Source organism: Aegilops tauschii, chromosome 5, assembly GCF_002575655.3.
Source record: "Aegilops tauschii subsp. strangulata cultivar AL8/78 chromosome 5, Aet v6.0, whole genome shotgun sequence".
NCBI classification, from domain to species: domain Eukaryota; kingdom Viridiplantae; phylum Streptophyta; class Magnoliopsida; order Poales; family Poaceae; genus Aegilops; species Aegilops tauschii.
In genome coordinates, this window is record NC_053039.3 from 546,202,892 (window position 1) to 546,274,980 (window position 72,089).

A 72,089-nucleotide genomic window follows, 5' to 3' on the forward strand; every position below is an offset into this window, starting at 1 on the left:
CGAACTCCCACATATACAGAGTCCAGCGTTGGCAGGGGAGAGTCCGGCGAAAAAGCATCACCTGGATCACGCCGGCAAGACTGGTGTTCTTGTCCATCATACTCTTGACGCGCTTCTGCAGCATCATCACCTCGTCGGATGACGCCCAATCCAGGCCCTTGTTGAGCCATGATGTAAGCCACATTGGTGGCCCGGACTTGAACTCGGGAGGGGCGGCCCATGTGGCGTCACGGGGTTCTGTGATATAGAACCACTCCTGTTGCCATCCCTTCACGGTCTCCATGAAGGTACCCTTGGGCCAGGTGATGTTGGGAAGCTTGCTCACCATGGCGCCGCCGCACTCCGCGTGTTGACCGTCAACCATTTAGGCTTCACATTGAAGACTTTGAGCCATAGGCCGAAGTGGGGGGGATGCGGTGGAATGCCTCACACACGATGATGAACGCCAAAATGTCGAGGAAGGAATTCGGGGCTAGATCATGGAAATCTAGCCCGTAGTAAAACATGAGACCACGGACGAAAGGATGGAGGGGAAACCCTAGTCCACGAAGGAAATGGGGGATAAACACTACCCTCTCATTGGGCTCCGGGGTCGGAATGATCTGCTTTTTGGGAGGAAGCTGGTGGGCTACGTCCGCAGCCAAGTATCCCGCTTCTCGGAGTTCCTTGACGTTCCCCTCTATAACAGAGGAAGCCACCCACTTGCCCTGCGCTCCAGATCCGGACATGGCTGGAGTATCTGTTAGCGAAGGAAAAGGATCAAAACTTGGGCGCTGGAGCTCGGGGACGGAGGGGCAGAGGAGGAAGAAGGCGTGAGGTCAAAAGAGGGGTCCTTATCCTCTTATAAAGGCAGTGAATATCAAACGCCCCCTCACAAGCCTTAAAATTTGCCTATTCCCAAGGGGTCATGCGGATTGTTGGGGAACGTAGTAATTTCAAAAAACTTCTACGCACACGCAAGATCATGGTGATGCATAGCAACGAGAGGGGAGAGTGTTGTCCACGTACCCTCGTAGACCGAAAGCGGAAGCGTTAGCACAACGCGGTTGATGTAGTCGTACGTCTTCACGATCCGACCGATCAAGTACCGAACGCACGGCACCTCCGAGTTCAGCACACGTTCAGCTCGATGATGTCCCTCGAACTCCGATCCGGCCGAGCTTTGAGGGAGAGTTTCGTCAGCACGACGGCGTGGTGACGATGATGATGTTCTACCGACGCAGGGCTTTGCCTAAGCACCGCTACGATATTATCGAGGTGGATTATGGTGGAGGGGGTCACCGCACACGGCTAAGAGATCAAGAGATCAATTGTTGTGTCTTTGGGGTGCCCCCTGCCCCCGTATATAAAGGAGCAAGGGGGAAGGCGGCCGGCCTAGGAGGAGGGCGCGCCAAGGGGGGAGTCCTACTCCCACCGGGAGTAGGACTCCTCCTTTCCTTGTTAGAGTAGGAGAAGGGAAGGGAGAAGGAGAAGGAAGGAAGGGGGCGCCCCCCCTCCCTAGTCCAATTCGGACTAGTCCATGGGGAGGGGTGCGGCCACCCTTTGGGGCCTTTCTCTCCTTTCCCGTATGGCCCATTAAGGCCCAATACTTCTTTCCCGTATTCCCGTAACTCCCCGGTACTCCGAAAAATACCCGAATTACTCGGAACCTTTCCGATGTCCGAATATAGTCGTCCAGTATAACAATCTTTACGTCTCGACCATTTAGAGACTCCTCGTCATGTCCCTGATCTCATCTGGGACTCCGAACTCCTTCGGTACATCAAAACACATAAACTCATAATATAACCGTCATCTAACTTTAAGCGTGCGGACCCTACGGGTTCGAGAACTATGTAGACATGACCGAGACACGTCTCCGGTCAATAACCAATAGCGGAACCTGGATGCTCATATTGGCTCCCACATATTCTACGAAGATCTTTATTGGTCAAACCGCATAACAACATACGTTGTTCCCTTTGTCATCGGTATGTTACTTGCCCGAGATTCGATCGTCGGTATCTCAATACCTAGTTCAATCTCGTTACCGGCAAGTCTCTTTACTCATTGCGTAATACATCATCCCGCAACTAGCTCATTAGTTGCAATGCTTGCAAGGCTTATAGTGATGTGCATTACCGAGTGGGCCCAGAGATACCTCTCCGACAATCGGAGTGACAAATCCTAATCTCGAAATACGCCAACCCAAGAAGTACCTTCGGAGACACCTGTAGAGCACCTTTATAATCACCCAGTTACGTTGTGACGTTTGGTAGCACACAAAGTGTTCCTCCGGTAAACGGGAGTTGCATAATCTCATAGTCATAGGAACATGTATAAGTCATGAAGAAAGCAATAGCAACATACTAAACGATCGAGTGCTAAGCTAACGGAATGGGTCAAGTCAATCACATCATTCTCCTAATGATGTGATCCCGTTAATCAAATGACAACTCTTTGTCTATGGTTAGGAAACACAACCATCTTTGATCAACGAGCTAGTCAAATAGAGGCATACTAGTGACACTCTGTTTGTCTATGTATTCACACATGTATTATGTTTTCGGTTAATACAATTTTAGCATAAATAATAAACATTTATCATGAAATAAGGAAATAAATAATAACTTTATTATTGCCTCTAGGGCATATTTCCTTCAGTCTCCCACTTGCACTAGAGTCAATAATCTAGTTCACATCGCCATGTGATTTAACATCAATAGTTCACATCACCATGTGATTAACACCCATAGTTCACATCGTCATGTGACCAACACCCAAAGGGTTTACTAGTCAATAATCTAGTTCACATCGCTATGTGATTAACACCCAAAGAGTACTAAGGTGTGATCATGTTTTGCTTGTGAGATAATTTTAGTCAACGGGTCTGTCACATTCAGATCCGTAAGTATTTTGCAAATTTCTATGTCTACAATGCTCTGCATGGAGCTACTCTAGCTAATTGCTCCCACTTTCAATATGTATCTAGACCGAGACTTAGAGTCATCTAGATTACTGTCAAAACTTGCATCGACGTAACCCTTTACGACGAACCTTTTGTCACTTCCATAATCGAGAAACATATCTTTATTCCACTAAGGATAATTTTGACCGCTGTCCAGTGATCTACTCCTAGATCACTATTGTACTCCCTTGCCAAAATCAGTGTAGGGTATACAATAGATCTGGTACACAGCATGGCATACTTTGTAGAACCTATGGCCAAGGCATAGGGAATGACTTTCATTCTCTTTCTCTCTTCTGCCGTGGTCGGGCTTTGAGTCTTACTCAATTTCACACCTTGTAATACAGGCAAGAACTCTTTCTTTGACTGTTCCATTTTGAACTACTTCAAAATCTTGTCAAGGTATGTACTCATTGAAACATCTTATCAAGCGTCTTGATCTATCTCTATAGATCTTGATGCTCAATATGTAAGCAGCTTCACCGAGGTCTTTCTTTGAAAAACTCCTTTCAAACACTCCTTTATGCTTTGTAGAATAATTCTACATTATTTCCAATCAACAATATGTCATTCACATATACTTATTAGAAATGTTGTAGTGCTCCCACTCACTTTCTTGTAAATACAGGCTTCACCACAAGTCTGTATAAAACTATATGCTTTGATCAACTTATCAAAGCATATATTCCAACTCCGAGATGCTTGCACCAGTCCATAGATGGATCGCTGGAGCTTGCATATTTTGTTAGCACCTTTAGAATTGACAAAACCTTTTGGTTGCATCATATACAACTCTTCTTTAATAAATCCATTAAGGAATGTAGTTTCGACATCCATTTGCCAGATTTCATAAAATGTGGCAATTTGCTAACAAGATTCGGACAGACTTAAGCATCGCTACGAGTGAGAAAATCTCATCGTAGTCAACACCTTGAACTTTGTCAAAAACATTTTTCCGACAAGTCTAGCTTTGTAGATAGTAACACTACTATCAGCGTCCGTCTTCCTGAAGATCCATTTATTTTCTATGGTTTGCCGATCACCGGGCAAGTCAACCAAAGTCCACACTTTGTTCTCATACATGGATCCCATCTCAGATTTCATGGCCTCAAGCCATTTTGCGGAATCTGGGCTCATCATCGCTTCCTCATAGTTCGTAGGTTCGTCATGGTCAAGTAACATGACCTCCAGAACAGGATTACCGTACCACTCTGGTGTGGATCTCACTTTGGTTTACCTACAAGGTTCAGTAGTAACTTGATCTGAAGTTACATGATCATCATCATTAGCTTCCTCACTAATTGGTGTAGGAGTCACAGGAACAAATTTATGTGATGAACTACTTTCCAATAAAGGAGCAGGTACAGTTACCTCATCAAGTTCTACTTTCCTCCCACTCACTTCTTTCGAGAGAAACTCCTTCTCTAGAAAGGATCCATTCTTAGCAACGAATGTCTTGCCTTCGGATCTGTGATAGAAGGTGTACCCAACAGTCTCCTTTGGGTATCCTATGAAGACATATTTCTCCGATTTGGGTTTGAGCTTATCAGGATGAAACTTTTTCATATAAGCATCACAACCCCAAACTTTAAGAAACGACAACTTTGGTTTCTTGCCAAACCACAGTTCATATTGTGTCGTCTCAACGGACTTAGACGGTGCCCTTTTTAACGTGGATCCAGCTGTCTTTAATGCATAACCCCAAAATGATAGTGGTAAATCGGTAAGAAACATCATAGGTTGCACTATATCCAATAAAGTACGGTTATGACGTTCGGACACACCATTATGTTGTGGTGTTCTAGGTGGCACGAATTTGTGAAACTATTCCACATTGTTTTAATTGAAGACCAAGCTCGTAACTCAAATATTTGTCTCCGTGATCAGATCGTAGAAACCTTATTTTCTTGTCACGATGATTTTCCACTTCACTCTGAAATTCTTTGAACTTTTCAAATGTTTCAGACTTATGTTTCATCAAGTACATATACCCATATCTGCTCAAATCATCTGTGAAGGTCAGAAAATAACGATACCCGCCGCGAGCCTCCACACTCATCGGATCGCATACATCAGTATGTATTATTTCATATAAGTCAGTTGCTCGCTCCATTGTTCCGAAGAACGGAGTCTTAGTCATCTTGCCCATAAGGCATGGTTCGCAAGCATCAAGTGATTCATAATCAAGTGATTCCGAAAGCCCATCGGCATGGAGTTTCTTCATGCGCTTTACACCAATCTGACCTAAACGGCAGTGCCACAAATAAGTTGCACTATCATTATTAACTTTGCATCTTTTGGCTTCAATATTATCAATATGTGTATCACTACGATCGAGATCCAACGAACCATTTTCATTGGGTGTGTAACCATATAAGGTTTTATTCATGTAAACAGAACAACAATTATTCTCTAACTTAAATGAATAACCGTATTGCAATAAACATGATCAAATCATATTCATGCTCAACGCAAACACCAAATAACACTTATTTAGGTTCAATACTAATCCCGAAAGTATAGGGAGTCTGCGATGATGATCATATCAATCTTGGAACCACTTCCAACACACATCGTCGCTTCACCCTTAACTAGTCTCTGTTTATTCTGCAACTCCCGTTTCGAGATACTAATCTTAGCAACTGAACTAGTATCAAATACTGAGGGGTTGCTATAAACACTAGTAAAGTACACATCAATAACATGTATATCAAATATACCTTTGTCCACTTTGCCATCCTTCTTATCCGCCAAATGTAGGGGAACGTAGTAATTTCAAAAAAATCCTACGCACACGCAAGATCATGGTGATGCATAGCAACAAGAGGGGAGAGTGTTGTCCACGTACCGTCGTAGACCGAAAGCGGAAGCGTTAACACAACGCGGTTGATGTAGTCGTACGTCTTCACGATCCGACCGATCAAGTACCGAACGCACGGCACCTCCGAGTTCAGCACACGTTCAGCTCGATGACGTCCCTCGAACTCCGATCCAGCCGAGTGTTGAGGGAGAGTTTCGTCAGCACGACGGTGTGGTGACGATGATGATGTTCTACCGACGCAGGGCTTCGCCTAAGCACCGCTACGATATTATCGAGGTGTAATATGGTGGAGGGCGGCACCGCACACGGCTAAGAGATCAATGATCAATTGTTGTGTCCTTGGGGTGCCCCCCTGCCCCCGTATATAAAGGATCAAAGGGGGGAGGTGCGGCCAGCCTTGGGGCGCGCCAGGAGGAGTCCTACTCCCACCGGGAGTAGGACTCCCCCCTTTCCTAGTTGGATTAGGACTTGGGAGGGGGAAAAGAGGAGAGGGAGAAGAAGGAAGGGGGGCGCCGCCCCCTTCTCCTTGTCCTATTCGGACTAGGGGGGAGGGGCCCGCGGCCCAACCCTAGCCGCCTCTCCTCTCTTCCACCGAGGCCCACTAAGGCCCATTATTTTGCCGGGGGGTTCTGGTAACCTCCCGGTACTACGGAAAAATCCTGATTTCACCCGGAACACTTCCGATATCCAAACATAGGCTTCCAATATATCAATCTTCATGTCTCAACCATTTCGAGACTCCTCGTCATGTCCGTGATCACATCCGAGACTCCGAACAACCTTCGGGACATCAAAACATATATACTTATAATATAACTGTCATCGAAACGTTAAGCGTACGGACCCTACAGGTTCGAGAACTATGTAGACATGACCGAGACACATCTCCGGTCAATAACCAATAGCGGAACATGGATGCTCATATTGGCTCCCACATATTCTACGAAGATCTTTATCGTTCAGACCGCATAACAACATACGTTGTTCCCTTTGTCATCGGTATGTTACTTGCCCGAGATTCGATCGTCGGTATCTCAATACCTAGTTCAATCTCGTTACCGGCATGTCTCTTTACTCGTTCCGTAATACATCATCTCGCAACAAACTCATTAGTTGCAATGCTTGCAAGGCTTAAGTGATGTGCATTACCGAGAGGGCCCAGAGATACCTCTCCGACAATCGGAGTGACAAATTCTAATCTCGAAATACGCCAACCCAAGAAGTCCCTTCGGAGACACTGTAGAGCACCTTTATAATCACCCAGTTACGTTGTGACGTTTGGTCGCACACAAAGCGTTCCTCCGGTAAACGGGAGTTGCATAATCTCATAGTCATAGGAACATGTATAAGTCATGAAGAAAGCAATAGCAACATACTAAACGATCGAGTGCTAAGCTAATGGAATGGGTCAAGTCAATCACATCATTCTCCTAATGATGTGATTCCGTTAATCAAATGACAACTCATGTCAATGGCTAGGAAACATAACCATCTTTGATCAATGAGCTAGTCAAGTAGAGGCATACTAGTGACACTCTGTTTGTCTATGTATTCACACAAGTATTATGTTTCCGGTTAATACAATTCTAGCATGAATAATAAACATTTATCATGATATAAGGAAATAAATAATAACTTTATTATTGCCTCTAGGGCATATTTCCTTTAGTCTCCCACTTGCACTAGAGTCTATAATCTAGATTACACAGTAATGATTCTTACACCCATGGAGCCTTGGTGCTGATCATGTTTTGCTCGTGGAAGAGGCTTAGTCAATGGGTCTGCAACATTCAGATCCGTATGTATCTTGCAAATTTCTATGTCTCCCACCTGGACTAAATCCCGGATGGAATTGAAGCGTCTCTTGATGTGCTTGGTTCTCTTGTGAAATATGGATTCCTTTGCTAAGGCAATTGCACCAGTATTGTCACAAAAGATTTTCATTGGACCCGATGCACTAGGTATGACACCTAGATCGGATATGAACTCCTTCATCCAGACTCCTTCATTTGCTGCTTCCGAAGCAGCTATGTACTCCGCTTCACACGTAGATCCCGCCACGACGCTTTGTTTAGAACTGCACCAACTGACAGCTCCACCATTCAATGTAAACACGTATCCGGTTTGCGATTTAGAATCATCCGGATCAGTGTCAAAGCTTGCATCGACGTAACCATTTACGATGAGCTCTTTGTCACCTCCATAAACGAGAAACATATCCTTAGTCCTTTTCAGGTATTTCAGGATGTTCTTGACCGCTGTCCAGTGATCCACTCCTGGATTACTTTGGTACCTTCCTGCTAGACTTATAGCAAGGCACACATCAGGTCTGGTACATAGCATTGCATACATGATAGAGCCTACGGCTGAAGCATAGGGAACATCTTTCATCTTCTCTCTATCTTCTGCAGTGGTCGGGCATTGAGTCTTACTCAACTTCACACCTTGTAACACAGGCAAGAACCCTTTCTTTGCTTGATCCATTTTGGACTTCTTCACAAATTTGTCAAGGTATGTGCTTTGTGAAAGTCCAATCAAGCGTCTTGACCTATCTCTATAGATCTTGATGCCCAATATATATACGCAGCTTCACCGAGGTCTTTCATTGAAAAACTCTTATTCAAGTATCCCTTTATGCTATCCAGAAATTCTATATCATTTCCAATCAGCAATATGTCATCCACATATAATATCAGAAATGCTACAGAGCTCCCACTCACTTTCTTGTAAATACAGGCTTCTCCAAAAGTCTATACAAAACTAAATGCTTTGATCACACTATCAAAGCATTTATTCCAATTTCGAGAGGCTTGCACCAGTCCATAAATGGATCGCTGGAGCTTGCACACTTTGTTAGCTCCCTTTGGATCGACAAAACCTTCCGGTTGCATCATATACAACTCTTCTTCCAGAAATCCATTCAGGAATGCAGTTTTGACATCCATTTGCCAAATTTCATAATCATAAAATGCGGCAATTGCTAACATGATTTGGACAGACTTAAGCATCGCTACGGGTGAGAAGGTCTCATCGTAGTCAATCCCATGAACTTGTCGAAAACCTTTCGCAACAAGTCGAGCTTTATAGACAGTAACATTACCGTCAGCGTCAGTCTTCTTCTTGAAGATCCATTTATTTTCAATGGCTTGCCGATCATCGGGCAAGTCAACCAAAGTCCATACTTTGTTCTCATACATGGATCCCATCTCGGATTTCATGGCCTCAAGCCATTTTGCGGAATCTGGGCTCACCATCGCTTCTTCATAGTTCGTAGGTTCGTCATGGTCTAGTAACATAACCTCCAGAACAGGATTACCGTACCACTCTGGTGCGGATCTTACTCTGGTTGACCTACGAGGTTCAGTAACAACTTGATCTGAAGTTCCATGATCTTCATCATTAACTTCCTCACTAATTGGTGTAGGCGTCACAGGAACCGATTACTGTGATGAACTATTTTCCAATAAGGGAGCAGGTAAAGTTACCTCATCAAGTTCTACTTTCCTCCCACTCACTTCTTTCAAGAGAAACTCCTTCTCTAGAAAGGATCCATTCTTAGCAATGAATGTCTTGCCTTCGGATCTGTGATAGAAGGTGTACCCAACAGTCTCCTTTGGGTATCCTATGAAGACACATTTCTCCGATTTAGGTTCGAGCTTATCAGTTTGAAGCTTCTTCACATAAGCATCGCAACCCCAAACTTTAAGAAATGACAACTTTGGTTTCTTGCCAAACCATAGTTCATAAGGCGTCGTCTCAACGGATTTCGATGGTGCCCTATTTAACGTGAATGCAGCCGTCTCTAAAGCATAACCCCAAAACGATAGCGGTAAATCAGTAAGAGACATCATAGATCGCACCATATCTAGTAAAGTACGATTATGACGTTTGGACACACCATTATGTTGTGGTGTTCCGGGTGGCGTGAGTTGCGAAACTATTCCGCATTGTTTCAAATGTAGACCAAACTCGTAACTCAAATATTCTCCTCCACGATCTGATCGTAGAAACTTTATTTTCTTGTTACGATGATTTTCAACTTCACTCTGAAATTCTTTGAACGTTTCAAATGTTTCAGACTTATGTTTCATTAAGTAGATATACCCATATCTGCTCAAATCATCTGTGAAGGTGAGAAAATAACGATATCCGCAATGAGCCTCAATATTCATCGGACCACATACATCTGTATGTATGATTTCCAACAAATCTGTTGCTCTCTCCATAGTTCCGGAGAACGGCGTTTTAGTCATCTTGCCCATGAGGCACGGTTCGCAAGTACCAAGTGATTCATAATCAAGTGATTCCAAAAGTCCATCAGTATGGAGTTTCTTCATGCGCTTTACACCGATATGACCTAAACGGCAGTGCCACAAATAAGTTGCACTATCATTATTAACTCTGCATCTTTTGGCTTCGACATTATGAATATGTGTATCACTACTATCGAGATTCATTAAAAATAGACCACTCTTCAAGGGTGCATGACCATAAAAGATATTACTCATATAAATAGAACAACCATTATTCTCTGATTTAAATGAATAACCGTCTTGCATCAAACAAGATCCAGATATAATGTTCATGCTCAACGCTGGCACCAAATAACAATTATTTAGGTCTAATACTAATCCCGAAGGTAGATGTAGAGGTAGCGTGCCGACGGCGATCACATCGACTTTGGAACCGTTTCCCACGCGCATCGTCACCTCGTCCTTGGCCAGTGTTCGCTTAATCCGTAGTCCCTGTTTCGAGTTGCAAATATTAGCAACAGAACCTACCTAGGTGCTACTGCGAGCTCTAGTAAGGTACACATCAATAACATGTATATCACATATACCTTTGTTCACCTTGCCATCCTTCTTATCCGCCAAATACTTGGGGCAGTTCCGCTTCCAGTGACCAGTCTGCTTGCAGTAGAAGCACTCAGTCTCAGGCTTAGGTCCAGACTTGGGTTTCTTCTCCTGAACAGCAACTTGCTTGCTGTTCTTCTTGAAGTTCCCCTTCTTCTTCCCTTTGCCCTTTTTCTTGAAACTAGTGGTCTTATTGACCATCAACACTTGATGCTCCGTTTTGATTTCTACCTCCGCAGCCATTAGCATTGCGAAGAGCTCAGGAATCGTCTTATCCATCCCTTGCATGTTATAGTTCATCACGAAGCTCTTGTAGCTTGGTGGCAGTGATTGAAGAATTCTGTCAATGACGCTATCATCCGGAAGATTAACTCCCAGTTGAATCAAGTGATTGTTATACCCAGGCATTTTGAGTATATGCTCACTGACAGAACTATTCTCTTCCATCTTGCAGCTGTAGAACTTATTGGAGACTTCATATCTCTCAATCCGGGCATTTGCTTGAAATATTAACTTCAACTCCTGGAACATCTCATATGCTCCATGACGTTCAAAACGTCGTTGAAGATCCGGTTCTAAGCCGTAAAGCATGGCACACTAAACTATCGAGTAGTCATCCGCTTTGCTCTGCCAGACGTTCATAACATCTGGTGTTGCTCCTGCAGCAGGCCTGGCACCCAGCGGTGCTTCCAGGACGTAATTCTTCTGTGCAGCAATGAGGATAATCCTCAAGTTACGGACCCAATCCGTGTAATTGCTACCATCATCTTTCAACTTTGCTTTCTCAAGGAACGCATTACAATTCAATGGAACAACAGCACAGGCCATCTATCTACAATCAACATAGGCAATCAAGATACTATCAGGTACTAAGTTCATGATAAATTTAAGTTCAATTAATCATATTACTTAAGAACTCCCACTTAGATAGACATCCCTCTAATCATCTAAGTGATCACGTGATCCAAATCAACTAAACCATAACCGATCATCACGTGAAATGGAGTAGTTTTCAATGGTGAACATCACTATGTTGATCATATCTATTATATGATTCACGCTCGACCTTTCGGTCTCAGTGCTCCGAGGCCATATCTGCATATGCTAGGCTCGTCAAGTTTAACCTGAGTATTCTGCGTGTGCAAAACTGGCTTGCACCCGTTGTAGATGGACGTAGAGCTTATCACACCCGATCATCACGTGGTGTCTGGGCACGACGAACTTTGGCAACGGTGCATACTCAGGAAGAACACTTTTATCTTGAAATTTAGTGAGAGATCATCTTATAATGCTACCGTCAATCAAAGCAAGATAAGATGCATAAAAAATAAACATCACATGATATCAATATAAGTGATATGATATGGCCATCATCATCTTGTGCTTGTGATATCCATCTCCGAAGCACCGTCATGATCCCCATCGTCACCGGCGCGACACCTTGATCTCCATCGTAGCATCGTTGTCGTCTCGCCAACTATTTCTTCTACGACTATCGCTACCGCTTAGTGATAAAGTAAAGCAATTACATGGCGATTGCATTGCATACAATAAAGCGACAACCATATGGCTCCTGCCAGTTGCCGATAACTTGGTTACAAAACATGATCATCTCATGCAATAAAATATAGCATCATGCCTTGACCATATCACATCACAACATGCCCTGCAAAAACAAGTTAGACGTCCTCTACTTTGTTGTTGCAAGTTTTACGTGGCTGCTACGGGCTGAGCAAGAACCGTTCTTACCTACTTATCAAAACCACAACGATAGTTTGTCAAGTTGGTGCTGTTTTAACATTCGCAAGGACCGGGCGTAGCCACACTCGGTTCAACTAAAGTTGGAGAAACTGACACCCGCCAGCCACCTCTGTGCAAAGCACGTCGGAAGAATCAGTCTCGCGTAAGCGTACGCGTAATGTCGGTCCGGGCCGCTTCATCCAACAATACCGCCGAACCAAAGTATGACATGCTGGTAAGCAGTATGACTTATATCGTCCACAACTCACTTGTGTTCTACTCGTGCATATGACATCTACGCATAAAACCAGGCTCGGATGCCACTGTTGGGGAACGTAGTAATTTCAAAAAAAAATCCTACGCACACGCAAGATCATGGTCATGCATAGCAACAAGAGGGGAGAGTGTTGTCCACGTACCCTCGTAGACCGAAAGCGGAAGCGTTAACACAACGCAGTTGATGTAGTCGTACGTCTTCACGATCCGACCGATCAAGTACCGAACGCACGGCACCTCCGAGTTCAGCACACGTTCAGCTCGATGACGTCCCTCGAACTCCGATCCAGCCGAGTGTTGAGGGAGAGTTTCGTTAGCACGACGGCGTGGTGATGATGATGATGTTCTACCGACGCAGGGCTTCGCCTAAGCACTGCTACGATATTATCGAGGTGTAATATGGTGGAGGGGGGCACCGCACACGGCTAAGAGATCAATGATCAATTGTTGTGTCCTTGGGGTGCCCCCCTGCCCCCATATATAAAGGATCAAAGGGGTGAGGTGCGGCCAGCCTTGGGGCGCGCCAGGAGGAGTCCTACTCCCACCGGGAGTAGGACTCCCCCCCTTTCCTAGTTGGATTAGGACTTGGGAGGGGGAAAGAGGAGAGGGAGAAGAAGGAAGGGGGCGCCGCCCCCTTCTCCTTGTCCTATTCGGACTAGGGGGAGGGGCGCACAGCCCAGCCCTAGCCGCCTCTCCTCTCTTCCACCTAGGCCCACTAAGGCCCATTATGTTGCCGGGGGGTTCCGGCAACCTCCCGGTACTCCGGAAAAATCCCGATTTCACCCGGAACACTTCCGATATCCAAAAATAGGCTTCCAATATATCAATCTTCATGTCTCAACCATTTCGAGACTCCTCGTCATGTCCGTGATCACATCCGGGACTCCGAACAACCTTCGGTACATCAAAACATATAAACTCATAACATAACTGTCATCGAAACGTTAAGCGTGCGGACCCTACGGGTTTGAGTACTATGTAGACATGACTGAGACACGTCTCCGGTCAATAACCAATAGCGGAACCTGGATGCTCATATTGGCTCCCACATATTCTACGAAGATCTTTATCGGTCAAACCGCATAACAACATACGTTGTTCCCTTTGTCATCGGTATGTTACTTGCCCGAGATTCGATCGTTGGTATCTCAATACCTAGTTCAATCTCGTTACCGGCAAGTCTCTTTACTCGTTCCATAATACATCATCTCGCAACAAACTCATTAGTTGCAATGCTTGCAAGGCTTAAGTGATGTGCATTACCGAGAGGGCCCAGAGATACCTCTCCGACAATCGGAGTGACAAATTCTAATCTCGAAATACGCCAACCCAAGAAGTACCTTCGGAGACACCTGTAGAGCACCTTTATAATCACCCAGTTACGTTGTGACGTTTGGTCGCACACAAAGCGTTCCTCCGGTAAACGGGAGTTGCATAATCTCATAGTCATAGGAACATGTATAAGTCATGAAGAAAGCAATAGCAACATACTAAACGATCGAGTGCTAAGCTAACGGAATGGGTCAAGTCAATCACATCATTCTCCTAATGATGTGATTCCGTTAATCAAATGACAACTCATGTCAATGGCTAGGAAACATAACCATCTTTGATCAATGAGCTAGTCAAGTAGAGGCATACTAGTGACACTCTGTTTGTCTATGTATTCACACAAGTATTATGTTTCCGGTTAATACAATTCTAGCATGAATAATAAACATTCATCATGATATAAGGAAATAAATAATAACTTTATTATTGCCTCTAGGGCATATTTCCTTCACCAAATACTTGGGGCAGTTCCGCTTCCAGTGACTAGTTCCTTTGCGGTAGAAGCACTCAGTCTCAGGCTTAGGTCCAGACTTGGGCTTCTTCACTTGAGCAGCAACTCGCTTGCCGTTCTTCTTGAAGTTCCCCTTCTTCCCTTTGCCCTTTTCTTGAAACTAGTGGTCTTGTCAACAATCAACACTTGATGTTTTTCTTGATTTCTACCTTCGTCGATTTCAGCATCACGAAGATCTTGGGAATCGTTTCCGTTATCCCTTGCATATTATAGTTAATCACGAAGTTCTAGTAACTTGGTGATAGTGACTAGAGAACTCTGTCAATCACTCTCTTATCTGGAAGATTAACTCCCACTTGATTCAAGCGATTGCAGTACCCAGACAATCTGAGCACATGCTCACTGCTTGAGCTATTCTCCTCCATCTTTTAGCTATAGAACTTGTTGGAGACCTGATATCTCTCAACTCGGGTATTTGCTTGAAATATTAACTTCAACTCCTGGAACATCTCATATGGTCCATGACGTTCAAAACGTCTTTGAAGTCCCGATTCTAAGCCTTTAAGCATGGTGCACTAAACTATCAAGTAGTCATCATATTGAGCTAGCCAAACGTTCATAACGTCTGCATTTGCTCCTGCAATAGGTCTGTCACCTATCGGTGCATCAAGGACATAATTCTTCTGTGCAGCAATGAGGATAATCCCCAGATCACGGATCCAATCCGCATCATTGCTACTAACATCTTTCAACTTAGTTTTCTCTAGGAACATATCAAAATAAACATGGGAGCTAAACGCGAGCTATTGATCTACAACATAGATATGCTAATACTACCAGGACTAAGTTCATGATAAATTAAAGTTCAATTAATCATATTACTTAAGAACTCCCACTTAGATAGACATCCCTCTAATCCTCTAAGTGATCATGTGATCCATATCAACTAAACCATGTCCGATCATCACGTGAGATGGAGTAGTTTCAATGGTGAACATCACTATGTTGATCATATCTACTATATGATTCACGCTCGACCTTTCGGTCTCCGTGTTCCGAGGCCATACCTGTTATATGCTAGGCTCGTCAAGCTTAACCTGAGTATTCCGCATGTGCAACTGTTTTGCACCCGTTGTATTTGAACGTAGAGCCTATCACACCCGATCATCACGTGGTGTCTCAGCACGAAGAACTTTCGCAACGGTGCATACTCAGGGAGAACACTTATACTTTGATAATTTAGTGAGGGATCATCTTATAATGCTACCGTCAATCAAAGCAAGATAAGATGCATAAAAGATAAACATCACATGCAATCAATATAAGTGATATGATATGGCCATCATCATCTTGTGCTTGTGATCTCCATCTCCGAAGCACCGTCATGATCACCATCGTCACCGGCGCGACACCTTGATCTCCATCGTAGCATCGTTGTCGTCTCGCCAATCTTATGCTTCTACGAGTATCGCTACCGCTTAGTGATAAAGTAAAGCATTACAGGGCGATTGCATTGCATACAATAAAACGACAACCATATGGCTCCTGCCAGTTGCCGATAACTCGGTTACAAAACATGATCATCTCATACAATAAATTTAGCATCATGCTTTGACCATATCACATCAGAACATGCCCTGCAAAAACAAGTTAGACGTCCTCTACTTTGTTGTTGCAAGTTTTACGTGGCTGCTACGGGCTTAGCAAGAACCGTTCTTACCTACGCATCAAAACCACAACAATAGTTTGTCAAGTTGGTGCTGTTTGAACCTTCACAAGGACCGGGCGTAGCCACACTCGGTTCAACTAAAGTTGGAGAAACTGACACCCTCCAGCCACCTATGTGCAAAGCACGTCGGTAGAACCAGTCTTGCGTAAGCGTACGCGTAATGTCGGTCCGGGCTGCTTCATCCAACAATACCGCCGAACCAAAGTATGACATGCTGGTAAGCAATATGACTTATATTGCCCACAACTCACTTGTGTTCTACTCGTGCATATGACATCTACACATAAAACCAGGCTCGGATGCCACTGTTGGGGAACGTAGTAATTTCAAAAAAATTCTACGCACACGTAAGATCATGGTGATGCATAGCAACGAGAGGGGAGAGTGTTGTCCACGTACCCTCGTAGATCGAAAGCGGAAGCGTCAGCACAACGCGGTTGATGTAGTCGTACGTCTTCACGATCCGACCGATCAAGTACCGAACGCACGGCACCTCCGAGTTCAGCACACGTTCAGCTCGATGACGTTCCTCGAACTCCGATCCAGCCGAGATTTGAGGGAGAGTTTCGTCAGCACGACGGCGTGGTGACGATGATGATGTTCTACCGACGCAGGGCTTCGCCTAAGCACCGCTACGATATTATCGAGGTGGATTATGGTGGAGGGGGTCACCGCACACGGCTAAGAGATCAAGAGATCAATTGTTGTGTCTTTGGGGTGCCCCCTGCCCCCGTATATAAAGGAGCAAGGGGGAAGGCGGCCGGCCTAGGAGGAGGGCGCGCCAAGGGGGGAGTCCTACTCCCACCGGGAGTAGGACTCCTCCTTTCCTTGTTATAGTAGGAGAAGGGAAGGGAGAAGGAGAAGGAAGGAAGGGGGCGCCCCCCTCCCTAGTCCAATTCGGACTAGTCCATGGGGAGGGGTGCGGCCACCCTTTGGGGCCTTTCTCTCCTTTCCCGTATGGCCCATTAAGGCCCAATACTTCTTTCCCGTATTCCCGTAACTCCCCGGTACTCCGAAAAATACCCGAATTACTCGGAACCTTTCCGATGTCCGAATATAGTCGTCCAGTATAACAATCTTTACGTCTCGACCATTTAGAGACTCCTCGTCATGTCCCTGATCTCATCTGGGACTCCGAACTCCTTCGGTACATCAAAACACATAAACTCATAATATAACCGTCATCTAACTTTAAGCGTGCGGACCCTACGGGTTCGAGAACTATGTAGACATGACCAAGACACGTCTCCGGTCAATAACCAATAGCGGAACCTGGATGCTCATATTGGCTCCCACATATTCTACGAAGATCTTTATTGGTCAAACCGCATAACAACATACGTTGTTCCCTTTGTCATCGGTATGTTACTTGCCCGAGATTCGATCGTTGGTATCTCAATACCTAGTTCAATCTCGTTACCGGCAAGTCTCTTTACTCATTGCGTAATACATCATCCCGCAACTAGCTCATTAGTTGCAATGCTTGCAAGGCTTATAGTGATGTGCATTACCGAGTGGGCCCAGAGATACCTCTCCGACAATCGGAGTGACAAATCCTAATCTCGAAATATGCCAACCCAACAAGTACCTTCGGAGACACCTGTGGAGCACCTTTATAATCACCCAGTTACGTTGTGACGTTTGGTAGCACACAAAGCGTTCCTCCGGTAAACGGGAGTTGCATAATCTCATAGCCATAGGAACATGTATAAGTCATGAAGAAAGCAATAGCAACATACTAAACGATCGAGTGCTAAGCTAACATAATGGGTCAAGTCAATCACATCATTCTCCTAATGATGTGATCCCGTTAATCAAATGACAACTCTTTGTCTATGGTTAGGAAACACAACCATCTTTGATCAACGAGCTAGTCAAGTAGAGGCATACTAGTGACACTTTGTTTGTCTATGTATTCACACATGTATTATGTTTCCGGTTAATACAATTTTAGCATGAATAATAAACATTTATCATGAAATAAGGAAATAAATAATAACTTTATTATTGCATCTAGGGCATATTTCCTTCACGAATCGCACAGTTGGATTACCCAAGCCCTCATTGATGAGAATCCCGCAATAAGGGGACTCGATCTCTGCTTTGACAAGACGTGTCACCGGAGGTTGCATCTCGAAACGCGAAACGAGAGGTCGAAAAAGGGTTTGAAATAATGAAGTGGCCAGACGTAACGTCTCACCAGTAAAACTATGAGTAAAGACATACCATGTTTTTTGATTAAGTATTATGCCCTTGCGGTTGTGGGTTGTAACTGTTAAACAGTGCCGGATACAGTTCTCGTGTTCGGAAGACTACTTTGGAGTATTCGGAGGAGGAACCTGCCTTGCAACGTCGAAGACAATCTGCACGCCGGACACATCATCATTGAAGCCTGGTTCAGGGGCTACTGAGGGAGTCCTGGATCATGGGGTCCTCGGGCGTCCGGGATATGTGGCCTGGGCCGGACTAATGGGCCGTGAAGATACAAGACAGAAGGCCTTCCCCCATGTCCGGATGGGACTTTCCTTTGTGTGGATGACAAGTTAGGCGTTCGGATATGTATTTTCCTTTCTCTGTGCACTGACTCTGTACAACCCTAGGCCCCTCCGGTGTCTATATAAGCCGGAGGGTTTAGTCCGTAGAGGCAATCATAATCATACAGGCTAGGCATCTAGGGTTTAGCCATTACGATCTTGAGGTAGATCAACTCTTGTAACCCCCATACTCATCAAAGTCAATCAAGCAGGAAGTATGGTATTACCTCCATTAAGAGGGCCCGAACCTGGGTAAACATCGTGCCCCCTGCCTCCTGTTACCTTTGATCCTTAGACGCACAGTTCGGGACCCCCTACCCGAGATCTGCCGGGTTTGACACCGACACCCGTTGACTAAGCCTCTTCCACGAGCAAAACATGATTAGCACCAAGACTCCATGGGTGTTAAAATCATTACTATGTAATCTAGATTATTAACTCTAGTGCAAGTGGGAGACTGAAGGAAATTTGCCCTAGAGGCAATAATAAAGTTGTTATTTATATTTCCTTATATCATGATAAATGTTTATTATTCATGCTAGAATTGTATTAACCGGAAACTTAGTACATGTGTGAATACATAGACAAACAGAGTGTCCCTAGTATGCCTCTGCTTGACTAGCTCGTTAATCAAAGATGGTTAAGTTTCCTAACCATAGACATGTGTTGTCATTTGATGAACGAGATCACATCATTAGAGAATGATGTGATGGACAAGACCCATCCGTTAGCTTAGCATTATGATCGTTTAGTTTTATTGCTATTGCTTTCTTCATGACTCATACATATTCATCTGACTATGAGATTATGCAACTCCCGAATACCGGAGGAACACCTTGTGTGCTATCAAACGTCACAACGTAACTGGGTGATTATAAAGATGCTCTACAGGTGTCTCCGATGGTGTTTGTTGAGTTGGCATAGATCGCGATTAGGATTTGTCAATCCATATATCAGAGAGGTATCTCTGGGCCCTCTCTGTAATACACATCACTATAAGCCTTGCAAGCAATGTGACTAATGAGTTAGTTGTGGGATGCTGCATTACGGAACGAGTAAAGAGACTTGCCGGTAACGAGATTGAACTAGGTATGATGATACCGACGATCGAATCTCGGGCAAGTAACATACCGATGACAAAGGGAACAATGTATGTTGTTATGTGGTTTGACCGATAAAGATCTTCGTAGAATATGTAGGAGCCAATATGAGCATCCAAGTTCCGCTATTGGTTATTGAACGGAGATGTGTCTCGGTCATGTATACATAGTTCTCGAACCCGTAGGGTCCGCACGCTTAACGTTCAATGACGATTTGTATTATGAGTTATGTGATTTGATGACCGAAGTTTGTTCGGAGTCCCGGATGAGATCACGGACATGACGAGGAGTCTCAAAATGGCCGAGAAGTAAAGATTGATATATTGGAAGGTGGTTATATACGGACATCAGAATGGTTCGGATAAGGTTCGGGGATTTATCGGAGTACCGGGAGGCTATTGGAACCCCCTGGGAAAGTTATTGGGCCTAATGGGCCATAGTAGAGGAGAGGAGGCAGGACACAGGAGGTGGGGCGCGCCCCCTTGCCCCAATCCGAATTGGACAAGGGGAGGGGCGCGGCCCCCCTCTTTCCTTCTCCCTCTCCCTCCTTTCCCCTTTCCCCCTCTCCGTTGGAAGGAAAGGGGGGCCGAATCCTACTAGGTTTTGAGTCCTAGTAGGACTCCCCCCTTGGCGCGCCCCCCTTGGCCGGCCTCCTCCTCCCCCCTCCTTTATATACATGGGCAGGGGGCACCCCAAAGGATAACAGACAATCTCTTAGCCGTGCGCGGTGCCCCCTCCACAGTTTAACACCTCGGTCATATCGTTGTAGTGCTTAGGCGAAGCCCTGCGCCGGTAACTTCATCATCACCGTCGCCACGCCGTCTGATGTCGCTTGAAGCTACATCGGTATTTTCCCAAAGAGGAAGGGATGATGCAGCACAACGGCGGTAGGTATTTCCCTCAGATATGAAACCAAGGTATCGAACCAGTAGGAGAACCAAGCAACACAACGTAAACAGCCCCTGCACACAAATAACAGCCACTCGCAACCCGACGTGTTAAAGGGGTTGTCAATTCCTTTCGGGTAACGGCGCCAGAAATTGGCAAGGAGACAGGAGAAAATTGTAATAGATTGAAATAATAGATCGCAAATAAAATAAAGTGCAGCAAAGTATTTTTGTATTTTTGGTTTAATAGATCTGAATAAAAAGAGCAAATAAAATAGATCGCAAAGCAAATATATGAGAAAGAAGACCCGGGGCCGTAGATTTCACTAGTGGCTTCTCTCGAGAAAAATAGCAAATGGTGGGTAAACAAATTACTGTTGGGCAATTGATAGAACTTCAAATAATTATGACGATATCCAGGCAATGATCATTACATAGGCATCACGTCCAAGATTAGTAGACCGACTCCTGCCTGCATCTACTACTATTACTCCACACATCGACTGCTATCCAGCATGCATCTAGTGTATTAAGTTCATGGAAAAACGGAGTAATGCAATAAGAACGATGACATGATGTAGACAAGATCCGTTTATCTATTGCGGCAGATATATATCCCATCTTTTTATCCTTAGTAGCAACGATACATACGTGTCGGTTCCCTTTCTATCACTGGGATCAAGCACCGTAAGATCGAACCACTACCGGGCACCTCTTCCCATTGCAAGATAAATAGATAAAGTTGGCCAAGCAAAACCCAAATATCGGAGAAGAAATACGAGGCTATAAGAGATCATGCATATAAGAGATCAAAGAAACTCAAATAACTTTCATGGATATAAAAAGATATAACTGATCATAAACTCCCAACAAACACACCGCAAAAAGAGTTACATCATATGGATCTCCAAGAGACCATTGTATTGAGAATTCAGCGAGAGAGAGGAAGCCATCTAGCTACTAACTACGGACCCGAAGGTCTACAAAGAACTACTCACGCATCATCGGAGAGGCACCAATGGAAGTGGTGAACCCCTCCGTGATGGTGTCTAGATTGGATCTGGTGGTTCTGGACTCTGCGGCGGCTGGATGAATATTTCATCGACTCCCCTAGGGTTTGTGGAATATTTGGGTATTTATAGAACAAAGAGGCGGTCCGGGAGGCACCCGAGGTGGGCACAACCCACCAGGGCGCGCCTGGGCCTCCTGCGCGCCCTGGTGGGTTGTCCCCTCCTCGGGACCCCCCCCAGGTGCAACCAGGGCCCAACATCTTCCTTCTGGTCCATAAAAAATCTCCGCGAAGTTTCGTGGCATTTGGACTCCGTTTGATATTGATTTCCTGCGATGTAAAAAACATGGAAAAATAGCAACTGGCACTTGGCAGTTGGCACTATGTCAATAGGTAAGTACCAAAAAATGATATAAAATGATTATAAAACATCCAAGATTGATAATAAAACAGCAAGGAACAATCAAAAATTATAGATACGTTGGAGACGTATCACCGTCGTGCTGAAGAAACTCTCCCTCGTCCTCAACTGGATCAAGAGCTCGAGGGACGTCATCGTGCTGAACGTGTGCTGAATACGGAGGTGCCGTACGTTCGGTACTTGGATCAGTTGGATCGTGAAGACGTTCGACTACATCAACCGCGTTACTAAACGCTTCCGCTTTCGGTCTACGAGGGTACGTGGACACACTCTCCCCACTCGTTGCTATGCTTCTCCTAGATAGATCTTGCGTGATCGTAGGAATTTTTTTGAATTACTATGTTCCCCAACAGATACTGTAGGGGCCGGTGGTACTGTCAGTGCCACCGCGCCTGGTGGACTGGTATGTAGAGCCGCTGCCGCTCCCGCGGTGGCGAGCCGCGTTTAGCCGCCGGCGGCGGAGGAGGAGGAAGCGCGCAGGAAGAGCTCGCGCCGGCGCTGAACCTCCCCTTCCCCTTCCCGCTGAAGAAGCTCATGCCTCGCTAGGGTTTCGGGCTAGTTGGCTAGGGTTTTTTGGTTGCCGACGAGGGAGTAAAGCATGGCCAGATGTGGACGGGGAGATGGAAGTGGATGAGGCCGGCCCCGCCGCATGCTTCCATTAAAAAGGACGGGCACGCGACCCTTCCACACACTGCCAGGCGGGCCCGAGGTAGGTGGCCGCTATAAATATGACCGCGATCGGTGGTTGGCCGACCGACATGTGGGGCCGCGGCGGACACGGAGCGGATGTGTGACGTGTCCGCGCCGACGCATTCGGGCGTGAAGCAGACACATTTTGGGTTGGGTCGGCGCGTTGGGCCGAGATTTTTATCCGTGGCGTCCAAAACAAACATGGACGGACGAAATTGATGGCCCCGTTGGAGTTGCTCTAATGCTTCACCGTAGAAGAGAATGAAACACCAAAATATGCAAACATTTTTTTCTTCACAAAATGTCGAATGGTAAAATTCAGATTCCGACGATGCTGTTATGACTTAATTAAGTACTCTCTCCTTTTCAAAATATAAGATATCATTAACTTTGTATAGTATTTGATGTACAACTTTGGCCACTAATATATATCAAAGTACATGGATTGAACATGTATAAATGGCATCTTCGTATTTGTCTTGTGAAACAACTTTATTTCATATGTTTGTATATTAATTCTATAGGCATACAATACATGAAAATCAAAGTCTGCAGTGAAGACCAGAAAAATCAACCGATGAATCATATTTTGGGAAAAAAGAAGCATGTTTATAATAACTACATGATGGGAAATCTTGTCTCAACCGTGGCGTGGTTGTTTCCATGAAGAGGCGCAACACACACCCTCTCTCCCTCTCATCTGCGTTTATCGGGGGACATATATAATGTAACTTGACCTCTTTTAGCGAAAAAAATGTAACTTGACCATTAGTACAAGTTACACAAATCCATTTACTGTTTATTGTCTCCCGTTTTACTCAAAACATATATGTACCATGGAAGACACATGTTTTCGCGCAGTACACTACTCGCAGACAAAATGACGCGTTATGATCTTAGGAGCCACTCCCTCAAAAACGTCTTACATTACTGTATAGAGGTAGTAGATGGTTGTATCTCTTCTATGCGTCTCCAAGAGTCAATATAAACTGCACATAAAGGAGCATACTGAAAATGGGACCCGAATATTTGTGTTTTATATAATTAATTTAATAAAAAATACTCCCTCCGTCCCAAAATAAATGACTCAACTTTATACTAACTTTAGTACGTACAAAGTTAGTACAATCTTGAGTCACTTATCTTGGGACGGAGGGAGTACTTGTTATAATAACCCTCTCCCTGACCCCAAATGATAAAACAGTGATCCCATCTAAAAATAAAAGGTTGATGACAACTGTAAACTAATCCTCATCAATAATTAATCAGCAACCATTCGGCCTTGGGCTGGCTGCCCCGCTGTATACCCACCACCGCCCCCACTCCGCCTCTCGTTTCGTTTCCGTTTCTTTCCATCCCCCCCTTCCTTCCTTCCTTCCTCCACCCACCTCCCCCCTCTCCTCTCCGGCGCGCCTCCCCCACCGGCGAATCCGCAACCGAATCGAATCCCAGGTACGCGCGATTCCCTCCGGCGGCGATCCCTCCGCCACCTTTGCCGGATCCCGCGCCTCGGCCGGTCCCTTCCCTTTCTCCCTTTCCTCACCTACCGACTGATCTCCGTCTCGGCTGGATCTCGTCCGCGCGGTTGGTGCAGGATCCGCGTCGGCGGGCGGCGGCGGAGGCACATGGCGCACCGGGTGGACAACGAGTACGACTACCTCTTCAAGATCGTGCTCATCGGCGACTCCGGCGTCGGCAAGTCCAACATCCTCTCCCGCTTCACCCGCAACGAGTTCTGCCTCGAGTCCAAGTCCACCATCGGCGTCGAGTTCGCCACCCGCACCCTCCAGGTCATCTCTCCGCCCCCCTTTAGCGATCACGATCTAGGGATTTTTTTTCCCTCCACGGTTTTAGTGGTCTGGCGATGCATGCGCTCTCGATGTTCCTGTTTTGATCTAGATCGTTCCAAATAAGCTAATCTCTTTGATGATGATGTCTCGTTTGCACGTGTTGCCTGTTGATTAGTCTAGTACCCACGGTTGCTTTTTTGCATCATTGTGTTGTGTGCGCCGTTTGTTTTATCTGTGGTCAGGAGGCCCTTGGAATTGGTTGCAGAAAAATGGGCTAAGTTGAGTCTGCAAGGGCAGTGTCAACTTTAAATCAGATCTGGCTTTTATAGCGTCCATTTTTCCTCAAAAAGAAGAAGGAAACTTGCAATTGTGACTAACACTTGTTTTTGCTAGTTTATAGAAACTATCTACAGTTTGTCGGTTCCATGCTCCTTTCTCAGTAGTTTCAGAGGAACAAATGTTCATAAACTGGCAGAGCAATTTTAGTTATGCAGGACATTTGGTTTTCGCTGGCACTTGAATTTGAATGGCTGACGCAGTTCACAGAGCGTCTGAGCACTGTATTCTCATAATTCATGGATCGGAGCTTTCGATGTTCGTCTCTCGAAGCACGGCCTGTTTATGTAGAAGTGGTTCTTGATCAATCTATTACACCAATGTTCCTAAATATAAGACGTTTTGGATTTGAACTGACAAAACGTCTCATATTTAGGAACAGAGGTAGTACATCTTAAAAGAGTACTTAAACTTTTATGTTTAAGGAGCTGTTTAATTTTATCATGTACTCAGGTTAAAGCTCCAGCATAGTCAGACCTCATAATCTCTTTCCATTGCACGGACTTTTTCTGCGATAATGCATCTACCATATGCTTGTTTGTTTTTTTATTTGCCATGTGCATGTCTCTTGACAAGTTTTGTTTTAGCAAGTGAATTTTCATGTTCCATTTCTTTGAGGTATTGTGTGAATTACCATTTTAGTTCTGTTGGTTTTCTGATTGAGTTTGGAAGTATGATTACAGGTAGAAGGCAAGACAATTAAGGCTCAGATATGGGATACTGCTGGCCAAGAGAGGTACCGTGCAATCACAAGTGCTTACTACAGGGGAGCTGTGGGAGCTCTTTTGGTGTATGACATAACAAAGAAGCTATCATTCGAAAACATCAATAGGTGGCTCAGTGAGCTCCGTAACCATGCTGACTCCAACATCGTCATTATGATGGTTGGAAACAAATCCGACCTTAACCACCTGAGGTCGGTTCAGGAGGAAGAAGGACAGGCATTAGCAGAGAAGGAAGGGCTATCCTTCCTTGAGACCTCGGCACTGGAAGCCTTGAACGTCGAGAAGGCGTTTCAGACTATCCTTTCCGACATCCATCAGATCATAAGCAAGAAGGCGCTCGCTGCCCAGGAGGCTGCAGGAAGTGGACCTCCGACTCAAGGAACCACCATCAATGTTGCTGATTCATCCGGCAACATGAAGAAAGGGTGCTGTTCTACCTAGGTGCGAACAGAGAAGTGGTGATTCTGCAAAAGGATGCTCACATGGATCTTACGGCGCTCTAGGTGTTAGTTGGGTCCCTTTTGACTCCTTTTGGCCTGTAATTCTGGTGGGGTTGTATTAAAGTTCATACTGCTAGAAAGAAATTATCCCTTGGTAGATACCGTGTGTAGTTGCGAATTTTTGGTAGAGACCATTGTTTGTCAGTCAGACTTACTACAGTTTCAGAGCAATATCATGTTTCCTTTCAGGTATATGTTTTTGTCCTAAAACATTATATGCCCCGATCACCGGAGCAGCAACAATGGGATATATCTATCTCTTGTATTTGTTATGCGGATTGTGGTGTCATCCGAACATCTTTGTCCTACGAAGGACATGTCGTAAACATTGTTCTTGCAAACCGTGGAGCAGCTCATCTGTTCCTCTTTGTATGGTTCATCTGTTCCTCTTTGTATGGGTTTTGTTCGATCCTGCTTGCACATTCTCTTGTGGCTTGATCTACACTGTTCTGCATTCGGATTGGTCGTTTTCGTGTAATGTGAGGCTCCAGTTCCAAGATATAGATGCCCCAGATTACCGGAACAGCAGCAATGGGATGCTTCTATATCTTGTAGTGTTCCTTATGCGAATTGTGGCGCTATCCGAACATCTTGCAAACAGAGGAGCAGCTCACCTGGTCCTCTGGTGGCTTTCAGCCTTTTACGATGATCCTGCTCGCGCATTCTCTTGTTGCTTGAGCTACACTGTTCTGCATTCTAATGGCATGGGTTTCTGTAGTGTAATCTGGATTGTATGCTGATGGAATCGGTCCTGTGCTCATCTGCTTTAGCATATATCATAATCTGTTTCCACGTTGCATTGTCATTACAGTACAGGTCCAGAGGCCACGGAAAGCTCGTGCTTCTATTCAACCTTAAATCTCCTTTGAACTTTCAGTGCACTCATCCCCGCCTTTATGCCATCTTTTCATGCTCGGCCGATCCATTCCGCGACGTTTCATCGCTTTTTTTCGCAAAGTTCGCAAAAGATTGTTCAGATGCCCAGTCTTTCAGACATCAGCCATCAGACTGATGATACCACTGCAAACTTTGAACACAATTATTTGCGGGAACCTTCACACACAAGACTCTCGAGCAAACATCAACATCTGGCAAGTTCGCCATCTCGAACCGTTGTTCATCTGGAAGGAGAATATGTTCTCTTTTTTTTTGACAGAACCCTTACAGTATAATTGGTGCAACAAACCCAAATTGCAAGTACCATGCCTTGAACCTGGATGGGTGGGAAGGCATCAGCCCCTTCCCACCACTAGGCTATGCCTTAGTTTGCAGAATATGTTCTCTTTCACCGCCGCAAAATGGCAGTCAAATCCTTTCGACCGGTATGGGTAGGGGTGGTAGATCAGATGCTGGCAGAATGACTTTGTCAACTGTAGAGTCTACTGAGTCTGATAGAAGGATCCTTATCATCATCAGTCGACACAACGTTTGCCGAATCCTGTTCCTTCAGTTCCAAGAATCTTCCGGTCTGCAGCTACAGCCTACAGCTTTCTTTTCTGTTATCTAAATCCTTCCTTTTTGCAGGCAAAATCTGTTGTGCGATCCAGATCTAGTACTGCTACATCTCTCCATGTTCCATCATGATCTGCTCTCTGCTTATGATTATCAATCATGTGTTTTTGAATTTGAGAAAGTTAGCTTTCTTGGTACCGTCGTAAAGCTGTACAAACCGTACTCTTGCAAAATATTGCATTAAATAAAGATGTATAATATGAGAAAATAACATCATAGTTGTGCCGACAAGTGCACGTTGGGGGCCGTATGTTGTCGATTAATATTTTCCAACTCCCGCGATGGTAGGGCTCAATTCAGATTTTGTATGTTTTATGTCCTATCTCCTTTATCTTGATGCCCAGTGTCCTTCATTCTGTGGCTAAGCAAGTACAGAGTGGATGTCTGCCATGGTTCAATTCCATGGTCAAAAGGGGTTTATGCAAGTACAAGAAAATAAAGAAGGGCTTATTCTCCTCTGCACCCCTATGAACTAGTACTAGTAATTAACAAGATAAGTACAACTGGAGTAAATTAACCAAAGCTGAAGCTTACCCCTGCCCTGATGAGTGCACGCGCACTTTGGGGAACAGATTCAGTGTAAGATACCCAAAGCAGTATGCGCTTCTCCTCCCCTATCATGGATAAATAATATGGTACACCAACTGTTAATTGGCTGTTAAATATTCCCATTAATCTGTCTATGTAGGCAGCACCACCTTGCCTATCATGGAAAAGAAGGTTCATCCCACAATCTATATGCCTGTCCTAATCAGAGCAGAAACTGGCTACATAAAAAACTTGTGGCTAATTTAGTGTGCAATCTAGTGAGCAGTTAAGGTAATTGAGTACTAGCAAGCGTTTAAATTCCTCCCTAGCTAGCTAGATGCAGGTTAAAAAAAGATTGATTTATGGGCCATGCGGTTGACCGGGATATTATTAGCGACTGAACTTGGAGCTAATCATTCTGTGCCCCATCATGGAGTTGTGGCTGGAAATTCCCTGCTACCCACAGCCACACCTCATGCCACGCAACATAAAACACAAGGAACTGATTCCCTCAACATAATTATTTACACATCCATATGCAATTAGCACTAATCCTCTGCTCCCAGCATCAGAAGATCCAGCTATATCTAGTCCAGACATTTGTTGGCCTAACTACCACCGAAAGCTGCACTTACAATTAAGTAAGTAAAATGGGTTTTGCTGGACAACAACAGAAAAGATAAGTATTGCACAAAACTCATCAACTTAGTTAGTACTGTATGTCAAAGGTGGCAGCAGCAGTGGTGGACATGCTCTCTGTTTTTGGCTCATCTAGGCATCGACTTTTCTTCTTCTTTTTTGGGTGCAAAAGCGCATAGTACGTTTTTTTTATCTAGAGAAGGAAAAGGAAAACACTGAGAGTTTGAGTAAATTATAAGATTAATCTTCTGCCTTCAGCATCAGAAGATCTAAACCCATGTTGGAAGATCAATAGCGCATGGTATTAATTTTTTTTTTCATCCAGTGAAGAAAAAGAAGCATGATTTTGTCATGCATGCATGCATGATCCTGACCGATCGGGCTAGTGGAATTCGATATGGGCACCAGCTGTTCCCGCCCTGCATTTCGAGTGGCGCCGCATCGTCCATCCCATCATACTCATACATCGTATATGATCTTGGAGCACGTTTGATTATGCCAAGAGATAGGTTGCCAATCCAAATCCACCAGCTGTGCCATCGATTTGACTTGAGGGATCTATCAAGGCCTACCTGAAGCTGTAGCATTGAACATGACCTCACAGATTACTTTGCAGACAGATAAGCATGTACTAATACTAATAATAAGTAACTAATAAACACATTCAAGTACATAGTGCGATCCTCGTCCGGGCATCATGGGAGGATCGTGGCGAGCCGTTGGATCACCCGACCGGCAACCCCTGACCGTACGATCATCGACCTAAGCCACGCCGAGAGCTAACAAGCGGTCAACACGTGGACCTTCATCCACCTCCTTATCCAGGCAAAGACTTAGTTGGTGACGAGCCCTCACGGTCATTGTCACTGCCCTGCACTATCTGATCAATGGTCAAACGCGTATCCAAGCCACAGTGACACTACACGCTAGTTCCGGCGCATGTTGGAATGGCGATGCGCGCACATGTCATGATTGTTGTGAGTGAGTGCATCGACGCATGCAATATCTTTGGCTGGATTGCAACACCCCACCTACTGATATGTTTGTCCTGATCCCACAATGCATCGGGTCAATCCTTCGTTTTTTCATCGGCTTCCTATATGTTTGTTTGTTTGTAAATAGAGTTTTTTGTGTGTGCATTCATCGGCTTCCTATATGATTTGAACCTTGGTGGGTTATATGCAGCAAGTCAGAGAGCCCTGCTAGGTGCAATAGCGGTTCGATTTACTGTTCTTATGAGTAGATGTGGTGATCGGGGAGAGACTAATATCGCGGGCCTAATATCGCCCCCACCATGTTCTCTCGAAACAGGTTTTCACTCAGCTTTATATATAAAGCAACACCGGTCGAACCAATACATGATGACGAGGGGATCCTCTTACCAAGTTCGAAAGCTTCCACTGCGTTTTAGTCTATATTTTATTTGTATTGTGGGCAATAATTTGCATCCGGCCCGAAGCACGAAGGTCTGCATTACTCTATAACTTATCACCCACTAATCCCAAGTGGCGGCAAGTGCTGGTGCTAGCTCAGTACAAGCTACATTAGACATGTCGATTTTCATCCCATTTCTCCGTTTCAGAAAAATGAAAGAAAACCATCCCATTTCTTTCAGGTGAAGGCCTGAATTGAGCCATTATCACCCACTAACTGTAAGTGCTGATATTATTTTGAAAGAAAATTGTAAGTGCTGGTGCTAGCTGAGTACAAGCTACATTAGGCATGTCGATTTTGATTTCGTCCCATTTCTTTCATGTGCCAAATTTGGGTAGTTGGAGGCACCACTGCGTAAAGCAAGATCTAAAGTTGTGGCCTCCATCCATCCATTCATCCATGGTCCATCAGGGCGTCACCGATTGTTTCCAACTTGATGCTGTCGGAAGTATACACGGATCGCATGCAATGCATGCATGGTTGGCTGGTTAACTTCATTATATCTCCACTGTCATCGCTGACCAATGCTAAATTCTTGATTAATCAGTAGACCCCATCTGTTATGCACTTTAATCGACACCAATAGTAACATCGAGAAAGTACATTTCCTCCAAAGCAAATAGTCCTTTTAAGTATATTAGAAGAAAACATCAAGAAACACTCACCTGTCATTCTCGGCTTAATTGGTTCTTTTTTTAGAAACTCGGCTTAATTAGATGACCCGCTTGCTTAAAAAAAATAAAGGGTGTGTCTACCCCTATTAAGTATATTTCTTAGATATTTTTTCATGGCTAAGTCGATGATGGTAGCCGCATGATTTACTGTTGATTTTTAAAACCCTTGTATGAGTCTCAATACATACAGACTAGACATTGGATGACTTAGACCGCCGACTTGCACATAGGAGAAAAATTCTCCGGAAACTTCGATTGAGCAAAACCGAAATGTGAAAATTCAGGCCACAATTTGTGAAACAGTGATTCCACTGTTCTTGGGAACGCAATAATGGGATCAAGATCGCCTGCCACCATTGCTTTACACTAATGATCACCCCATTACATTACAGAATCGATTACATCTCTTGGTCAGATCAATGACATCCACAAACTAGTATGCTCAGGTGCCGATGTCGTGGTGGCACCTGTCGCGAAACAGTAAAACCAACAATTATTTCCCCCGGATATGGGCTACCTTAGGAGATCTATTCCTAGAATAAGACTAGTGCCTTTCCAGCAAAAGAAAAAGAAGACTAACTTGGGGCTGCTCCTGAGGTTCTTGTTTTTAAATTTAAGCACTACCACGCGGTTGACCTTTTGTATTATATATAGTGCACTTAGGATTTGACCAGCTTATGTAATATGATTTGACACGGACATCATGCTCTCTTCAGTGCTCGAAAGATGTCGTCTTTAGGGGCGTCACACGGTTTCCATGTGACTTGACCGCTGGTAAAGTTGATGAAATTATATTTAGATAAATTCACACGTTTTTGAACAAACAGAAAAGGTTAGAGGTATGGTAGAGAAAATTCTTAGGTTTGACTCCATATAAACGTAAAACGACAAGTTTTAGGAAAATGGAATCAAGCACGTCAAATTTAGGGTGTCCAGTAGTTTAGCTTGTTTTAGTACATTTCAGTCTAATTCCGATCCATTTTCCAAGATTGATCTTCCACTCGTTTAGCTAAGAAAGAATAGACCGGTATGAAGATTTGTAGACAGAAGGCTCCCGCCCAATGTTAAACTGAGGCCCTTGATCGGGGCGATGAAAGAAACCACCGCCAGCCATGAATATCCCCTTCTACCCAAATCCAAAATCGAAAGGTCCAAGAGGAACCTATGAAGAATGTAACACGAGATTCTGCATGATATATCCACGTGTCCATATTTTTCATGATTTGCTCTTGTAGAAAGGCTTGCGCAATACCAAGACACATAGAAACTACAAGAATGCACAAATACCAAGGTACATAGAAACTACAAGACTTAGGCTGTGTTTGGTTGAGCTGCAGATTCTGAAAAAGCTGCTGTGGAAAAGCTGCTATGAAAAAACTGCTGTGAAAAAGCTGGAAGCTGTTTGGTTAAAACAACTGTGAAACTGTCGATTTGGCTGTGAATTGTCTGTAATGCCCATTGGGGCCTGAGTGAATATGTTTATATGCTAATTGACCATAAAGCCGTGATGTGTACATTTGTAGGTAATTGAACGATCATTTTGCAAAGAAAATTTATGACAATGCAGGTGATTCATAGTTAACGCATACGTAACTCGACGACTATTATTACGGAACACATGCATCATACAAAATACATATGGTTGAATTTGCAACCAACTTCTGATTGACCGTAAAACACTTATTTGTAAGTTAATTGACAAATAAATGGCTGTTTTGATAAGGGAAAAAAAATCATCTTTTAGATGTTGCTTTATACTATATATACAAAAAATTAACTTGATCCAATTGAGCCGAAGACAATATAGAAAATCTGGATCCAGTTGTTTAGGAAAACAGTGATCTGTACATTGTTAGGCAATGAAACAACATAGAATTGTGTTTAAAAAAAAAGAAACCACATAGAATTTGCAAGAGCATAATAGCATGGGATGACATCCAATCACAAATTCAACAAGATATTCCAATCATTTGGGCGTAGAAGCATTACCACATACACATATCACTAGTAGAAAATGGAGTTTTATCACCGGTTCGTAAGGGCCTTTAGTGCCGGTTCTGCAACCGGCACTAAAGAGTGGGGACTAAAGGTCCCCCCCTTTAGTACCGGTTTGGCACGAACCGACGCTAACGTGCCACCACGTGGCACGAGCCAGGCCCGAGTGCGTGTAGGACATTAGTACCGGTTGGTAACACCAACCGGTACTAAATGTTTGGGTGTGTTTTGGTTTTAATTTTTATTTTTCCTTTAGTTTTGTGTTTTCAATTTAATTTAGTGATTGTTTTACATTATAATGAGTTGTTAAATCATTAGGTGAAAGTACCGCAGATTAGTTTCGACTGGATGCATGTGGATCCTAGCTAAGTGATCAAGTATATGCCATATCCATATTAGTGATCTAAGTAATATGGATATGGCATGTACTTGATCACTTAGCTAGGATCCATCCAGTTGAAACTAATATGCGGTTTCTTTCATAAATGATATAATAACTCATCATCATCATCATCATATTAATATAAAAACTCTTGCATCATATCATCACCAACAACAGTATATACTAGCTAGCAAAGATATCATCGAGTTTAACATGGTCATGATATTATAAGCGTTCATAACACCACAAAAGCATATCACTCTTTGAGATTAAGTTCAGGACGAAGAACACGGTCACGCATGAGAGGACAACAAGTACTAAGAGCATGATAACTAGCTAAATCACTCCTGCTACTCTCTCTCAGGTAAAATAGCATAGAACATGTATAGCTCTCCTGATTCATCATATTGGAGCATGCAGATGAACCTGTCTCCTAATCGTGGGCTGCGCTTCTGATTGCTGCCCCCTAGTACTTCTCTGTGATCGTTAACAATTTTGCTCCAATCTTTCACTATTAAGCATTCAACGCTTTCAGAAATCCTGAATGCACTCATGTGCACTGTAGGATATCTTGGCCGTAAGCTAACAATTGACATGCGACCTTTAGTCTCGATCCACTGAGGCACAACTGTCATCGGGAGTCCCTGTTGAAGAACATCATATAGTAATTAATATACTTAGCAATGAAAGTTTAGCTTGAAAAATAATGTATGCAAAAGATGCACTGAGGACTAATAGTAAAAATCTTACCATCTTTCCTAAATACATGTGACCGTAGTTCAATACGATCACTATTGGTCGCACGTTTTGAGTACTAAGATTTTCAAATTTAGGAAAATGATTTCTCTTGACAGCATCAAGATCCTCAAGCCATGAAACATAATGACTTATCTCCTCGCAGTTTAGTTCAGCCCCGGGACAATGGATGGTCCTGTCTACCAAGCGCCGAACATGTTTGCTTGAATCAAAATAAGCTGTCAATAGAAATTACTTGTCAACTATTTTTGAATAAACAATATCGAAGACATAAATATGGTTGAGAAACTCACATAATGGTAGAACTGGAGGCGTCTGCACATCGACCCAGATGTCTCTATTACCTTCAATATCATCTTCCGGACGAATATCAAAGGTGATAACCATATCAGGGTCAAATGCATAAGTCTTGCATAGTGCTTGCCAAGTTTTGCATTCAAAATAGGTGTATGTGTCTGCATTGTATAATTTGACGTTGAAAGTATAACCATGCTCGGTCTTCAGGTAAACAATCTTTACCTCCATAGTTTCCATAGCACTGAAACCTATCTTATCCAAGACAAAAATTCTTGCATGGCAGGGGATGCGCTAGTACAATAGTGAAAATTAAAAATTATAAGTTGAAGCAAATGAAGCATAAGTCATGCTTAATTACGAAAAAAGACTTGCCGTTGTGACTTACTGTATCCACTTCGAAGGTCTCATCCAGCTTGATGCTGAAGCGACTATCATAAACAAGGAAATTTCTGTCGCACAGGCCGCGCTGGTCTTCACAGTATTCGCACTTAATGAAATCTTTTTCGTCGTCAGACGACATTTCCTATGTTCATATAGGTGAAACATTAAACACTTACTAGTTCTATTAATTCAACTAATTCAACTACTTCTATTAATTCAACTAGTTCTATCAATTCAACTAGTTCTATTAATTCAACTAATTCAACTAAGCATTTACTAAAAATAAACTAGTTCTATTAATTTTCTTACTAAAATAAAGTAGCTAGTTATATATATATAGTAATATTTTAATTAGATCATCAAATCTCAAATACCTAAATTTTCTTACTAAAAATAAACTAGTTCTATTAATTCAACAAATTCAACTAAGAATTTACTAAAAATGAACTAGTTATATTAATTTTCTTACTAAAATATATAAAGTAGCTATATATAGTAATATTTTAATTAGATCATCAAATCTCATATACCTAAATTTTCTTACTAAAAATAAACTAGTTCTATTAATTCAACTAGTTCAGCTAAGCATTTACTAAAAATAAACTAATTATATTAATTCAACAGAAAATTTGACATGCATTAATCTAAACAACAAAAAACAGAAAATAAGTAAAAAAGTGTGTCTCTGTGTGTGTCTCTGTGTGTGTATGTGTGTGTATGTGTGTTTGTGTGTGTGTAAGAGCGGGGCGGCGGCGTACGGGCAGCGGGGACGGCGCGACGGGCGGCGGGCCGGGGGCGACGGCGCGGCGGGTTGCGCGACGACGGGGCCGGCTGGGGCGGCGACGGGGGCGGCGACGACGACGGCGACAGGGACGGGCTGGGGCGCGACAGGGGCGGCGACGGGGGCGAAGAACAAACTGAAACGAACTGAAAATATTCGTAAGTGGTGCTTATATAGCGGTGACCATTAGTACCGTTTGATCCACCAACCGGTACTAAAGGCCTATTTTGGCCAGGCCAAGAGGCGGGAAGAGTAGGCCTTTAGTACCGGTTGGTGGCTCCAACCGGTACTAAAGACCCACCTTTAGTACCGGGTTGGGCTACCAACCGGTACTAAAGGGGGTGCGCTGCCACCCCGCAGTGTAGAAAGTTTAGTCCCACCTCGCCGGGCGAAGGGCAGCCGCACTGGTTTATAAACCCAGCCGCGGCTGCTACTTTGAACTCCCTTGTAAAGCAGGCTTCTGGGCCTAACTATGGCGCGCTGCCCTGTGAGCCTGCTGGCCCTTGTGGGCCTGAATTTCCACGCCCGTGGTCTAGCAGGCCCACTGGGCAGCGCCCCAATAATTTTTTATATAGTTTTTTTCTTTTCTTCTATTTATTTCTGAGTAGTTTTTTATATAGTTTTTTCATTTCTGCTTTTTTTATTTTCTTCTATTTATTTCTGATTAGTTCTTATATAGTTTTTTTCTTTTCCCCAAATCGGTAAATGACTAAAAAATAGCAAATGCTGTCAGAAAGTGTTGCAAATTTTTTTATATAGTTTTTTCTTTTCTTCTTTATTTATTTTCTTCTATTTATTTCTGAGTAGTTTTTTATATAGTTTTTTCTTTTCTGCTTTTTTTATTTTCTTCTATTTATTTTTGATTAGTTTTTTATATAGTTTTTTTCTTTTGCCCAAATCGGTAAATGACTGAAAAATAGCAAATGTTGTCAGAAAGTGTTGAAAATTGATGACGTCGCTTTGAATGGTGCGTACGGAACGCAAAAAAAGTCTGGAGTTGTAATTAGTTTAAAAAATGAAGTGCCAGTGTAACAGATGAGTTCTCGTCCGAAACCCTGATACTCCGAAAAAGATTGTCCAGTTTGTACACGAAATGCGTCCAGTTTTTGCCGTAACCCTCTCTACTCTTTTGCACATGCTATGTGGGTGAAATGATGATACCATGCCAAGTTTCGACATTTTCAGAGTTCATTTTGTAGTCATTTTCAATTTCACGGTCATTTAGCTCTCTAAACAAATCGGTAAATGACTAAAAAGTAGCAAATGATGTCAAAAAGTTTTTAAAATTGACGACGTCGCTTTGAATGGTGTGTACGGAACGCAAAAAAGTCTGGAGTTGTAATAAGTTTAAAAAAATGAAGTGCCCATGTAACAGATGAGTTCTCGTCAGAAACCCTGATACTTCAAAAGAGATTGTCCAGTTTGTACACAAAGTGCGTCCAGTTTTTGCCGTAACCCTCTCTACTCTTTTGCACATGGTATGTGGGTGAAATGATGATACCATGCCAAGTTTCGACATTTTCAGAGTTCATTTTGTAGTGATTTTCGATTTCACGGTCATTTAGCTCTTTAAACAAATCGGTAAATGACTGAAAAATAGCAAATGATGTCAGAAAGTGTTGAAAATTCATGACGCCGCTTTGAATGGTGCGTACGGAACGCAAAAAAGTCTGGAGTTGTAATAAGTTTAAAAAAATGAAGTGCCAGTGTAACAGATGAGTTCTCGTCCGAAACCCTGATACTCCGAAAGAGATTGTCCAGTTTGTACACGAAGTGCGTCCAGTTTTTGCCGTAACCCTCTCTACTTTTTTGCACATGCTATGTGGGTGAAATGATGATACCATGCCAAGTTTCGACATTTTCAGAGTTCATTTTGTAGTGATTTTCAATTTCACGGTCATTCAGCTCTCTAAACAAATCGGTAAATGACTAAAAAATAGCAAATGATGTCAGAAAGTTTTGAAAATTGATGACGTCGCTTTGAATGGTGTGTACGAAACGCAAAAAATTCCGGAGTTGTAATAAGTTTAAAAAATGAAGTGCCCATGTAACAGATGAGTTCTCGTCAGAAACCCTGATACTTCGAAAGAGATTGTCCAGTTTATACACGAAGTGCGTCCAGTTTTTGCCGTAATCCTCTCTACTCTTTTGCACATGCTATGTGGGTGAAATGATGATACCATGCCAAGTTTCGACATTTTCAGAGTTTATTTTGTAGTGATTTTCAATTTTACGGTCATTTAGCTCTTTAAACAAATCGGTAAATGACTGAAAAATAGCAAATGATGTCAGAAAGTGTTGAAAATTGATGACGTCACTTTGAATGGTGCGTACGGAACGCAAAAAAGTCTAGAGTTGTAATAAGATTAAAAAAATGAAGTGCCAGCGTAACAGATGAGTTCTCGTCCGAAACCCTAATACTCCGAAAGAGATTGTCCAGTTTGTACACGAAGTGCGTCCAGTTTTTGCCGTAACCCTCTCTACTCTTTTGCACATACTATGTGGGTGAAATGATGATACCATGCCAAGTTTCGACATTTTCAGAGTTCATTTTGTAGTGATTTTCAATTTCACGGTCATTTAGCTCTAAACAAATCGGTAAATGACTAAAAAATAGCAAATGATGTCAGAAAGTGTTGAAAATTGAGGATGTCGCTTTGAATGGTGCGTACGGAACGCAAAAAAAGTCTGAAGTTGTAATAAGTTTAAAAAATGAAGTGCCAGTGTAACAGATGAGTTCTCGTTCGAAACCTTGATACTCCGAAAGAGATTGTCCAGTTTGTACACGAAGTGCGTCCAGTTTTTGCCGTAACACAAGAAGTCCGGAGTTGTAATAAGTTATTAAAGATAAAAAAGAGGCACAATGCTCGTTAATTAGCTTCAAGCCTTTTGGAATAGTGCAAACTGCACTGCACATAGCTCCGTGCAGTCTACACTATTTCTCAAGGCTTAAAGCTAAGCAACGTGCAGATGAGCATTGCGCCTCTCCTTCATCGTCTCTGCACTCAGGGCTTATAAACCGCTCCTAGTGCCTCTCTCTTCGCGAGGTGGGACTAAAAAACAGCTTACTAAGAAACTATAGTACCGGTTCATGGCACGAACCGGTACTAAAGGTGCCCGTGGGGCCCCAGCCTGACCACAGCCTGACGCAGCCTCATTAGTATCGGTTCGTGACACGAACCGGTACTAAAGGTTGCTCACGAACCGGTACTAATGATCTCCGCCCGCCTAGCCGTTGGAACCGGCACTAATGGACACATTAGTGCCGGCTCAAAATCAAACCGGCACTAATGTGCTTCACATTTGACCCTTTTTCTACTAGTGTATAAAGCACAATCCACGCACACATATACTTGAAAATGCACTGATAGCAGCAATATACAGCAACCACTAACGAAAATGTACTCACCATATCCAATCTGTGCTATTAATCATTACATCACAAAAAACAGAAAATGAATAATGAAGAGGGAACGATAGATGGGGATGATGGATGAGGAGGAGGGATGGAAGGAGGAGGGAAGGGAGTAGAAGACCAGAGGGCCGGTGCGCCGGCGCCGGTGGATCAGGGCCACCGTGAGCAAGGGAGGGGGGAGGAGTGGGAGGAAGAAGCGACGGGAGGAGGAGACCGGAGGAACAGTGCTCCGGCGCCGCCGCGAGCGGGGGAGGAAGAGGAAGGAAGTAGGGATGTGGGAGGAGGGAGGAGGGAGGAAGGAGATAGGAGGGTCGCCGGGTGGTGGGCGGTGGGCGGTGGCAGTGGGCGGCGACCGGTGGCGGCCAAACCCTAGCCGTGCGTGGGAGGCGGCGGCAGCTCCCGTCCTTTCCTTTTTTTGTCGCTCGTGCGCGAGTGCAAGCAACTCGTTCCTTTCGTGCTAGAGGAAAGAAAAGATCGAAGCGGTATGACTTGCCAGTGGCATTGGTGGGTAAATACTTCTCAACTGTAAGGGGACAGCTAAAAACGGTTGGTTTAGAAGCTGAGAAGTTGGGGGTACCCCAGCTGCGAAATTTACACTATGTAAAAGCTACAGATTGTCAAAAGCTGCTTCAAAAATTTATCCCTTTGGTTGGCTTCTACTCCCTCTGTAAACTAATATAAGAGTGTTTAGATCACTAAAATAGTAATCTAAACGATCTTATATTAATTTACGGAGGGAGTAGCTTTTTCAAAGCAGAAGTTGGCTAAAAAAGTCTAGCTGTCGCATGCTTGGATCAGTCTCGTCTTATTTCTATTTTGGTTAATTGGATGCGCGGCCAGAACAAAGTTTTGTAAGCCAAAAAGTAAGAGAAACCCCAACCACAAGACCGGCACCGGTCTTCTTTTACAGTAGTTTCGAAGGAAATGAACATGTGGGAGAAACTATTCCCACCCACGGAGTTAACATGGCAGATCCGAGGTCGGGCCTAGCTAGGATGGCTAGCTCACCAACCATGATGCAACAAAAGGTTGTTTACTTGTGTTGTGTTGAAAGTACGTACACACTATACATATACTTGGCGCATCTTGGCTAATTACTTCAAGAAGCAAAGTCACTAGCTAGAGTGCAATTCACACAATGTTTCAACGATACTCATACTCCGCCTAATCATTAATGTAGCAAGAGATCGGGATGGTTCCTTTTAGATCCGGCGGACTAGAGTGGTCAAAGTCAGGCTAGTGTGGCGTGCTGCCTTCAAAGTGACCCAAGTCAGCGAATCGTGAGCGCAATATACTACTCCCTCCGATTTAAATTAATTATCGCTGATTTAGTATTAAACGTAAGTACGAGGATGCATAAAAAGAACTACTCCCTTCATAAAGAAATATAAGAGCGTTTAGAAAGTGATCTAAACGGTTTTATATTTGTTTACGGAGGGAGTAGTTTTTTTGGGACATAAAAAAAACTAGTTAGCCAACGACTAACGCATAATAGCTGCCAATTTAGCAGACCGTAATTATCGCCATAATGCATTGCACGCCACATGCATTCGTACTGTGGATCGATCTTCCAGCTAGAGCACCAAATCAAAGCATGAACCGCCGGATGTATGTGTGTACACATCTTCCAGCCATATATATATATATATATATACATATATATATATATATATATATATATATATAATCTGAACTGCATCATACGCATGGATGCAGATGCAGCTCTCTATCACATCGCGTTGCATCATCTCCATCTCCGTCTCAGGCCTAGTGGAGCGTGGCATTTACAAGAGGACGCACCGTCTACGTCCGTCGCTGATGGCACTCAAAGACTTTGGATCATATCGATCGTGAGGGACCACGTGGACCTGCCGGACGAACGCAATGCATGCAGGCATGAAACACGTGCTTAATTCGCCGCGCCGCGCAAAGTCAGAGGGACATCCGATAAATAAATTAGAATTTCCCGCAAAAAATTAATAGAAAAAGAGATTTTTTTTAGAGAGAGAAATGTGTTTGAGATGGGCCGTGCGAGAGGCAATGTGTTCACGCATGTGCCGGCCGTGGAGGGTCATCTCTGCATACGACGATGGCTGGCGTACTGCGTTGCTGGTGAGTGCAGTGAATGCATATATACGTTTCCGCTCCAACTACGTACTGCCGTCACATGCACAAGTCAGCAACGACTTTGGTGGCAAGCATGAGTGAGTGATGCTCCATCATCGCCGTTTGATCCAAATTTGGTTGAAGCCCAAGGACGGATCCAGGGTCAGCTCTTTCGGATGTACACGGCCTTCTAGAAACTGCGCAGTTAAAAATTTCTAAGGCCGTGTACAGTTATGCTATTTTATTAGTGTCACGTGGGATAGACGCTGAGGTAGAGGACAGAAAATACAAAAAAGAAGGCTTGCCTTCTCTTAGGGCATGCATAATGGTGCCACCCACACAAAAATGATGCTATCTTACCTGTGTCGGGTAGGAAAAATACTGGGGTGAGGAGAGAGAAATCAGAATACAAGACTTGCATTTTCTTAATTAAGAGACGATCTCTTCGCGGAATATTTCTCACCACATATTTACGTATATCTAGCTTTTCCCGAAAGTTTACGTATATCTAGTTACTAAAGATAAGACTAAAAGATATCAAGTTGTACATGTATTTTTATTGCCATATCTTAAATCCATGTCAGGATTAAGATAAGACCGTCTTATCAACCACTGTATATGGCCCTTAATTAAGAGATGATCTCTCAACATAATAATCTCACCACATAATTATTGTCATCTCTAAATTATCTGAAAGTCTTAAAGATATAATTGTCTTATCAACCACCGTATATACCCTAACCTTAATTATTAATATATATATATATAAATAAATAATTTATATTTCATAAGGTGTAAGAATTGCTTAGGTTTGTGAAGAATTTGCCACGCTAACCTCATGACAGGGACCAATGCTCTCACAAAATTATAAGGATAGTACCATGCATTTTTGATAAATAAGGTAAGCCAGATGAAAATTTTAGTGTAAAGAAATCAAATTATAGGGGAAAAATAGAATTAACTCATTTCATAGATACAAATTTTTTACAGTCATCTGACCTGGTTAAATCAACACACGACTTGAGATTTTAAATCTTAGTAGTTGTCTAAAAACTGTACACTGCTCATTTACTCGGTAGATGGAGCACCATGCTTACTGCATAATCTTACCATTTTTCATATATAAATTGTTCAAATTAACACCCACATGATTATATATGAATAGTATCTAAAATTGTGCTATACTCATTTAAGATTTTGTTGTTTTTTCATATACATAATAACTCACTACCGGTTTGCTTTGACTACCTAACTACTACTCCTAAGAATTGTTTTTGATGTTACACCTTATTTAATGAGGAAAGCAAGTTATTATATTAATCTAGACATGAGTCTAAGCACTAAACAAAGGAAGTGATGATTTTACTCTCATAAACACACACTAAAGGAGAGTTTGTGCATTGCCATGGCAACCGCCAAGTGCATATGGAGCGCGCTCTATATGCATTATGACGGCTGCCCATACGACGACTCTGCTAGAGTTTCCTTAAGGTCGCATTTGGCAACTAAGTATATTTAAAGTTATTGTAGAATATATATTTTGTGTGTTTTTAGAAACTATAGCCTTAAAAACTTTGTTGTATTTGGCATCAACAAATACCATGGTTTCATATAAAAGAAAGTTGTATGTGGATGCATATTTAATGCATATCATACTGCACGTAGGCTATTAAAGAAGTAATATCTACATTAAGATACAGGCTAATTAAGATAGTACAAGCTATATCAAACAAGCTGTATCTACACTAGATATGCTGCATTAATTTAGACCTCTAGGTCAGTGGCAGAGCTATGTTGAGGCCAAGGGGTGCCGCTGCCCCCCAGCCTTGGACCAATTTCTGAAGAATTTTTTTTAGAGAGGCTTAGATTAGTTTTTTTTTTTTACATTTGGCTGCCCCAAACACTGATGATTTGTCTTTCGCCCCATCTCCCCCACTCTCTAGGTGTGATGTGAGTGTGAGTTTTGACACACTTCTGAAAATAAACAAAAAAAAATCGCCAACAAATTCCTCAAATCGGTTCATTCCCTCAAGAACTTTGGTAAAAATCACAAAAACGGGGCCTCCTTTCGTGGATTCGATTCGCACGCGTGCACACACAAACACACACACACACGCGGAGAGGGACGTGGCCTTTCTTCCCCCAACATCCCCTGCCTCCCCCACTCCGTCCATGTCCCACCCGCGCGGCTATATAACTCGACCTCTTTTCCTCCCAGCCTCACACCAAGAACCACCGATCAATCTGCTACGTCCAAAAGCGCAGTAGAGCGAGTCCTTTTGCTTAGTTTGGACTTTGGAGAGAGGTTGTTGACTCGGTGATGAGGAAGCAGCAGGGTTTAAGCGGCGGCGGCCATGGCGTCGGCGCCGATGATGGGGAGTGGGACAAATGGGTGGACGACTCCTCCGTCGACCACCGCGGCCGCCCGCCCCTCCGCGCCGCCACCGGCTCATGGAGGGCCGCCATGTTCATCATCCGTAAGCTCCCTCCTCAAACTGCCTGCCAGATCTCTCTGTCTTTGTCTTTGTCTTTGTCTCTGTCTCTGTTCGTTTGGTTGATGGCAGTTCTTGTTGTATGGATTTGGCAGTGATCGAGTTCAGCGAGCGGCTGAGCTACTTCGGCATCGCCACGAGCCTCATGATCTACCTCACCAAGGTGCTGCACCAGGACATGAAGGTCGCCGCCGTGAACTCCCAATACTGGATGAGCGTCACCACCCTCATGCCGCTCCTCGGCGGCTTCCTCGCCGACGCCTACCTCGGCCGCTTCCGCACCGTGCTCCTCTCCACCGTCGTATACCTCCTCGGCCTCGTCCTGCTCGCGGTGGCGCAGCTGGCGCCGGGACTGAGGCCTGGCGGTGTCTCTGTGCCGCGGGTTCACGAGACGCTCTTCTTCGTCGGGATCTACCTCGTGTCCGTCGGCACCGGCGGCCACAAGCCGGCGCTCGAGAGCTTCGGCGCTGACCAGTTCGACGACGGCCACGCCGGCGAGCGGCTTCAGAAGATGTCCTACTTCAACTGGTGGAACTGCGCGCTCTGCTCGGGGGTGCTGCTTGGGGTCACCGTCGTCGTCTACATCCAGGAGCGGGTCGGATGGGGCGCCGCCACCGTGCTCCTCGCCGCCGTCATGGGCTGCTCCCTCGTCGTCTACCTCGCGGGGTGGCGGACCTACCGGTACAGGGTGCCGCAGGGCAGCCCCCTCACGCCTCTGCTGCGGGTTGCTGTGGCTGCGGTCATGAAGCGGCGCCTTCAGCTGCCAGCCGACGCCGGCGAGCTGTACGAGGAGGACGACGGCAAGAAGAGGCTGCTCTGCCACACCGACCAGCTCCGGTGTCTCGACAAGGCGGCAATCTTTGAGCATGGTGGCGAGGTCTGGAGCGGGGCGTGGCGTCTGGCGACGGTGACGCAGGTGGAGGAGACGAAGCTGGTGGTGTCGATGGTGCCCATCTGGGTGGCCACGCTCCCGTTCGGCATGGCGGCGGCGCAGGTGTCCACCTTCTTCATCAAGCAGGGCATGGCCATGGACCGCCACCTCGGCCCACACTTCGTGCTCCCGCCGGCGTCCGTCTTCGCGCTCGCCGCGGTTGCCATGATCGCCACCGTGGCGCTCGTCGACAAGGTGCTCGAGCCGTGCCTGCGCCGCGGGACGGGCGCCGAGCGCGGGATCAGCGTCCTCAGACGCATCGGAGTGGGCATGGCGTTCGCCGTGTTGGCCATGGCCGTGGCAGCCGTCGTCGAGCGGCGCCGCCTCGACTCCAAGGTCACCATGTCGGTGTTCTGGCTGGTGCCGCAGTTCGCGCTGATGGGCGTGGGCGACGGGTTCGCGCTGGTGGGGCTCCAGGAGTACTTCTACGACCAGATGCCGGAGACGATGCGCAGCCTGGGCATCGGGCTGTACCTGAGCGTGATCGGCGCCGGGAGCTTCCTGAGCAGCCAGTTGATCGCGGCGGCGAGCCGCCTGAGCTCGCACGGCGGGCGGCGGGACGGGTGGTTCGGCAAGGACCTGAGCCGGAGCAGGCTGGACCTCTTCTACTGGCTGCTGGCCGGCATCTCCGCCGCCAACCTGGGCTTCTACGTGCTCGTCGCCACCCGGTACTCGTACAAGCAGCAGACCGCGAAGGCCGGCAGGGTCGGCGCCGACAAGGACGGTTCCGGCATCGATAGACCGTACAATCACAAGTGCGTACTACAGGGGAGCGCTTTTGGTGTATGACATAACGAAGAAGCATCAACATCGTCAACATTTTAACCACCAGAGGAAGATGGCCAGGCATTAGCAGAGACGGAAGCCTTGAACGTTGATGAGAAGGCGTTTCAGACCATTCTTTCCTACATCCATCAGATCATAAGCAAGAAGGCGCTCCCTGCCCATGGCCTCGGACTCAAGGAACCACTATCAATGTTGCCGATTCATCCTGCAACACCAAGAAAGGGTGCTGTTCAACCTAGGCGTGAACTGAGAAGTGGTGATAGAGCATCTCTAACTCATCCCCTGTAAAATTAGAGCCCTAAAATTTAGAGGAGTAAACGGCGGAGTATCCTTTACAGGAGTATATGTGCTCTTCTAAAGTACTCCCTCCGTTCTCAAATATTTGTCTTTCTAGACATTTTAAATGGACTACAACATACGGATGTATATGGACATATTTTCAAGCGTAGATTCACTCATTTTGCTTCGTATGTAGTCACTTGTTGAAATCTCTAAAAAGACAAATATTTAGGAACGGAGGGAGTAGTACGGTTTCTAACCAAACCCCTAAACTTAACTCCTTAAAAAAATGAACACAAATTCGATGCAAATTTGATCAAACTAGTCAATCAAACTTGATTCAAACTCGATTGAACATTAAACAAAATATAAAGATCACATAAAAACGAAACAAACTACTCATCATTGCTATCCGTGATCTCGGCCATCATCCTGTCCAATTCCTCGTCGGGCATGGGGCCGGTGCCCTCCATTATTACAGAAACATGACCCTCATCTTCTTGAATTCAAGTGAAGGTGGCAATTTTATTGCATGTATACACGCATGTTTTTATGAGCATGCAATATTTAAGGAACTCCCCTCCCCCCAACCCCCCTCCCGCGTCGTCTCCTCTGAGGCGACTCGGGGGGCAACCCTAGCATCGTCGCCTCGCTCTCTCCCCCCTCTCACTCCCCTCCGTCGCTACCAAAGGGGCTCCTGGCGCTCACGCGCAGCCCCGGTCGGTGGCGCACGGCATGGCCTGGGCGGCGGGCGGCACCGACGGGTGCTGGTGGGAGACCTCCACGGCTGCGCGGGCAGCGTGGTGGTCACGGACGTCGGTGATGCGGTGGCGCCTCGCTGGCCGCCGGACCACCTTGGAGAAACTTGGGTGCCGCCCGATCTGCTCTGTTCCATGCTAGCGCGGGTCCTCGGCCACTGCGGACGCCGTATCTTGATGATTGCTAGCCGGATCTGGCGTTTGGGCGAGGATCCGGGGGAAACCCCTAGCTGGCGCGGCGGCCCCCCAAAGTCGACGCCTTTGGCGCCGATCCCCTTCTTGGAGGCTTTGGGGTGGTTCCTCTCCCTTTCGTCTCCCCCTGAGCTCCAGCGAAAGTCGGCACGACGACACCTCAGTGGAGTGCTCCTTCTTGAAGGCGGCGACTAGGTTTTGCTCTTGGGGGTTGATAACCCACAAGTATAGGGGATCAGAACAGTTTTCGAGGGTAGAGTATTCAACCCAAATTTATAGATTGGACACAAGGGGAGCCAAAGAATATTTGCAAATATTAGCAACTGAGTTGTCAATTCAATCACACCTGGAGATTAATTACCTACATCAAAGTGATCAGTAGCATAGTAATATGATAGCTTTGATAGTAGTGGTAGAAGCAACAGTAACGGTAACAGTGATAGTCATAATTTTGTAGCAGTGACAATAGTAACAGAACCAGTAGTAAATTAGCAAGATCAATATGTAGGAAAATCGTAGATATTCATCATGTAACAGTCATAACCTAGGGCGATACAGCACTAGCTCCAGTTCATAAATATAATGTAGGCATGTATTCCGTAAATAGTCATACGTGCTTATGGAAAGAACTTGCATGACATCTTTTGTCTTACCCTCCCGTGGCAGCGGGGCCCTAATGGAAACTAAGGGATATTAAGGCCTCCTTTTAATAGAGAACCGGAACAAAGCATTAACACACGGTGAATACATGAACTCCTCAAATTACGGTCATCACAGGGAAGTGTCCCGACTATTGTCCCTTCGGGGTTGCCGGATCATAACACGTAGTACGTGACTATAACTTGTAAGATCGGATCTAGAACATAGATATAATGGTGATAACATAAACGGTTCAGATCTGAAATCATGGCACCCGGGCCCGAAGTGACAAGCATTAAGCATGGCAAAGTCATAGCAACATCAATATCAGAACATAATGGATACTAAGGATCAAGTCCTAGCAAAACTAACTCGATTACATGATGAATCTCATCCAACTCCTCACCGACCAGCGAGCCTACGAAGGAATTACTCACTCCTGGTGGGGAGCATCATGGAATTGGCGATGGAGAAGGGTTGGTGATCATGAAGATCGAAGATCCCCCTCTCCGGAGCCCCAAACGGACTCCATATCTGGCCTCCCGATGAAGAACAGGAGGCGGCGGCGGCTCCGTCTCGTGAAACGCAATAATTCTTTCTCTCTGATTTTTTTTCTAAAAAAATAGGATGTTATAGCGCCGGTTTCAGGGTCTGTGGGGCCACCAGGTGGGGACAACCCACTTGGGCGCGCCTAGAGGGGGTGGCGCGCCTTGGTGGGTTGTGCCCACCCAGGTGCCCCCCTCTGGTGGTTCTTGACTCCAGAAATTATCTTTATTCGTATAAACATTCCTCGCAAAGTTTCGTTCCAATTTGAGAACTTTTATTTCTGCACAAAAACAACACCATGGTAGTTCTGCTGAAAACAACGTCAGTCCGGGTTAGTTTCATTCAAATCATGCAAATTAGAGTCCAAAACAAGAGGAAAAGCGTTAGGAAAAGTAGATACGACGGAGACATGTCAACTCCCCCAAGCTTAAACCTTTGCTTGTCCCCAAGCAATTCAGTTGATAAACTGAAAGTGAAAGAGAAAAACTTTTACGAACTCTTTTGCTCTTGTTTGCATAAATAAGCTTAAGTAGCACCCAGGTTTTCAGCCAAGATTATAAATAAGCATGTTGACAATAACTCTTAAAAATTATATTAACTCACATCAATGACATAATCAGCTAGCGAGCAATAATAAGATATCTCAAACAGCAACACGTTGTCAAAACAATCATGACATAATATGACAATAGTGGTATCTCGCTAGCCCTTTTTGAGACCGCAAAACATAAATGCAGAGCACCTCCAAAGTTCAAGCAGCTACTAAACATTGTAATTCATGGTAGAAACGATCCAGTCATGATGCACCCAACATTAGCTACACACAATGCATAAGCATGACAACAGTGCTCTCAGGTCCTGGCGCTTATTAGAGAAGGTGATGACACAACATAAAAGTAAATAGATAGTCCCTTCGTAGAGGGAAGTAGTGATTTGCAGCGGTGCCAGAGCTCAAGTTTTTAAAACAGAGGTAAATGAAACTTTGAGAAATGCACCCTTCTTGTTTACTTCGCGACCATTAGTTATCGGTATCTTCCATGCTAAACACATTAGCGGCGGTTCCCAAGCGATAAAGTAAAGGTTATTACTCCGTAGGAGTTTTTGTTTTATTATTTGTAAGTTCTTTTTGCAATTTGGGACTGGGAATCCCTATTACCGCCCCTCTCGTGCAATGACGAGTGAATAAACACTCATCATGAGAATAACACGCTTAGCATGGAAGATACTGACTACCTCCTGTTGCTCTATGAACAATCCAGGAACACAAAAAGGATATTTTTTGATGTTTTTAGAGGTGGCACATGCAAATTTACTTAGGACGGCAGGGTAATACCGCATATAGGTAGATACGGTGGACTCATCTGGAATAACTTGGGTTTCAGATTTTTGATGTACAAGCAGAATTCCCACTTAGTACAGGCGAAGGCTAGCAATTAGGTTGAGAAGCGGCCAGCTAGAGAGCAACAATGGTCATGAACATGCATTATGCTTAAGTAACATTGGATACTAGCATGAGTAGGATATGAACACCATGAACATAAATATCATAGAGGCTATGTTGGTTTTGATTCAACTACATGCATGAACATGTGCCAAGTCAAGCCACTCGAACATTCAGAGGAGGATACCATATCATCATACTACATCACAATCATTTTAATGCAATGTTGACATCCAAGATAAATCATTATCCACTCCTAGCTACTTATGCATGGCATGAGAAACTATAATCTCTAATTGTCACTGCAAACATGTTTGATCATAATAGACTGAATCATGAATACTAGATTAAACATATTTACAAAAATATAACAAGTCGAGTTCATACCCGTTTCTCTCTGCCACGACCAGTTCATCAAATATCAGCATTATTGCCTTTCACTTGCACGACCGAACGATATGAAAATAATAATAGTGCAAGAGTGCCTTGGACTAAGCTGGAATCTGCAAACATTTTATTCAAAAGGGGAAGACAAGGTAATACAGGCTCTTTGTTAGATCCAGAATAATGCATATGAGAGCCACTCAACATTTTCATCATGGTCTTCTCCTCGGTAAGACTCAATAAAAAGAAAAGAAATTCAGAGAAACACACTGAAATATTTTTAGAGTTTTTGGTTTTTCTTGCAAGAAAGCAATTTAAAGAAAGAAAAACAAAACGAGAAAAACTATTTACACGGGAGAGCTCCCAACAAGCAAAAGAAGAAGAAGGAAATCTTTTTGGGTTTTCTTTTTAATACTACAACAGTTTAAACTAGGAAGGAAACTGAAAAGAAACAGGAAATATATTTTTGGATTTTCTCAAAGTTTTTCAAACACACAAGAAGAAAGCGAGAAAATAAATTTTGCATGGATAATACAATGAAAAAGTGTGGACACCGACAACTGGAATGAAATGTGTGAACATGAATGTAATGTCGGTGGAAATACGTACTCCCCCAAGCTTAGGCTTTTGGCCTAACTTGGTAATCAGTCAGTAGCCTGCATAATGGTCGGAGTGATAGCTCACGGAGGCTCTCGGTGTGGATGCTTTAGCCTGCCATGCGGCCACAACCGCCGCGTTATGAGCTCGGGCGTCGCTCTCAAGAACATAATATCTCCCCCTACTGTGAACATCAAGAGAGCAGGTGCATGCAAATATGTGTCCACCACGGAACTTTTATTAAACAACAATTTATAAGTCAAATTATGGGGTTCACCTCTAAGGATCTTATGACGTTTCATAGCATCAAAGTCTAAGTACTGCGTGGGTAAAATAGGGTCATAGGGCAAGGGTGGAACACCCAGCTCTCTTGCCAAGCATGTGGCATAAATTCCGCCATAAAAATATCCACTACCAGCGTTGTGTTGCAACCTACGTGCAACAATCGCTCCAAGATTATAACTTTCGTCACCGGTGAGAGCGGTGCATATGAGGCTCAAGTCTAGAGCACAAAGTGTACTACAATCTTGTTTACCTACAATACATTTTCAATTAAATAATGCAAAGTACTGGATTGAGGGAAAATGGATGCTCTTTATTCTACCTTGCGTCACTCCCCTAGTCTCACCATAGCGAAGACTAGTCAAGAATATCTCAAATTCAGACCTTGGTGGTTCGTCAAGCGAACCCCGGAATGGGATTTTGCAGTGGTGACCAAATCTCTCAAAAGATATGGTAAATGGATTTTCATACAATTTAAATGACACCCTAGACTCACGGGGATGGAATTTAAATTCTTTAGTAAATGATTTAGTGAGACCGAGGTGTTGGTTACACTTATCTGAAATGTAGGGACCGAGCTCGGCATTGTGAACATATTGCTCAAATTCTTCCTTAATGCCCACACGCACCATATAATCGTTGCATGGCCATAAGCATGTTTTGGTGGCGGCATCTCGTATGGAACTTTCACTTGGTTCAACATAAGACCGACGAGTGGAGCTGCTACTAGAAGATGCGGATCTCCTCCTCGAAGAACTCCTTCCAAAGAGGTTCATCATATTCACGTACAATTTTCTGAAAAAAAATTCTGCCACAAAAAATTTGTTAACAAGATTGAAAGCAACTACTCATAGGGATGCATAGAGGCCATAGCAAGCATTCAAACTACTTAGAACTCTAAGAATTCAACATGCAAGCTCATCTTCAGCAGCACCAAGAGTAACTAATTATTCCAAATAAAAACCACTAAAGCAAAAACTAATTGGACCAACGAAGGAGTCACATACCAAGCACCAATCCCCAGAAACAGTTTCGGAAACGGAGCTTCGAGCAAAGAGATCGAAACCTGCGGGTTTGGGAGCAAGAACACGAGAGAGAGAGAGAGTAATGGTGATTTTTTTCTGGAGGTAGGTGGTGATATGGGATGAAGAGATAAGTGAGGGGGCCCACGTGGGGACCACAACCCACCAGGGCGCGCCTGGGGGTCCTGGCGCGCCCACGTGGGTTGTGCGCACCTGGTGCACCTCCCTCTGATGTTATTTGCACCAAAAATTCTTAAATATTCAGAATAAATCATATTAAATTTTCAGAGCATTCCGAGAACTTTGTTTTTTTGGGCCATTTTTTATTGCACGGGAAATTCAGAAAACAGACAAAAAACATGACATTCTATTTTATTTAACTAATAAAAACAGAAAACAAAAGGTAGGGACAGAAGGTAGTGCTCACTAAATTCGTCAACTTCATACCTCTAAAAAATGATCAATTAATAAGGTTGATCAAGTCTTATTAACAACCACTTTCGATTAGCATGAAACCGAAGAACTTTCGTAAATCACTAAGTTACCTCAACGGGGATATGAATGTCCCCAACAATAAGCATTTCATATTTCTTTTTAACATTAGGTAGAGGTAGTTGAAAATTTCCAATAGTGATTGTCGGAGATGTTTTAATAACATTAATACCATTCACTTGGAATTGATTCGTCGGAAAGTGCACCGTATGCTCATTACCATTAATATGAAAAGTGACTTTGCTTTTATTGCAATCAATAACAGCCCCTGTAGTATTCAGGAAGGGTCTACCAAGGATAATTGACATGTTGTCGTCCTCGGGCATGTCAAGTATAACAAAGTCAGTCAGAATAGTAACATTAGCAACAACAACAGGCACATCGTCACAAATACCGATAGGTATGGCAGTTGATTTGTCAGCCATTTGCAAAGCTATTTTAGTAGGTGTGAGTTTATTCAAATCAAGTCTTTTATATAAAGAGAAAGGCATAACACTAACACCAGCTCCCAAATCACACAAAGCAGTTTTCACATAGTTTCTTTTGATGGAGCAAGGTATAGCTAGTATTCCCGGATCTCCAAGTTTTTTAGGTACTCCACCCTTATAAGAGTAATTAGCAAGCATGGTGGAGATTTCAGTTTCTGGTATTTTTCTCTTATTGGTGATGATGTCTTTCATGTACTTTGCATAAGGAGGCATTTTCAAGATATCAGTCAAGCGAGTACGCAAAAAGACTAGCCTCAGCATTTCAGCAAAGCGTTCAAATTCTTCATCATCTTTCTTTTTAGTTGATTTAGGTGGAAAGGGCATAGGTTTTTGAACCTGGGGCTCTCTTTCCTTACCATGTTTCCTAGCAACAAAGTCGCTTTTATCATATCTTTTATTTTTAGATTGTGGGTTATCAAGATCAGCAACTGGTTCTATTTCAACATCATTATCTGGTTCTTTTTCATTATCACTTGGTGAATGTTCATCACCAAATTGAGTTTCAGCATTAGAAATAGAAACATCATTATCATTATCAGGAGGTTTTTCTGTCTCAGGTTCACTAGAGGCATGCAAAGTCCTATCATTTTTCTTTTTCTTCTTATTTTTAGATAGACTAGGTGCATTGGTGTTATTCCTTTGGGAATCCTGCTCAATTCTTTTTTAGTGTCCCTCAGGATAAAGTGGTTCCTGAGTCATTTTACCTCCTCTGGTTGCTACTCTAACATCAAAGTCATGTATGTTGTTGTTCATTTCAGCAAGCAATTCTCTTTGAGATTTAGCAACCCATTCTAGTTGAGTTTGAACCATAGAAGCATGTTTTCCTAAACCTCTAACATCATTGGAGATTCTAAATAACAAGTCAGTCAAGCGAGCAATCATATCAGAATTGTATTTCAATTGTTTCATAACATTTGCATTGAAGTGATCTTGCTTTCTAATGTAATTTTCAAACTCATAAAGGCATCGGCTAGGATGCATATTGTGAGGATTATCATCATCACTGAATTTCATTAGAGAATTTTATCTGCGTTCTAAAGAACAAACAAACACATCACAGGTTTACAATGTAGTATATGAAACTCATTTTGGTAAACCAGTTCAGTAGTAAGGTGGACAAGATAACAGCATGAAACAAACATATATCTATCTAGTATGGTCACTGTATGGTCTATATCATTCTAGTTTATGTTGCCAAATCAAGATAGATACAGTTCAAATCATATCTATTTAAGAGAAAGCAGCATAGACAGAATATAAGTGTGGGAAACTACACAGCAATAACAACACTTGTAATGTGCATGGCATGAGAACATAACTGTTTATTCAATTGAAACCGAAATCAACATAGAGCAAGTTACAATAGCAAACACGTTAAAGAAACAGGTTTAAAACATACCTGTTGCGCCATTGGAGTTTCAATTGCATCCTTCAAATTTGAAATTAGTTGGTATGAGTAAATACAGTGATGCAAGAGCAAAGTAGTATGAACCATAGCTACGGAACCTGACCTGAGAACAATTCTTCTTCTGCTTTAAGCGTTGACTTGGGGTTCGGAGTGGTGGTCCTCGTGCTTTGGGCACTGCAGTTGCCTTACTAACTGCTCGTGTTTGGGTGCTCTGTGGTGGAGACGGTGCTGTGTCAACGGGAACTGGGTTACTATCTGCTAGGGTTGGGGTTAGAAGGGGTGTAGCTGGTTCTCTGTCCAACTGGGTAGGGGTACAATCTGCGTGAGTCTGGGTTATGTGTGGTGGGGCTGGTTCTTGGGCAAGTACAACCGTGGTTCTATCTCCATCGACAGGTAGCACGATCTTTTCTAAAGACCGTGTTTTTACTCCCACAGATACTGCCATCACCCCCTCCAATTGAAATGGCTGATAAACAAGAAAAGTAATTGAATATACAGACATTGTAAGATAGACAGGTGCAATGGATAGTAGGGAAGAAAACAGGGCATGAAATAATTCACATTTATGTTGTCTAACCAAACAGAATAGCAGGACATAATTTCAAATATATGGTGGCTAATTAAACAGGATAGCATGACACAATTTCACATGTATGATGGCTAACTAAACAAGATAGAATGGCATACTTCAAAATATGATGACTATGTAAACAGGATGACACGATATAACTATACGATGTGTCTATTAAAGTGGTTGGCATGCCATAAATCACAAACATGCCGTCGATGGAAACATGATGGCATGATATAATTCACGGATAGAATGACATAATTCAAAATATGATGACTATGTGAACAGGATGAGATGATATAACTATATTATGTCTTTAGAAAATGGGTTGGCATGCCATAATTCAGATACATGCTGTCTGTGTAAACATCATGGCATGATATAATTCAAATATATGATTTATATACTAAGGAAGTGAGCAGAGGGCAATCGCATATATGATGTGTCAACTAAGGAGATGGCATTCAACATCGTGTATATGATGTAAAAACTAAGCATTGCAATACAACATATGCATGATATGAGTAATATAACCCTGCCAAGTTTGAGCATACACCTCAGGGGGATAATAGGACTGGTCATCTGCCTCTGAATCCTCCTCTGAAGAGCTATCTGTAACCAGCAACATATCTGCTTCACCAGGTAGCATTGTCTGCTCTGAAGACCTTGTTTTCACTCCAGATTTCTCCATCACCAATTCAAATGGCTGATGCACAGGAAGAGCAGTTGAATATCAAACATTGTCGACAAAAGCAATGAGAAATACAAAAAAAAGGACGGCATGATATAATTCACATATATGACGTTTGGCTAAACAGCATGGCATTGCATAATTCACATATATAATGCCTTGCAACAAGATAACATTGCATAATTCACATATATAATGTCTTGCAAAAAGATGGCATTGCATAATTCACATATATGGTAATTAGACACTAAACAGGTGGCATTCACACAAATCATGTCTAAACTAAGCAAATGACATAGCAATGCAAGATACCATACGCACAGTATGAGCAACATAACCCTGCCAGGTTAGAGCATGCACCTCGGGGGGGGGGGGGATAGGACTGGTCATCTGTCTCTGAATCCTCCTCTGAGGAGCTATCCGTAACCAGCGAGATATGCGCTTCGTCAGATAGCATAGTCTGCTCTGAAGACTTTGTTTTCACTCCAAAATTTTCCATCACCGTGTCAAATGGCTGATGCACATGAAGAGTAGTTGAATGTACTAACATTGTTGACAAATGTAATACGTAATGAAAAAAAAGGATGGCCTGATATAATTCACATATAAGATGACTGGCTAAGCAGGATGGCATTGCAAAATTCACATATATGATGCCTGGCTAAACAAGATGACATTGCATAATTCACATAAACGATGAATAAACTAAACAGATGGCATTCACACAAAGCATGTCTAAACTAAGCAGTTGACATATTTGATGTATAAAGTAAGCAATGCAAGGCACCATATGCATGATATAACCAACATCGGCATGCCAAGTTAGAGAGAAGACCTCATGGGGTAAATAGGAGTGGTCTTCTGCTTCTGAATCCCCCTCAGAACAGTTATCTTCCTCTTGATTACGATCCGAAATGGGTGGAGGGGGGCTGCCTTTGCGCCCACCATGGAGCGACGTCTGCATGAAATTTTATTGCCACGCAAGGCTCGTCTCTTTTGCTCTACATGTTCAGTTCCATTGTGTACAATAACTGACATGCATAGGAATAAAACATAGTGAGATTATGTAAGGAGTGCATGCACCAAACCAGAGTGATGGTAGCAAACTGTGGATAGACCCAAAACCAATGATAGCAGGCAGATAATAGCTTTAGTTAAAAAATACAGACAATGGCTCCTTTAATGTTTGTTTGCACCCAACATGAAACTCATAGTAGACACCCGAGATTAACTGTAGGAGATATGCCCTAGAGGCAATAATAAATGATATTATTTATCTCCGAGTTCATAATTATGTTTATGTTCCATGCTATAACTGCAATGATTCTCGAGTCTGCAATATCCACGAGGCTCGGAGGAAGACTCATATGCACGTGTGGAATAATAAACGGTAAGAAGTATTCCTAGTCTGGCCTCTAAGACTAGCTCAAGTGTTGCATGATGGTTCTGTTTTCCTGATCATGGGCATGTCTATGCCAGCAATTTTGAGGGCACAATGTTAAGAGAACATTTGTGTTGAATCGACCCGGATTGATGTTATGCTAAGAGATACATTCGTCACAAGTTAATGGTTAAATAACACAGAGAAGTTAATGTTTGCATAATTCCTTAGACCATGAGAGTATCGAGTTCCTTCATACTTGCTTCGTGAACTTTGGGGTTTGTTAAACGTCATCCGTAACTGGGTGGCTATTACGGCGCCTTACGGGTTCACGGAAAAGTATGGCAAGTAACGAGATAGCTCAAGATTGGGATTTGCTCCTCCGACAATGGAGAGATATACTCGGGCCCTCTCGGTGTAGCGGTATCCATCATCGTCTGGCCAGACACATTGTGATTTGATCACTGGGATGCCGGAACACGGAAACGAGAAAAGAGAACAAAACCGGTAACGAGGTAACTTGCATGGTGGACAAATTGTTGATCCACAGGAATGCAATAAATCTCACCTCGGGTGTTTGTGACATATCGCAAAGCAACATGAATAGCTCACGGCAACTGGAGGTTCACTCAAATAATCAGTCGTGTGGGTATAGGGGTCAATATGGGTGTCCACGGCTGCGATGTTGATCATTGATCGGAAGGGGTTCCGGCTCATGTCTATACTTCACCGAACCTATAGGGTCACACGCTTAAGGGTCATCTATCTGCTGAATACTAGACAGGGAGTCTGAGAGAAAATCATCGAAAAAATTTCGGACACCGAAAAGTTTCGGATAGCGGAAAAGTTCCGCAGAGAGAGGTCACCGGATGAGTTTCGGTGAAACCGAAATAGTTGTTTTGTGGTATGCCATTAAGTCAAAATGGTTTCGGCACATGCCTGATAATTCTTGGAGGGTGCCAGAATCATTCTGGAAACTTTTTTGGAATTTTCAGAAATAAAAACCGGAAATGTTCCGGAGCTACAGGAACCGGTTCAGATGCTTTTCGCAGATGAAAATCACTAAACTGGAATTGTTCCAGAACGCATTGTAAATTATTATGGTGGGTACTGGAAATGTTCTAAGCCCACATAAATATTTTCAGTTCGAACGGACGGGGAAAAATGTCGTCGTGAATAGTGAAAGTGCTTTTTGGGATATTTTATGGAAAGCCACCTTTTGGGGCTTTGCCCAAAAGATCTAGGGATGACATGGATGGATTGGGAGGCCCTCATGGGGGCCCCCCAAGGGGTGTGGCCGGCCACACTTGGGGCTCCACCTTGGAGCCCCTCTTGTTCCTTGGTTTCACTCTTATGTCCTTGAGGAAGGACTTCATTCATGTGCATTTTGGGTTTTTGTGTTAAACTACCGTACCCCTTGGGATTTCCTATAAATAGAGGTGGAGGGGAAGCCCTCCACACTCACTCTTTCTCACATACAAGTGCCATGCATGATTTGGCTTCTCTCTCCCTCCCAGCGAAATAGTTTCGTAGAGCCGTAAGGCTGTCTGGGTTCCGGCAGGAACTAGTTCTAGACGGCGAAGCCCTGCCGGATAGATGACACCGTATGTGTGCAACTCTGTAGAGAGATCATAGTTTCGGTCTTAGTTCATGAGTGCCTCCCGAAGGGCTGTCCGTGTGACCGTCCGAGTTTCGAAGGTCCTCCCGAAGGGCTGTCCGAGTGACCATTCGAGTTTCGAAGGTCCTCCCGAAGGGCTGTCCGCGACACCGTCCGAGGGGCTGTTCGATCGGCTCGCGGAGGGCTGTCTGAGGAGCAGATGAGGGTATACATCCTCGCGGTTGGGAGGTTGTAAATCCTAGCTGCGGGGATCTGCACCGCCGATCGTCATCGACTCTACTTCCCGGTGCGCTACGAGTCGGTAACGAAAAAGATCAAACCATGTATGCAGTCTCCATAGTGGTCCTGGGCTGGTGCGTAGGTCGGAATTTTTTTGTTTTCTGTCGCGTTCCCCTACAGTGGCATCAAGATCTGTGCTATGCGTAGATGCAGGTTTCGATCTAGAATACATGGAGATGTATGGGTATTGCATAATATAATTAGGTAGTAGATGAGATCTATTGCTGAAAATTATTTATGTGGGTGACAGATGAAATCTGTTACCCGACGTTCTTGTTGCTTCCCTAGAGTTTGCGTTTTCTCAATCTCGAGATAGCATGGTGGAATTTCACAAAGTTCTGGCAATCTGTGATCCTGATTGATCATGGAAGTGCTATCTGTTCTTTGGGTTCTGTCGTAGTCAAAAGAAAGATGAAATTCGCAGATGAAAGGGCATTGCAGATATGATCTGCACGGGGGTCATGCATATGACGAAGTTTAGTATGGGGCTCGAGATTTAATTATCTCGTGTTTCATACACCCCGAGATGTTAATCTAGCAACTTGAATAATCATACTTGATGATAAAACGTTGGTAGCTTAGGTTTAAGTCAAAACCTTAGAAGTCACGTAAAATAAATTTTTGCATAAACCGATTAGAGGCGTCTAACTTGGTTTTGCAGGATGTGCATGTGATGTGGTATAGCAATGCTCATATTCAATTTGATTATGTATGAGATGACTATATGATGTAATTAACATGACCTGCGTGTCATGATTCAGCATGATGGCTGGAGCCATATGATTGTCACTTTAATGACCTGCGTGTCAACCTTAAGTAATGCACTTATTTTATTAGCTATAGAGATAGCAATATATCTGGTGCATTGACAGGGTGGTGGCAATCTTCGTGAAGGTGAACACCGACGCGAATGCCGACGACGAAGGAATGAAAGACTTATCCGTCATAAAGGCTATACCATATCATGCTATTATGAATTGCCTGAGATGTTTATCCCTTTGATGCACCCTTTTTGATTGCATGGTAATCGCTTTTTATTAGGGTGATCTCTCACTAAAATATCAAGTAGTTAGTGTTCTCCCAAGTGTAGCACCGTCATGGCACCTATCTTTTCAGGGTGCGCCATGCATGGGTACGAACGATTAGAGAAGTGTGAGGCGGGTGAGGTCAGACCTCGCAGCAAGATCACTTGGTTGTCTTGACGTTCATGGCAGGATCGTCCTGAGCTCAGAACACACGCATCGAAAGATGAGCAAGAGTCACATAGAGATGTGATCGGCAAGTTGGCCTACCGATTAAAATTCCTGTTATGAGATGATGATTCTATGGCGATGAATTGAAGTCTGGATCTTGTATCACTCAAAATTAATTATGAGAGATATTGATTTGAGTGGGAGCGCACTATTGAATTAACATGTTTAATTCTCAGTGCAATTAATTATGAACACTGTCGAAGTGTTTCTTGCAAAATAGTTGTAGAATAATGGCTCGCGATTCCACTTTCCCTGTTAAAATTTAATAGCTATTAAATATTTGGTTAAAACTTTACGATTGGTAACGTAATATGAGGATTGTCCTCAAAAGTGCCGAGAAGGACTTTGTCCTATCGCATACTTTCCGTATCCTCCCTCTAATGCTATGGATCATGTGACTCTCGTCCTTCAATCCAAAAGCTAGAATTCTGTTACGGTCAAGTGGAATATGTTTGCTTCCATGAAAGCCAAACTTCAAAAGTTGGGATGGTTATATGATATTCATGGAACTGGAAATTATTTTCAGATACAAACAAAGCAATGTTTGTTTGCAAGTATTAGTAAAAGTGTTTACTATGCATTTGACTGTTGGGAAAGGGATCCAAAAGAACACCTGTCATATAATGAAAGGTGAATAAAACAACAACTTAAAGAGAATGGAAGTGTCCAAAGGGTGTTAGTATGACTTACACGCCTAGGAAGTCCGGGGCTAACGCCACTCTTAAGTTGGGTGCTTCTATTGCGAGTAGGAGAAATACTAAAAGTTAAACTGTTAGAAGTATAAAGGCAGAAATAAAGATGACTGGAATATCCAGCTCATGTATGAATGTCATACAAGTTTTTGATGTATAGTAGGCTGGTCAAAGATATATTTCTTGGGAATTATGGTTAAACATGTTAATCACTAATTCTTGGGTATTGTGAGTTAATCACAAAGATACCCGCTCGATTGCATTCTGCTACGAATCAATGTAAGAGCTACTATGGCCTAACAAGACTAGCCAGAAATGAGGTTAAGGTATACACAAGGAACATAGTAAATGTTACTATACCTTCCATCGGTGTATTGCCGTCTGTATTTATTTTCAAAATTCATTTAGAGTTTTACAACCTCTAGCCCATTGCATAAGGTATCTTGCAAGAAGGTTGTTCATAAGAGAACTTTTTATGTTCGATGTTATGAATAACACAAGGGCCATACTTTCATTATGAATGAGATGTATGTTATGAATATTGATAATAATACAATACCTCTGGTTTTACTTTCATAATTCATTTTAGAGTTTCATACACTCTAGCCCATTGCACAATGATTGTTGCAAAATAGTTGTTCATAAAAACAACAACTGTTGTTAAGTATTATGAATAACATGAAGGGCCATGCTTCCATCCAAGATGGGATGTATGTTATGAATATTGATGGTAATATGATACATCCATAACACTGACGCTAAATGTCGCAAGACTAAAAGAATACCACACAAGTGTGGCACTACATTTGGTCACATTGGAGAAACCCGCATGGAAAATTCCATTATGATGGATTTTGAAGTCTTTTTGATTTTGAATCATCTGACACTTGCAACTTTCCTCCAAAAAGTGAAGTGACTAAAATACCGTTCACAGGCCATAAGGAATGAACAACAAACTTATTAGTGATCATACATTTGATGTGTGTAGTCCGATAAGTGTTGTTAGTGGTGGATTTATTTATCTTCATAAATGACTCAAGTAGATATATGGATATTTACTTGATGAGACGTAAGTCTGGATCTTTTGAAATCATTCGAAAGGTTTTCAAAAATGAAGTAGAAGTTATTGTAACAAGAAAATTATGTTTCTGCAATTTGATTGCACAAAGGAATATCTGAGTTACAAGTTTAGGGAATGTCTAATGAGTTGTGAAAAGAGTTTCATAACTTACACCTTCCAGAACACCACTATGAGTGGAATGTCTGTGAAGATGTAATCAAACCATTTATGACATGGTAAGGTCAAAGATGACATAAATAAATTTGCCATTATCCCTTTTAAAGTGATGCTTTAGAGACTGCGGCTTTTACACTGAAAAGAGCTACATCGGGCCTATTGAAATGAAGCCATGGTATGGTACGCCCAACCATGTTATATTTTTTTTTAACATTTGGAATATGGGGCTTGTGTAAAAGGTTACAAACCTATTCCAAATCAGACAAGTGCTACTTTGTAGGTTATACCAAAATGTTGGGTATTCCTCCCTCACTATACCGAGGCAAATAGTTTTGCCGCGAAACGGTGTGCTTTTAAAGAGAACGGTTCTTTCAAAAAGGTGAGTAGGAGTATAGTGCAACTCGACGAGATAAACAGTATCTTCGTCATCAGATCAAAGGAAAGAGACCTTGGAAGTAATTCCAGAGTTTCCTACTGCGACTGATACGGAAGTCTCTACAATAAAATGTATGAACTTCGGTCGAACTTGCAGCTGAACCACGTAGGCAAGGATCATGCAAACCTCTCAGGTGCGCAAACGAGATATTGTTGTTAGACAACATTATACCTACGATACACAAGGAAGCGTTGAAGGGCCCTGACTCCGGAATTGGCTAAATGCCAATACAACCCGAGTTAGTTTCCATATAAGTGATTCAAGATTAAAACCTTGATACACCTTTCGAAAGACTTAGAGTCTAACGAATATTTATGGAACTTTAAACTGATACGGATAAAAATGTTTTATCCATAAATCTTGACTTGTTGAAATAACAAGTTCAAGAGTTGACTACGATAAGGTTGTTTTCATCGTAGCGATGCTTAAAGTCGGTTCGGGTTGAACTAGCAATTAATACATATTTCAATCATGAGATATGAAACATGGATGACAATAGGATTTCCATCTGATGGAAATGAAACCAATGACTTGCATGTGTTACAGTCCAAGGCATTTTGTCTATCCAGAGGATGCTAGTAAGGGTGCAAACTTCAGAGTTCCAGCGATGGACAGAAGAGAGCAAAATGGAGTTGGAATCTTCGTGCTTTGATGAAATGGTCAAAGGGTTCTGACTTCATCAATGGGTAACGAAGATGCTTGTAATTCAAGAAAGTAAGTGGGAGCGTAATAATATTTCTAAAAACCTTGTGTGCTGACACATTGTTAATTGGAAATAAATTTCTTGACACGAATTAGGACTTCATTTGAAAATAATATTTTGATGAAGTGCTTAGGCTAAATAGCCTCAATATTAGGCATAATGACCTATGGCGATAGATTTACCTAATAGGGCTAAGCAATGAATACACATTGACAAGGTGCTAAAACCTTTTAGCATTTAAAACCGCCAAGGAGTGATTCTTGCGGGAGTCACATGGAAGAGTTTTTTGCAAGACTCGGTGTCCCAAAACACTGATGAGCAAAATACATGATGCAGATTCCATACACTTTTGTGTTTGGATTAATCATGTATTCCATGGTATGTAGAACAACCAGATATGTCCGATACTCCCAAGGTGTTGCGAGTATGGATACTAAAGTGATCAAAGTACTGATCGTGGGACAATAGTGAAAGATGTCATTGAGTACTAGAGTAAGTACTGATGATATGTTTTCTCGCAAGCGGAGATCATGAAGAGTTCGTCGTAAAATGTTACATCGATACAGTCTTCATCTTTTCTCCATGCGATTTTCGATTTAAGTTAAGGGTTTTGTGTAAGACACAATATGGTGGCACGGTAGTTGGAATTTGTTCCCAACAGGATACTGTGGCGAATTCTATAACAAATGACTAAGTATGTTGATGCTTTAGAAGCGACAAACAAGATGTTGAATCATATAGTTCATTCATGAACTTAGTATGGTTCCAAGATGGCTTTTGTCAATGGGACACTACTGCAGGTAGTTGCTCCATAACTCAGTCTGAGGAATCCAGGTTCGACCTATGATTCACATACATACAATGCCATGTCCACACAAAATATGAATTTAGTGAAAGCATGAAAATGCGAGGATATGCAGAGATACACACGGAGCTGAAATTGTCAGATCCGATGGACATCAGGCTATACCACATACGAAGCATTTTTTACACCAGTATGCCATAGGTGTAAAGTGCATTAGCATTAACTAGATTATTGACTCTAGTGCAAGTGGGAGTCTGTAGGAGATATGCCCTAGAGGCAATAATAAATGATATTATTTATCTCCGAGTTCATAATGATGTTTATGTTCCATGCTATAACTGCAATGATTCTCGAGTCTGCAATATCCACGAGGCTCGGAGGAAGACTCATATGCACATGTGGAATAATAAACGGTAAGAAGTATTCCTAGTCTGGCCTCTAAGACTAGCTCAAGTGTTGCATGATGGTTTTGTTTTCCTGATCATGGGCATGTCTATGCCAGCAATTTTGAGGGCACAATGTTAAGAGAACATTTGTGTTGAATCGACCCGGATTGATGTTATGCTAAGAGATACATTCATCACAAGTTAATGGTTAAATAACACAGAGAAGTTAATGTTTGCATAATTCCTTAGACCATGAGAGTATCGAGTTCCTTCATACTTGCTTCGTGAACTTTGGGGTTTGTTAAACGTCATCCGTAACTGGGTGGCTATTACGGCGGCTTACGGGTTCACGGAAAAGCATGGCAAGTAACGAGATAGCTCAAGATTGGGATTTGCTCCTCCGACAATGGAGAGATATACTCAGGCCCTCTTGGTGTAGCGGTATCCATCATCTTTCTGGCCAGACACATTGTGATTTGATCACTGGGATGCCGAAACACGGAAACGAGAAAAGAGAACAAAACCGGTAACGAGGTAACTTGCATGGTGGACAAATTGTTGATCCACAGGAATGCAATAAATCTCACCTCGGGTGTTTGTGACATATCGTGAAGCAACATGAATAGCTCACGGCAACTGGAGGTTCACTCGAATATTCATTCGTGTGGGTATAGGGGTCAATATGGGTGTCCACGGCTCCGATGTTGATCATTGATCGGAAGGGGTTCCGGGTCATGTCTATACTTCACCGAATCTATAGGGTCACACGCTTAAGGGTCATCTATCTGCTGAATACTAGACAGGGAGTCTGAGAGAAAATCATCGAAAAAGTTTCGGACACCGAAAAGTTTCGGACAGCGGAAAAGTTCCGTAGAGAGAGGTCACCGGATGAGTTTCGGTGAAACCGAAATAGTTGTTTCGTGGTATGCCATTAAGTCAAAATGGTTTCGGCACATGCCTGATAATTCTTGGAGGGTGCCAGAATCATTCTGGAAACTTTTTGGAATTTTCAAAAATAAAACCCGGAAATGTTCCGGAGCTGCAGGAACCGGTTCAGATGCTTTTCGCAGATGAAAATCACTAAACTGGAATTGTTCCAAAACGCGTTGAAAATTATTATGGTGGGTACTGGAAATGTTCTAAGCCCACATAAATATTTTCAGTTCGAACGGACGGTGAAAAATGTCGTCGTGAATAGTGAAAGTGCTTTTTGGGATATTTTATGGAAAGCCACCTTTTGGGGCTTTGCCCAAAAGATCTAGGGATGACATGGATGGATTGGGAGGCCCTCATGGGGGCCCCCAAGGGGTATGGCCGGCCACACTTGGGGCTCCACCTTGGAGCCCCTCTTGTTCCTTGGTTTCACTCTTATGTCCTTGAGGAACGACTTCATTCATGTGCATTTTGGGTTTTTGTGTTAAACTACCCTACCCCTTGGGATTTCCTATAAATAGAGGTGGAGGGGCAGCCCTCCACACTCACTCTTTCTCACATACAAGTGCCATGCATGATCTGTCTTCTCCCTCCCTCCCAGCGAAATAGTTTCGTAGAGCCGTAAGGCTGTCTGGGTTCCGGCAGGAACTAGTTCTGGACGGCGAAGCCCTGCCGGATAGATGACACCGTATGTGTGCAACTCTGTAGAGAGATCATAGTTTCGGTCTTAGTTCGTGAGTGCCTCCCGAAGGGCTGTCCGTGTGACCGTCCGAGTTTCGAAGGTCCTCCCGAAGGGCTGTCCGAGTGACCATTCGAGTTTCGAAGGTCCTCCCGAAGGGCTGTCCGCGACACCGTCCGGGGGCCTGTTCGACCGCCTCCTGGAGGGCTGTCTGAGGAGCAGATGAGGGTATACATCCTCGCGGTTGGGAGGTTGTAAATGCTAGCCGCGGGGATCTGCACCGCCGATCGTCATCGACTCTACTTCCCGCTGCGCGACGAGTCGGTAACGAAAAAGATCAAACCATGTATGCAGTCTCCATAGTGGTCCTGGGCTGGTGCGTAGGTCGGAAATTTTTTGTTTTCTGTCGCGTTCCCCTACATTAACCAGATAGTAGACAGATAGTAATGATTGCTGCCCCAATATGTACCCCACAACCATTTAAAAACTCAAGTTTCAGCATAAGTTTGGACCTGAGTCGGAGTCTAATAGGTGAACACGACGATAAAGTAGCATGTCATCATATTAAGCGATTCATAACGTAAGCAGACACGGAAGAGTGCGACCTCTCTTGCGGACCCGTGTAGTCCTCAAGGTCATCTGCTCAGTTGATGATGGTAATGCAGTTGTCGTGGCTGCCGGCGGCGGGGAAGAAGATCTGAGGCGGCGAAAGACAGTCTGGAGAGCGGATCTCTGCTGTGGTGAACCCTTCCGTCATTGGAGCAGCTGAGCTGGGGTGGAACACAACACCGTAGGAGCAAGACAAACAACACAAGGTTTTCTTTGACACATATCTGTAACAGAAGTAATTGTGTAAGGGCTTGTTTGAATTTGAGGATTCTAACAATGTAGGGATAGGGAATAGACAGGAATAGGATAGGAATGCACGTGCAAAACGGAGAATTTAAAAACACAGGATTTCTACCAATCTGGGTGTTTGGTTCACAAGAATTGGAAGATCACAGGATGCAAAGAAGTATGGTGAGATTAAGTCAAACCACAAGAAGTGTACAACCTCTTTGGCGAAGCCAAGTCGATCTCAGCGTGATTGGGTTGGCCGGTGAGGATGTGGCTGACTTGGCTGTCGGAGGAGGGGAAGAAGATCTTAGGCGTCTGGAGATGGAGCCCGAGGTACTGCTCCGCTGTGAGAGGGTTTCGTCGTTGGAGCAGCTCCGGTGAGTTGTACGACGCCGAGGCTGAAGCAGGACAAGAGAGACAACGTTAACCTGAGTGGAATTCTAATAGCATCTCCAATAGATGACGTAAAATACATAACCACAAAGTGCTAGATGTATACATCAGCCGCTCATATCTGAACTTAACTGTCGAAACTGAATTTAACTGTCGAAACTGAACTTAACTGTCGAAACTGAATTTTGCTGTCGAAACTAAATTTTACTATCGAAACTGAACGCACTAGAGGTGAGGCTACACGTCAGTCGACTGACTTTTTTATATCTCTGGTCAGTCGATTTGCAGCCGTTGGATACGAAATCAAGGGCCTGCAGTTCATCTTCAACCTCCACCCCCCTAAGACGCCAGCCACCACCGGCCAAACAGCCACCCCGCCCGCCCTGAAAACACTCCCCACCGCCGGTCCGGCGCCGCCCCAGCCATCCCTCTAGCCCCCCCCGTGCCGAGCTTTTTCTCCGGCGATCCACACGCCACCGCCCCACCACCGCCGGCGACCACCACCCCCACCCTGAACCCTAAAATAGATAGTGGGGTACTTCTCCGGCGAGCCCCCCTCCCTGCTGCGGCTGGTTCTTCCTTAACTCCGGCGAGCCCCCCCACCCCCTGAAAATCGACTGACCCAAAAGTCGATTCAGTCGACTGAAGTGTAGCTGTAACACCCACGATGCGACTATATCTCCCACGTGTCGAGGCACGACTTGGAGGCATAACCGCATGGTGGTTTTGTCGCAAGAAGGGTCATCTTCACACAATCCCATGTAATGAACAAGAATGGGATAAAGAGTTGGCTTACAGTCGCCACTTCACACAATACATAAATTAAACATACATCATTCAGAGTACAATCAAGGCCCGACTACGGAACCAAAATGAAAGAAGACAACCCCAAATGCTAGATCCCCGATCGTCCCAACTGGGCTCCACTACTAATCATCAGGAAATGAAACATAGTAACGACAAAGTTCCTCGTCGAACTCGCACTTGAGCTCGGTTGCGTCACCTGCACTGGTATCGTTGGCACCTACAACTGTTTTGGTAGAATCTATGAGTCACGAGGACTCAACAATCTCACACCCGCGAGATCAAGACTATTTAAGCTTATAGGAAGGATGAGGTAATGAGGTGGAGCTGCAGCAAGCACTAAGCATATATGGTGGCTAACATACGCAAATAAGAGCGAGAAGAGGAGCAACGCAACGGTCGCGAAGCTAGAAATGATCAAGAAGTGATCCTGAAACTGCTTACGTTCATACATGACCCAAACCGTGTTCACTTCCCGGGCTCCGCCGAAAAGAGACCATCACGGCTACACACGCGGTTGATGTATTTTAATTAAGTCAAGTTTCAAGTTCTCTACAACCGGACATTAACAAATTCCCATCTGCCACAAAACCGCGCACACGGCTTTCGAAAGATAATACCCTGCAGGGGTGTCCCAACTTAGCCCATTATAAGCTCTCATGATCAACGAAGGATATTCCTTCTCCCGGGAAGACCCGATCAGTCTCGGAATCCCGGTTTACAAGACTTTTCGACAATGGTAAAACAAGACCAGCAAAGCTGCCCGAATGTGCCGACAAATCCCGATAGGAGCTGCACATATCTCGTTCTCAGGTCACACCGGATAAGTCAAGCTACGAGTAAAACCAGGCCTCAAGTTTCCCCGAGGTGGCCCCGCAGGCTGCTCGGTTCGGACCAACACTCAGAGGAGCGCTGGCCCCGGGGGGGGGGGGGGTTAAAATAAAGATGACCCTTGAGTCCGCGAAACCCAAGGGAAAAAGGCTAAGGTGGCAAATGGTAAAACCAAGGTTGGGCCTTGCTGGAGGAGTTTTATTCAAAGCAAACTGTCAAAGGGGTCCCATAAATCACCCAACCGCGTAAGGAACGTAAAATCAAGGAACATAACACCGGTATGATGGAAACTAGGGCGGCAAGAGTGGAACAAAACACCAGGCATAAGGCCGAGCCTTCCACCCTTTACCAAATATATAGATGCATTAAATAAATAAGAGATATTGTGATATGCCAAAATATCCATGTTCCAACAAGGAACCAACTTCAACTTCACCTGCAACTAGCAACGCTATAAAAAGGGCTGAGCAAAAGCGGTAACTTAGCCAAACAACGGTTTGCTAGGAAAGGATGGTTAGAGGCTTGACATGGCACATGGGAGGCATGATATAGCAAGTGGTAGGTAGCGCAGCATAGCAATAGAGCGAACAGCTAGCAAAGCAAAGATAGAAGTGATTTCGAGGATATGGTCATCTTGCCTGCAAGGTTCTCAGAGTTGTCGAAAGCTTGATCCTCGTAAGTGTTCTCAACAGGTTCCTCGTAAGCGTTCTCGTCTCCCGGCTCTACCCAAAGCAAGAACATAAGCAAAGGACCAACAATCAATCACGGGAAATGCACAAGCAACATGATGCAATACATGACATGATATGCGAGATGTGATATGCAATGCATATGCGTGCTCCGGAAGGGAAAAGATGAACAAGGCATCAACTTGGAAAACCAAGTATGCCACTGGAAAGATGAGATGATTTCGGTTGAAATCGATATAAGGATCACCGGAATCGGACGCACGGTTTGCAAATGACAAGCAAAACAATGATGGCACAATTCTGCGTTTAACAGCACGATGCCACTTAGTATGCAACAAGAAACTAAGCTACTGCACTCCAACATAACAACAAAGCACATGGGAGTGATGTACTCAAGATGCTCGACAAAACATGAACACTGAGCTACGGCTAAATCACACCAGAGCAGGTTCAAATAAGCATGGCAAAAGTGCAAAAGATATCAGCTTCACAGACTTGGTGAAAATACTAACATGCCAGAAATAACATCAGGAAGCCATGTTTAGAGAAAGCAAACAGCAGGCTACAGGAACATATCATAGCAAATCAATGAATGGCATTAATCTACTAAATGCATAGAACAAAAGTCCCTTAGTGATCATGAGCCAAAAAGGCACAGAAGATATGATGGCACCTCTATAAACATAGCAAGTTTTATTTCCAGATTCAGACTTAGCAGAAAACAGAGCATGGCATTAACAGAATTATGAAGGCATCTTTGCGAGCTCGATTCACTCATTACAAGGCATTGCAAGACAAGATAAGCATAGAATCAGCAAGAAGACATGTTCATGAAACTAACCATGGCAAGAATAAGCTCATAGCATACAAGGATCAACTACAACAACCTTGGCAAAATTGATTAACATGTAAACAATTTGCCAGGAACATTTTATAGCAAAAGTAGAGCAAGATTGAGACATGCTATGGCACTCCATAATTGCAAACAGGGGCATGGATGGATAGTGCACATCTATATGTCAGAAACATCGTTACTGAACATACTCATAAGAAGCATGTATCGCACTGTAGCAACATGGATACATGGCATCAAAATAACAGCAGGAAATGGACTTAGCAAAATCCCAAGTCCCTGAAAACAGCAACATCACGATGCCTAGTTTACATGCTTGTGCTAGTCACCAAATAGATCACAAAAATACATGGCAAGCACCTCTTTAAAGAAGAAATGGCATAGTTCAAAACACATGTAGAGCTAATGCTCATAAGATGCACACATCAAATGCAACAAAAATGACAAAACATCATAATCTGATAAGTAACAGTAGTAAACATCATATAGCACTCTTGCAACGACGATTTAGGCACCAAGATCAACTCAAACAAGCATGGCACAATGGAAAAAAATTAAGATCATCTCATGATGAACATTTAGACATATTATATGCACAAATCTGAGCATTGAGGATAGAGATATGATGTGATGAACAGGGCAACATAATGTGAGAATTTCGGGACTTCGAGAAAAACGAGGGGGGGAGTCAACCTCAGATCTAGGGTTCGTCGGGGCGCGCGAACCGAGGCGGGGCCGGCTCGCTGGAGACGATCAGCGCGGCGGCCAGAGTGGACGGGGATGGCGCCGGCGAGGACGGGGGTGCTGGATCTGGCCGGATCTGGTGCCGGCGGAGGCGGGACCGGGCGGCGCGGTGGTGCGGGCGGAGGCGGCAGCCGGCGTGGAGGCGCGGTGGTGCGGGCGGTCGGCGGAGGCCTGGGCGGCGGCGGGGAGACGGGCCACGGGGGCCGGCCTCGGGCCCGGGCGGGCCGGCGGCGCGGGAGGCGGCGGTTGCCACATAGCAGGCGGCGGTTGGCCGCGGGCGGCGGCGGCTTCTGTCCGGCGTGGACCGGACGTGTCCGACGGCAGAGTGGGGAAGGGGCTAGGGTTTGGACTGCAAGATTTTCGGAGGGGATCACATATTTATAGGTAGAGGGAGCTAGGAGACTCCAAATGGAGTGTAGTTTTTGACCACATGATCGTGATCCGACGACGGAGAGCATGGAGGGGGTTTAGGTGGGTTATTGGGCTGTTTTGGAGGGGTGTTGGGCTGCAACACACAAGAGGCCTTTGCGGTTACCCGGTTAACCGTTGGAGCATCAAACGGCCTCCAAATGGAACAAAACTTGACAGGTGGTCTACCGGTGGTGTACCAAGGCCACTTGGCAAACCTCGGTCCATTCCGAGAACGTTTAACACCCGCTCACGAAAAGAGACAAGAGGGGTGAGCCGGTGCATGTGGGAGTGTCAGATTACAAAACGACCAACAGGGAGAATGCTCGGATGCATGAGACGAACACGTATGCAAATGCGATGCACATGATGACATGGAATGAAATGCATGACATGAACAAAATGCAAAATGAAGACAAAACCCAACCACGAAGGGAATCTCATAACTTAAAGCCGAAAATGGCAAGAGTTGGAGTTACAAATATGGAAAGTTACATCCGGGGCGTTACAACACTCCACCACTATGATAGGATCTCGTCCCGAGATCTAGGGCTGAAAGAACTCCAGATATTCGGAACCGAGGTGGTCCTCACGCTCCCAGGTGGCTTCTCGGTCAGAATGGTGTGACCACTTCAGTTTCAGGAATTTGATTGACTTGTTGCGAGTCTTGCGCTCAGTTTCTTCAAGAATAGGAAAGGGGTGCTCATGATAAGACATATCTTCTTGGAGGTCAATCTCTTCAAAGTTGATGGTGCGCTCAAGAGTCTTGAAGCACTTGCGAAGCTGTGACACGTGGAACACATCGTGCACGTTCGCGAAGTTGAAGGGAAGCTCAAGCTGATAGGCGAGGTCACCTCTTTTGCCAATGATCTTGAAGGGACCCACGTATCTAGGGGCAAGCTTCCCTTTGATACCGAAGCGACGAGTGCCTTTCATTGGAGAGACGCGGAGGTATACATGGTCTCCGATCTCGAAAGCCAAGTCGCGGTGCTTGCTATCATAGTAACTCTTTTGACGCGATTGCGCAGCTTTGAGATTATCATGGATGACTTTACACATTTCTTCAGCCTCTGTGATTAAGTCATTGC

The 72,089-nt window shown here is 43.9% G+C and overlaps 2 protein-coding genes across 3 annotated transcripts; both read left to right on the forward strand.

Moving 5' to 3' along the window:
• The first annotated feature begins 24,065 nt into the window (after positions 1–24,065).
• LOC109733976 (ras-related protein Rab11C) lies at positions 24,066–26,333 on the forward strand. 2 transcript variants are annotated; one of them, XM_020293188.4, is made up of 3 exons: positions 24,066–24,242; positions 24,385–24,580; positions 25,600–26,333. In XM_020293188.4, exons 2-3 carry the CDS (start codon positions 24,416–24,418, stop codon positions 26,080–26,082), a joined length of 648 nt encoding a protein of 215 aa, XP_020148777.1. In that variant the 5' UTR covers positions 24,066–24,242; positions 24,385–24,415; the 3' UTR covers positions 26,083–26,333. The 2 variants fall into 2 exon arrangements, with proteins under 2 accessions (XP_020148777.1, XP_073354490.1); XM_073498389.1 differs by lacking the exon at positions 24,066–24,242 and having other exon boundaries at positions 24,402–24,580.
• Positions 26,334–43,237: 16,904 nt separating this feature from the next.
• On the forward strand, positions 43,238–45,695 carry LOC109733975 (protein NRT1/ PTR FAMILY 5.6). Its single transcript, XM_020293187.4, has 2 exons — positions 43,238–43,518; positions 43,629–45,695. The coding sequence occupies exons 1-2, from the start codon at positions 43,362–43,364 to the stop codon at positions 45,251–45,253; spliced, it is 1,782 nt and encodes a 593-aa protein (XP_020148776.1). The 5' UTR covers positions 43,238–43,361; the 3' UTR covers positions 45,254–45,695.
• Positions 45,696–72,089: the final 26,394 nt, after the last annotated feature.

What these genes read in the sequence shown, in the direction of transcription:
- LOC109733976 (XM_020293188.4), top strand. Translation starts at nt 24,416, where the DNA reads ATGGCGCACCGGGTGGACAACGAGTACGACTACCTCTTCAAGATCGTG. An exon ending in TCGCCACCCGCACCCTCCAG is followed by an intron (nt 24,581 to 25,599) that starts GTCATCTCTCCG and finishes GTATGATTACAG; the next exon opens with GTAGAAGGCAAGACAATTAA.
- LOC109733975 (XM_020293187.4), top strand. Translation starts at nt 43,362, where the DNA reads ATGAGGAAGCAGCAGGGTTTAAGCGGCGGCGGCCATGGCGTCGGCGCC. An exon ending in GGCCGCCATGTTCATCATCC is followed by an intron (nt 43,519 to 43,628) that starts GTAAGCTCCCTC and finishes TGGATTTGGCAG; the next exon opens with TGATCGAGTTCAGCGAGCGG.